The sequence below is a fragment of the Cajanus cajan genome, chromosome 5, assembly GCF_000230855.2.
Source record: "Cajanus cajan strain Asha chromosome 5, NIPB_CcT2T_4, whole genome shotgun sequence".
Taxonomy (NCBI): Eukaryota; Viridiplantae; Streptophyta; class Magnoliopsida; order Fabales; family Fabaceae; genus Cajanus; species Cajanus cajan.
Genome location: NC_138521.1, coordinates 66,378,485 through 66,450,573, shown reverse-complemented (window position 1 = coordinate 66,450,573; position 72,089 = coordinate 66,378,485). Strand labels below are relative to the sequence as shown.

The 72,089-nt window shown below is 33.2% G+C and overlaps 4 protein-coding genes across 15 annotated transcripts; 1 reads left to right on the top strand and 3 right to left on the bottom strand.

Annotated features, from left to right (window-relative positions):
• Window positions 1-25,342: 25,342 nt before the first annotated feature.
• Window positions 25,343-25,866, bottom strand: LOC109791898 (uncharacterized). The gene has a single exon (XM_020351263.3). It carries the CDS (start codon window positions 25,728-25,730, stop codon window positions 25,527-25,529), a length of 204 nt encoding a protein of 67 aa, XP_020206852.1. The 5' UTR covers window positions 25,731-25,866; the 3' UTR covers window positions 25,343-25,526.
• Window positions 25,867-37,472: 11,606 nt separating this feature from the next.
• Window positions 37,473-49,115, top strand: LOC109791896 (protein TRANSPARENT TESTA 9). Of its 12 annotated transcripts, XM_020351257.3 has the most exons (22): window positions 37,476-37,804; window positions 38,025-38,076; window positions 38,171-38,247; window positions 38,634-38,767; window positions 38,850-38,946; window positions 39,118-39,175; window positions 39,904-40,012; window positions 40,142-40,250; window positions 40,355-40,541; window positions 40,690-40,825; window positions 40,949-41,009; window positions 41,405-41,493; window positions 41,568-41,638; window positions 43,047-43,157; window positions 43,281-43,346; window positions 45,742-45,879; window positions 47,145-47,250; window positions 47,329-47,400; window positions 47,495-47,553; window positions 47,723-47,882; window positions 48,052-48,218; window positions 48,539-49,115. In XM_020351257.3, the coding sequence occupies exons 1-22, from the start codon at window positions 37,752-37,754 to the stop codon at window positions 48,860-48,862; spliced, it is 2,436 nt and encodes an 811-aa protein (XP_020206846.1). In that variant the 5' UTR covers window positions 37,476-37,751; the 3' UTR covers window positions 48,863-49,115. The 12 variants fall into 12 exon arrangements, with proteins under 12 accessions (XP_020206849.1, XP_029125832.1, XP_020206844.1 ...); XM_020351260.3 differs by having other exon boundaries at window positions 37,473-37,804; window positions 40,690-41,009; window positions 48,544-48,729; XM_029269999.2 differs by having other exon boundaries at window positions 37,474-37,804; window positions 40,690-41,009; window positions 47,145-47,190; window positions 47,287-47,400.
• Window positions 49,116-49,204: 89 nt separating this feature from the next.
• On the bottom strand, window positions 49,205-50,337 carry LYSOPL2 (lysophospholipase 2). Its single transcript, XM_020351262.3, has one exon. It carries the CDS (start codon window positions 50,243-50,245, stop codon window positions 49,286-49,288), a length of 960 nt encoding a protein of 319 aa, XP_020206851.1. The 5' UTR covers window positions 50,246-50,337; the 3' UTR covers window positions 49,205-49,285.
• A 4,495-nt stretch (window positions 50,338-54,832) lies between these two features.
• Window positions 54,833-59,080, bottom strand: LOC109791899 (protein SMAX1-LIKE 4). The gene is made up of 3 exons (XM_020351264.3): window positions 57,431-59,080; window positions 56,613-56,823; window positions 54,833-56,436 (listed from the first exon to the last, which is right to left on the bottom strand). Exons 1-3 carry the CDS (start codon window positions 58,726-58,728, stop codon window positions 54,940-54,942), a joined length of 3,006 nt encoding a protein of 1,001 aa, XP_020206853.1. The 5' UTR covers window positions 58,729-59,080; the 3' UTR covers window positions 54,833-54,939.
• Window positions 59,081-72,089: the final 13,009 nt, after the last annotated feature.

The window sequence follows — 72,089 nt, the reverse complement described above, 5'->3', positions numbered from 1 at the left end:
TCTTTATTGGTATATAAAAAAACTGTAAAACCCTTATTTGCATGAAAAAGTTCTCATGATCTCGGGTACTGATCATGAGTCCCAAAAAGAAAAGAAAAATGTGGAGGGGTCCTATCGTGGCTTTCCCTTCTCTCTACTCCTGCTTTGGCATAGGGTTCTTGCTCACGTCGGGCGTTGTTGAATCGAAAGTGACCCATCCAGCATCAATAAGGCTTTGGACCTTGTGTTTGAGAGCTAGGCAGTTCTCTGTTGAATGCCCTGGTGCCCCCGAATGGTATAAACATTTGTCTTGTGGCTTGTACCAATCGGGGTAAGGTGGGTCGATCTTTCTTGGTGGAACATAAACTAGAAGTTTGGCTTCTACTAGCTTCGGCAGGAGATCGCTGTAGGTGGTCGGAAGTTTATCAAACTTCTTCACAGGGGTGAATTGCGATCTTCCTGACTTCGAAGTGGAAGAAGACGAAGAGATAGTTACGGCGTTGACTCCTCCTTCCTTCTTCTTCCCGAAGGTCTTCTTAGCTTCAAATGATTGGGGAGGCTTAGCTAACTTCCCACTTTTCAGCCCTTGTTCCACTCTTTCTCCAATGGTGATGATGTCCGAGAAGAGCGTTGTCGTGTTCCCTATCATCTTGTCATAATAGGGTCCGGTCAACGAGTTTATGAACAAGGACACCGTCTCCTTATCTGACAGCGGGGGCTCTATTTGTGCCGCCAACTCCCTCCATCGCTGGGCATACACCTTGAAGGATTCATCGTTCTTTTTACTCAAGGCTTGAAGATCTGACCTATCAGGTGTTAGGTCGATGTTGTATTTGTAGCGCTTGAGAAAGGCGTCGGCCAACTGCCTCCATGTGTGTACTAGATTTCCATCTAGCTGCATATACCAGTTGAGCGCGGTATCAGCCAAGCTTTCTTGGAAGCAGTGGATCAAGAGCTTTTCATTTGTGGCATATGCAGCCATTTTGCGACAGTACATGGTGAGATGACTCTTAGGGCAAGTCGATCCCACATATTTTGGGAAGTCTGGCACTTTAAATTTGGGAGGGAATTGGATGTCCCTCACCAAGCACATGTCGGCGGCATCTTTGATGTCAAAATCATGCCCCTCCATAGCCCTTAGCCGATCCTCAAGAGCATGTAATTGTTCCTTTGAAACCTCGGGCTCTTTAATCATGATCCCCGCCCCAAGGGGTACAGTTCGTGGAGGCTCTTCCTCATGTTCCTCCTCCTCATGATGATGGGACTCATGGTCATTGTGGTGAGACCCATGTACATTATGATGACGCATGAGCTCCATCATTTGCGCCATTTGTTCTTTGAGCTGCGAGAGCTCGGCTGTAAGCTTCTTATTTTGGTCCTCCAGCGCTTCCATCTTCTTGATTTTCTGCGCGCGTGTGAGGACAGAGAGATGACCAGCCACTTTCTAAAAATGAATGTTTAATCTAATTAATGTATGGAATGAATACGCTCTTGACATGAGCTTGATAACCTTCCATTTTTAAGGCGCTGCCTTTTTAAAACGGAGTGTTATCACCCTCCTTGACTTATGATCCCTCCTCAACGGAGAAACTCGATAATTATGGGTCTCTTTTACTCACGTCAAGAGGTATTGGTGAACCTAAAATGCATGGTTTATGAGGATGCATGATGCCTTATTGGTAATGATGCACATGCTCCTCATTTTTATTATATTTCCGCGCATGGTCTTTCCTCTCATGTCATGGTATTTTCATGCATGGGGATTATTCTTAGACCTTATCACGAGGTTATTTATTAATGCACAAACAATTGCACATAAGCATTTACACAAACAATTCACTCATCCACGAACAGTCACGAGCGAATCATGAGGTAGGGGTATCCTGCAGAAAAGTGCATATTCAAGGTGGTTCTAACTGTTCTCACCGGTCTGAGGCCCCCAAGGTGCCCCCATTATAGGGACCCAATTCCTCTCGTCGTAAGTCGATGGAAAATTCCAACGCACTGTCGGACTTAAGTTCATGGTTATCACCTTGAGTGATGTTTTCCGACAACGGTCTGCGGGCACCTATAGACCCATTCGACAACCGGCCGTACTAACATCCACTCCCTATGGCTTTCCACTCATGCCCCCGGGTATAGAGGGAACTGTTGTGTGCAAAGGTTTGTGTGCAATTTGTATTTCAAACAATTGCGAAAATTTAAACATACAACAGTTATTTAAAGCCAAATAGATAAAACATATTATCATACAAGCGAGGGGTAATGAAGTAATTTTAACTATTATTTGTTAAAAATAATCTGTCACTAAATGGGACTGACTCTCGAGGCTTCCCCAGTGGAGTCGCCATCTGTCGCCACCGGCCCAAAACGGGCTTTCGGCATTCGCGAAGGATGGTTGGACTCTTTTATTTGTTTAAAAATATGGATTGCTAGAATGACTTATTCTCAAACTGAGACCTTGCCAAACGAGCAATTTTATTAAAAGGCTCACCAATCCATATTAATCCCAAGCGGGACCCTCCATGGATTAGTGGTTTTCGTAAAAAGAAGGGTTCATGGAGTCGCCACCAATGTTTTACTCAAAACATTGGAAAAAGAAGTTTAAGGCAATCGATTCAAAAAAAAAAATCGACTTCGGCCATGACAACCAGAGTCGGGTAAGGGAGTCGGTTACGCGTGGGGAAGGTGTTAGCACCCCACAGCACCCCTTTCGGGTTCCCTATGACAGATTATTTCTAAAAATAATAGTGCGAAATTACTAAATTACCCCTATTTATTCTAAACAATTATAACTTAACTATCTACATGATGACAGTTAAATATACACACAGAAAGCAGTAAAAGGAAGGACTTAAGAAGAAACCTTTGAAGCGTGCTTTTATATTCAAGTAAAACTGGGAAGCTTTTTGGCGTTCCCTCGCTCTACAAGCCTGCTCGCTCCCTCCTAGAAAATTTTAACTATGGAAATCCGGAGGATTTCCCTTCTACTAAGTTCGAATCTCCAAGCTAAATGCTCGGAATTCCAGAACTTCGTCGGATCGACTCCCAGAGAGATTTCTAGGGCAGAACACTGCTCAAAAACCCCAGAATACTCAAGGAGGGAGTCAAAACCGTGTGTAGGAGTGTGGAAGGACGTCCAAATGACCTCCTATTTATAGGAATGGGGCTCAATACGGCCCCTGGGTTCAATACGGCCTGTATTGCATTTTTGCACTTCAATACGGCCGTATTGAATTCAGTACGGCCGTATTGAAGCACCGACACTTCAATACGGCCGTATTGAATTCAGTACGGCCGTATTGAAGCACCGACACTTCAATACGGCCGTATTGATTCAATACGGCCCGTATTGTAGTGCAAAACATGCAATACGGCCGTATTGAACTCAAGGGAGGCCGTATTGAGCTTCAATACGGCCGTATTGGTTTCAGTACGGCCGTATTGTAGTACAAAATGTGCAGTACGGCCGTACTGAACTCCAAGGAGGCCGTATTGAGCTCTAAACCTCCCACTTTCTTATTTTTTGCTACTCTAAGACCTCTAAACCTACAGATAGTCATCCTATGGTCTTCTGGGAGTCCTTCTGGCTGACTTTCCTTTGATCTTTGAGAGTCTTCGAGTCTTATTTCTGACCCGGACAATTTTAGGGGTCTACAGCTGCCCCCCCTTTACTTAGTCGGACGGCCTTTTAGTGTACCGGTTGACAAGTAAAGGAGTTGACCCAATTGTCCGGGTGATGTGCCAACCTTCTGACTTGTAGCGTCTTCCGGTGGAAAATTGTTGAGTAGCCTCTCCAGGTTGTTGCATACCTCGGCGCTTCTGACAACCTCGGTAGCTAAGTTTACCCTTTCCAGGGTCAACTTCACTCGACGCCCGAGCCGGGAGTTGAACACCAACGTGCCTCTGACGATGTTGATGGTTGAGTACTGTCTCTCCAGACCTTGAGTACTGTCTCTCCAGACTTTGAGTACCGTCTCTCCAGACTCTGAGTACCGTCTCTCCAGACTTTGAGTACCGTCTCTCCAGGCTTTGAGTACCGTCTCTCCAGACTTTGAGTACCGTCTCTCCAGACTTTGAGTACCGTCTCTCCAGACTCTGAGTACCGTCTCTCCAGACTTTGAGTACCGTCTCTCCAGACTCTGAGTACCGTCTCTCCAGACTTTGAGTACCGTCTCTCCAGACTTTGAGTACCGTCTCTCCAGACTCTGAGTACCGTCTCTCCAGACTTTGAGTACCGTCTCTCCAGACTCTGAGTACCGTCTCTCCAGACTTTGAGTACCGTCTCTCCAGACTTTGAGTACCGTCTCTCTAGACTTTGAGTACCGTCTCTCCAGACTCTGAGTACCGTCTCTCCAGACTTTGAGTACCGTCTCTCCAGACTTTGCTTCGATTGTCTCTGACGACTTAGGCAACTGAGTTTGCCCTCTCCAGGGTCTGCGTCCGTGACTTCTGATCACTTCGGCAATGCGAGTTTTACCCTCTCCAGGGATCTGTGATGGTTTTGTCTCCACAGTCCACGATGCTGCTTTGACGATTTGTTTTTGATTTTTGTGCCACTGAGGGCTGGATAACGCAGGGATCCGTCTAGGGGATGTGCAGTCATTCATAGGTTCTTGTGTCCCAACTTGCATTTGCATAGTTGGTACCCATGGGGAATTTCTGACTCCCTGGGGTGTAGACACAGATGCTCTTCTTGAATTGAGCGACGCCTTATGTTTGGCTAACGTCCTTTGACGTTGGTGGAGTATCCCGGTTATTCTTATTCGGGTATCTCTTTTTTGATTTTCTGGTTTTGTTGCCTCTGTGTAGGCTGTTATCCGCTGGGGGATTCTGCTGTGATGATTTTGATTGGCCTCTTCTGTTAGGCGGATCATCTTGACGTTCAATGATCGGCTGAATGCCGAATTCCGCTTGGGGAATGATTATTTGATTTTTTTTGGATTTTCTCTTTTTGAAGGGGTGCCTCTGAGTAGGCGAATTATCTTGATGTTCGGTGTTTGGCTGGATGTCGAATTCCGCCTGGGGAATATTTATTGTTTGATTATTATTTCTGCGAGCCTCTCCAGGCTCAATTATTCTGAGAGAGTATTATTTCGGCGAGCCTCTCCAGGCTCAATTATTCTGTACGAGGCGATTGATTTTTCTAAATCTTTTGCCTTTTTGTCATTTTTTGGCTTTTTCTGTATTTTTTTTTTTTTTTTTTTTTTGCCTTTTTTGTCATTTTTTGGCTTTTCTGTTGATTTGCGACTTTTTCTGTTGACCGCTGCCATATACAAGCAATTTTTCCTATTTTTGTATTTTATGCAATTGCCTCATGAAGAGGTCTTTGAAAATTTCTTTATGGCCAATACGGCCGTATCCATTTCAGTATGCCCGTATTGAATTGAAAATTTGTTCATAACCCTAATTTTGGTACAGGCGTACTGAACATGATACGGACGTATTGTTTTTCTGAAGTTTATATATTTTTTTGTTTTGTTTTTTTTTTGTTTTGTTTTTTTTTTTTTTTTAATAAACAGAAAATAAGTGATCTTCCAGTACACCTATCATCTGTATGCATGTATGCGGTATGATGCACCTAATTCTATTTGATTCATTTTTCAAAAGAATTAACCGATGCGTTTCTCTGTTTGGATTTTGCCATTCCTCCAGACAGGCTTGTGCGATGCCGATTTCTGTAGCCGAGGAATGATGCGTGTTATATTGAGATTTGGTGTTATCAACCAAGTGATTCTTCCCTTCCTTTAAAAGATATGTCAACCCTCCTATTGACCACTATATCTCCATGTTTCCACTAGATTATTCAAAAATCGTTTGGGACAAGAGAGAAAAGAAGGAAAGGATATTTTTTTTTCGAAAGTTTGTGTTTTAGAGGAGATTATTTATTTTTGAAAAATGGTTTTTATAAGAATGGCTTGGCCAATGGTAGGCTTAAGTGTTTAGGCTTGTTTGATTAAACACTTATGAAGTTAAGCACGTCTTGTTTATTAACATTTGTGATTTGACAACTTGGATAGCTTCCCTTGAACCTTTCTTGAATTCGGCTCGTGGTACCATCGTGGATTTCTTTTTTTTATTGTCCTTATTTTTGCCTAAAACACCCTTTTGTGGCGTTTTAGCGGACTTTTGTTTTTGTTCATTTTTGCAACCCTAACTTTTGCCTAGGTCACCCTTTCGTGGGATTCCTAGCGGGTCTTTTGCTCTTATTTTTGCGCAGTCCCCTTTTTGGGTTTCCTGCCGAGCTTTTTATCTTTAGGATTTCGTTATCCATGATGGCACTTATTGAGGCCAAGAAAAGGTGCTCCAAGCTGTCATGCACATTTCCACATAAAAATGATGCGGGTTTATTATTATTAAGACAATTTTAACCTCATTCATGCTTATTCAAACAGGGTTAAATAATATGGCCTAGAAATTTATTGTAAGCAAGAAAAGAAGCAATAAGAAATAATGAAGAATGATTTTATTATAATCATAGAGGAAACATGTGCCCTATCGAGGCTCGGGGGTCGGGCTGTCCCCGAGGAGTAATCTCTAATAGTCATCAGGTCTATACATCCTTATCGGAAGGAGAAGAGCACTTGATGACGACGACCGGCCTTGATGCTTGTGAACCGGCCTCCCTAAAGATCTGGCTTAAAGAACGTCGAGAAGGATCTTGATTCCTCTTCGTTCTTTGATCTTTAACAGGGTTGTATCCTAACCCTTGTTTCCCCGGATTATCCTTGATGATGGGTAGCTCGGGAATTCCTTGGGAATCCTTGCCAAGTCCTTGTCTAGGCAAGTATCCATGCTTCGTGAGCATGTAGGCTACCTTCTTCGTTTCTCGGGGAAATGTTTCAACATTGGCAATTTCCAATGCTTGGAAGGCGGTTTCTAAAGCTTCCTCTGCTGCATCCACGTAAGGTATAGCAGCTGGCTTGCTGATGAGTATGTCATCTTCAGCTTGTACAGTCACCAGTTTGTCACCCACTATGAACTTGACTTTCTGGTGGAGCGTAGAGGGTACAGCTTTTGCATCATGAATCCAAGGTCGGCCAAGGAGACAGCTGTATGCCGGAGTAATGTCCATCACTTGGAATTCGACATTAAAGATAGTGGGTCCAATTTGGATTGGAAGATTGATCTCTCCCACCACTCCTCTCTTAGAACCGTCGAAGGCTCGAACGATCATGTTGCTCGGGCGCATTTGGACTCCCTTGATTGCCACTTGATCGAGAGTTCTTTTAGGCATCACATTCAAGGAAGATCCATTATCCACCAAGACTTTTGCGATGTGATATTCCTTGCACTTTACAGAGATGTGCAAGGGCTTGTTGTGATTTGGTCCCTCGGCGGGGATCTCTTCATCAGTGAAAGTGAGGTGATCATTAGCCGTGATGTGACTAACAATCCCCTCAAACTTGTCTTGGGAGATAGTGTGCGACACGTATGCCTCGTTCAAGACTTTCAACAGAGCTTGCCGATGTGGTTCGGAGCTTAGGATCAACGACAACAGCGTAATCTTTGCTGGCGTCCTATGGAGTTGATCCACGATGGAGTACTCGCTCTGTCGGATAAACTTTAACAGCTCGTCTGTCTCCTCCTCGGATTCTCTTTCCTCGGTTTTCTCCTTTTCTTTTCCTTTATTCTTGGGAGCTTTATCATGAAGATCTTCGGGAGTGTAGATCCTGCCGCTCCTAGTCATGCCCCCAAGTCCAGCGATGTTGGAAATATCGCTGTCGGCAGAAGTATGGATGTCGTATATCCATGGCACAGCCTTATTTGATTCGTAGGGAAAAGGCCTTGGAGTGATGATCCTTAACGGCGTTGGACCTTCCCCTTTGTTTGTCTTGATTACCAACAACGGAGTTGACGTGTGCTCGCTTGGCGCGGTTGTTGGTTTGCATTTAATTACCAATGGCGTGCAATCCATTCTGAACATACGCATCGATTAATTCTTTCTTTTTATTAATGTTTATTAATAAATTACTTGGAGAGATGTATGCGAATGAATGACTATGAAATGCAAGGGCAATTGAGAGATTTCATAAATCAAAGCTCGATTTTATTGATCATAGAAAGTGGACAACTTATCATACAATGCTTTGAAGCAATTTTTTACAATATGAGAAAAGCCGATAAAAACCCACAGGCGGGTTCATATGTCTTTGCCATTCATTTTCGGCTTCCTCTACATGGCGGCCCATTGCTTCAATCTGAGTATGGACCGCTTGGCTCATATTATTACTTATTTTCTGAGCATCTTTTGCTTTTTGTATATGATAGTTGATCATGGCCTGCAGCTCATTAAGCTCATCTTCGGCCCGATTCTTCTCCTCTTGGAGTTTGGCCATTTGTGCCAACCCTTCCCTTTCCTTTTTGCAGAAGTCGGAAAGGTTTGCGGCTTGTCGTTGAACAACTTCCCGCCATTGTTGCGCATCAGATCGAGTCAAAAGCAGATCGTCTTGCATATCCTTGATCAACTGTGCCTGCCTTGAATACTCGGCCTCAAGGTGTGCTATCTTCATGTTGACTTCTAGGAGTTGACTACTCGGTTCAATCTTTGGCATTTTGGATGCCCGAGTAGCCTCCTCATTGAGGTTAGCACACTCATCCTTGAGCCGCTCTATCTCGTGGTCTTTCTTCTTGCATTGCCTTTGTAGACCATCGATGACGAAACTGGATTCTTCATTTTTCTCTTCAAGAACTCTCATTTGAGCTCCCATAATTTCCAGCTTCTTGGTCAAGACGTCGACTTGTTCTTGCATTAACCTCCTTGTGGTTGCGGTTGCGCAAGAGGTGGATGGTTGAGACACCCCCCTCTCATTCCTCCATATCTCGTAGTCGGTGGAGGCGGATACCCGAGGCTTTCCAAGCTCTCGATCTCCCTCATAGATTGGTTTCTCCCACGCTCTAATGACAGCGTGCATATCCCTCTGATGCTCGGAATCAAAGGAGAAACACAACCCCCCAAGCTCCTCTTTAGTAGGAATAATTTGAGTCCTCATTAGTTGTCTCATAACCAATCTAGGTGAGTAGGCTATGCAACCTCTGAGGCCCATCAATGGTATGCTTGGATAACTGCCGCATCTTGTCAATACATTACTTGGACGGAACCAAGGACAAACCCACGTGAAGTGCTCAACACTCCACTGTTCCATCTCTTCCTTCCACTCGGAAGCATATCGGCGGCGTACGGGGATCTTCGAAAAACTCCTCAACGGGTCGGGCAAGGTCCCCATGTGACTAGAGGCATAGAAGTGTGTGATGCTCCACACATACAACAAGGAGGTGCAACATCGGATAGTCTTCCCTTGCTTCTGTTGAGATAGGTTGACAGAAAGCAAGGTGTCGGCAAGAATGGTAGGCACGGGACTCTTCATATGTACGTCCCAAGCGAAGAAGGCGTCCATAGCAGCATGGTCCACTGTGTTAGCGTGAAAGGGGAATAGGATCGTCCCAAACACGGCTAACGCTAGAGTCTTGTTGAAAGCTAACCAATCTCCCTCACCAGCCAAGGAAGAAAGGTGGTCTTCAATCATCGCGAGCTTCCAACCCTTGATACTGCCGTTCCCCACCAAGGAAGATAATCGTGATGGCAGTTTGACTTGAGTTGCGACCCTTTCTATGGCCACATGATTTCCATGGAAGATATAGACCCCTGCTGATTTGGGCCATCGTAGCATGAGCTCATACTCCTCGAGAGTAGGAACTAAGTCAAACTGGGGGAACTCGAAACAATGCAGATCGAGACTCCAAAAATGGACCAAGGCTCTCAGAAAAGCTGGATCCACACAAATCTTCATCAAATCGAGAACCCGTCCATAAGATTTTTCAAACTCCAAACGAGCCTCTCGTGGCATCAAGGAACAGAGGTGATCTAACCTCTCGGCATGGTACAATAAGAAGTCCACTTTCTTCAATTGCCCTTGTATTCCCCTAGATCCCTCCATAATCTACAATAAAATGCATGGTATGAGATGGTGATGTTGAATATGCATGCATAGTGTTTAACTAAGCATTATCATGTTTTCGGGACATTCCTAAAATGATGCATGATACTGCTTGGTTTGGATAAATAACCCTTTTTTTTTTTTTTTACAGAAAGATTTACAAAGGGATTTTCTGAAGAATGGCTGGCCAGGGTAAGCTTTATACATTGGGCTTAAACAATTATATCTGTAATTGTCGCTCTTCCCGTTCCCCTAATCGCTTCGGGTGAGATGCCTGAGCCAGGAGTGTAGATGCTGCAAGACGCTTGCTTCTAGAAGATAATCACTTGAACCGCCTTTCGGTTTTCGATTCAAGTGACCGTTGCTTGCTTTGCTTCTACATCTTATTCTTTTGCCCCTAACTTTTGCCTAGGACGTATCCTAGCGGGGATAATTTTGCCTTTGTTTTGCCTAGTACCCTTGTACTGGCGGGCTTTTTGTTTTGCCCTAACTTTTGCCTAGGATGCCCTTTTTCGGGTTTTCATCCTAGCGGGCTTATGCAAGCAACGTCTTCAAGCATAATACTTCTTTACCACGTCGGCGTTGACTGGGTATCGAAGTTCTTTTCCATCTATGTCTGTGAGGATCAATGCTCCTCCGGAGAAGGCTCGCTTCACCACGTATGGTCCTTCGTAATTCGGGGCCCACTTTCCGATTTTGTCCTTTTGGGCTGGTAGTAATTTCTTCATTACCAATTCTCCCTCATGGTAGACTCGAGGGTGGACTTTCTTGTCAAAAGCCTTTTTGATCTTCCTTTGATAGGCTTGACCATGGCATATGGCGTTCAGCCGTTTCTCTTCAATGAGGTTCAATTGGTCGTATCGGCTTTGAACCCATTCTGCCTCGGAAAGTTTTGCTTCCATGATTACCCTTAGAGAAGGTATCTCAACTTCAACAGGCAAGACCGCCTCCATCCCATAAACGAGGGAGAATGGAGTAGCTCCTGTGGATGTGCGCACTGAAGTCCTGTATCCATGGAGAGCGAAGGGTAGCATCTCATGCCAGTCTTTGAATGAGACAACCATCTTTTGCACTATCTTCTTGATATTTTTATTGGCTGCCTCGACTGCCCCGTTCATCTTTGGTCGATAGGGGGAAGAGTTGTGGTGTTGGATTTTGAACTCTTGGCACAGTTCTTCCACCATCTTGTTATTTAGATTGGATCCATTATCAGTGATGATTTTATCGGGAATACCATATCTGCATATGATGTTCTTCCTGATGAAGGATGTTACCACCTTTCGGGTCACCTGAGCATATGATGCCGCTTCTACCCATTTGGTGAAATAGTCAATGGCCACAAGGATGAACCTATGTCCATTGGATGCTTTTGGCTCGATAGGTCCGATAACATCCATGCCCCACATTGCGAATGGCCAAGGTGAAGCCAACACGTTGAGCGGAGTGGGTGGGACATGAATGTTATCGGCATATGCTTGACATTTATGGCATTTCCGCGCATACTGGTAACAGTCTCCTTCCATGGTCGACCAATAATATCCCGCCCTGAGGATCTTTTTAGCCATTGCAGGCCCGGGAATATGGGTGCCGAAAACCCCCTCATGTATTTCTTTAATTACGTTTTGGGCTTCGACTTGGTCTACACATCTCAACAAGACCGAGTCATGATTCTTCTTGTAGAGGGTTTCACCAATTAGTAAAAATCCCATGGCCCTTCTTCGGACATGCTTTTTGTCATTATCGCTGGCCATATCAGGATATTCCCCTTTTGATAAGTATTGTTTGATGTCGTGGAACCATGGACAATCATCAATAGCTTCATCTATTAGAAGGCAGAACGCTTGCTTATCGTGTCGCCGGATATTGATGATAGGCATTTCATGCTCTTTATCCAAGGCGAACATCGACGAGAGCGTAGCAAGGGCGTCAGCAAACTGATTTTCCTCCCTTGGAATGTATTCAAAGACGACACTTTGAAAGAGATGTGTCAAATCTTTGATATGCTCAACATATGGTATCAGTTTAGGATTTCGAACTTCCCAGTCACCTCGTAGCTGATGGATGACTAAAGCCGAATCTCCAAACACTTTGAGCTTGAGGATACCATTGTTGATAGCTGCCTGGATTCCTAACGCGCAAGCCTCGTATTCGGCCATGTTATTTGTACAGTCGAAGTTGAGTCTTGCCGTTAGGGGGATATGCTTTCCTTGCGGGGAGATTAACACTGTTCCAATCCCCTGTCCAAGCATGTTGGAGGCTCCATCAAAATACATGGTCCACGCATCATCTTTAGGCTCTTCATGTTGTAAATGCATTATATCCTCATCGGGAAAATCGTCCTGAAGGGATTGATAATCATTGGTCGGCCCGTGTGCTAGGTAATCAGCTAGGGTACTACCCTTGATGGCTTTTTGAGTGACATGTATGATGTCAAATTCTGATAATTGTACTTGCCATCGGGCAATCTTCCCAGTGATTATAGGTTTATCGAACACGTACTTAATAGGATCCATTTTGGAAACCAACCAAGTAGTATGCCTAATCATGTACTGCCTGAGCCTTTGTGTTGCCCATGCTAACGCGCAGCACGTTTTTTCTAGCGGCGTATAGCGGGTTTCATAATCAAGAAATTTCTTGCTCAGGTAGTAGATGGCTTGTTCTTTCTTTCCTGTTTCATCTTGTTGTCCCAGTACAGCCCCCATAGACTCATCAAGCACCGTTAAGTAGAGGATTAATGGTCTTCCCTCGACAGGTGGCACCAATACCGGTGGATTGGCCAAGCACTGTTTGATCTTATCAAAAGCTTGTTGACAACTTTCATCCCAAACTTCGGAATGATTCTTGCGCAACAGCTTGAATATTGGTTTGCACGTGTCAGTCAACTGTGCGATGAACCTTGCGACGTAATTCACCCTGCCGAGGAATCCTCTAATTTCTTTCTCAATTTTAGGAGTAGGCATTTCCGTTATTGCCTTTACTTTATCGGGGTCCACCTCTATGCCTTTTTCACTGACGATGAACCCGAGGAGTTTACCCGACCGGACTCCGAAAGTACACTTAGCCGGATTCAGCTTAAGCTGATACTTGCGAAGCCGATTGAATAATTTTCTCAAATATTGAATGTGGTTCATCTCATCTTTCGACTTTGCGATCATGTCGTCCACGTACACTTCAATTTCTTTATGGATCATGTCGTGGAATAGTGTCACCATCGCTCGTTGGTAGGTGGCGCCCGCATTTTTAAGTCCAAAAGGCATCACCCTGTAGCAGAAGGTGCCCCAGGGTGTGATGAAAGAAGTTTTCTCGCGGTCTTCCATATTCATCTTGATTTGGTTATACCCCGAGTATCCATCCATAAAGGAATAGAGTGTGTTTGTGGCTGTGTGATCCACAAGTGTATCGATGTGTGGCAAGGGAAAATCGTCCTTTGGACTGGCACGATTTAGATCCCTATAGTCAACACAAACTCTAACCTTTCCATTCTTTTTGATGACTGGCACAATGTTAGCCAGCCATTCGGGATACTGGGACACGACCAAGAATCCCGCGTCTAATTGTTTTTCCACTTCCTCCTTGATCTTTAAAGACCATTCGGGCTTGATTCGTCGAAGCTTTTGCTTAACGGGTCGAAACCCTTCTTTCAATGGCAACTTGTGCTCGACGATTTTAGAGTCCAAACCAGGCATATCACGGTACGACCATGCGAATACGTCCTTGTATTCCCTTAATAATTGGATCAATTGTGCTCTTATTTCATCACTGATATGGGTCCCAATGTTGACCTCTTGCAACCCTTGACCCTGCCCCAAATTTACAGTCTCCAATTCTTCTTGATACGGTTGGAGTAGACGAGCTTCTTGATCTAGCAGTCTTCGCAGATCCGGAGAGATGGTCTCCTCATCACTGTCCAACTCAACCCATTCATCCTCGGCTTTTGGATCCCGATCAGAGCGAATAATCACAGACATAATTATTTATTGGTTCTGTTTAGGTTTAGAATTTATTAATGTTAATGAGAGAGAGAGAAAAGAACTAAATGAGAGAATAATGTGTGAAAAATGCCTCTTTATTGGTATATAAAAAAACTGTAAAACCCTTATTTGCATGAAAAAGTTCTCATGATCTCGGGTACTGATCATGAGTCCCAAAAAGAAAAGAAAAATGTGGAGGGGTCCTATCGTGGCTTTCCCTTCTCTCTACTCCTGCTTTGGCATAGGGTTCTTGCTCACGTCGGGCGTTGTTGAATCGAAAGTGACCCATCCAGCATCAATAAGGCTTTGGACCTTGTGTTTGAGAGCTAGGCAGTTCTCTGTTGAATGCCTTGGTGCCCCCGAATGGTATAAACATTTGTCTTGTGGCTTGTACCAATCGGGGTAAGGTGGGTCGATCTTTCTTGGTGGAACATAAACTAGAAGTTTGGCTTCTACTAGCTTCGGCAGGAGATCGCTGTAGGTGGTCGGAAGTTTATCAAACTTCTTCACAGGGGTGAATTGCGATCTTCCTGACTTCGAAGTGGAAGAAGACGAAGAGATAGTTACGGCGTTGACTCCTCCTTCCTTCTTCTTCCCGAAGGTCTTCTTAGCTTCAAATGATTGGGGAGGCTTAGCTAACTTCCCACTTTTCAGCCCTTGTTCCACTCTTTCTCCAATGGTGATGATGTCCGAGAAGAGCGTTGTCGTGTTCCCTATCATCTTGTCATAATAGGGTCCGGTCAACGAGTTTATGAACAAGGACACCGTCTCCTTATCTGACAGCGGGGGCTCTATTTGTGCCGCCAACTCCCTCCATCGCTGGGCATACACCTTGAAGGATTCATCGTTCTTTTTACTCAAGGCTTGAAGATCTGACCTATCAGGTGTTAGGTCGATGTTGTATTTGTAGCGCTTGAGAAAGGCGTCGGCCAACTGCCTCCATGTGTGTACTAGATTTCCATCTAGCTGCATATACCAGTTGAGCGCGGTATCAGCCAAGCTTTCTTGGAAGCAGTGGATCAAGAGCTTTTCATTTGTGGCATATGCAGCCATTTTGCGACAGTACATGGTGAGATGACTCTTAGGGCAAGTCGATCCCACATATTTTGGGAAGTCTGGCACTTTAAATTTGGGAGGGAATTGGATGTCCCTCACCAAGCACATGTCGGCGGCATCTTTGATGTCAAAATCATGCCCCTCCATAGCCCTTAGCCGATCCTCAAGAGCATGTAATTGTTCCTTTGAAACCTCGGGCTCTTTAATCATGATCCCCGCCCCAAGGGGTACAGTTCGTGGAGGCTCTTCCTCATGTTCCTCCTCCTCATGATGATGGGACTCATGGTCATTGTGGTGAGACCCATGTACATTATGATGACGCATGAGCTCCATCATTTGCGCCATTTGTTCTTTGAGCTGCGAGAGCTCGGCTGTAAGCTTCTTATTTTGGTCCTCCAGCGCTTCCATCTTCTTGATTTTCTGCGCGCGTGTGAGGACAGAGAGATGACCAGCCACTTTCTAAAAATGAATGTTTAATCTAATTAATGTATGGAATGAATACGCTCTTGACATGAGCTTGATAACCTTCCATTTTTAAGGCGCTGCCTTTTTAAAACGGAGTGTTATCACCCTCCTTGACTTATGATCCCTCCTCAACGGAGAAACTCGATAATTATGGGTCTCTTTTACTCACGTCAAGAGGTATTGGTGAACCTAAAATGCATGGTTTATGAGGATGCATGATGCCTTATTGGTAATGATGCACATGCTCCTCATTTTTATTATATTTCCGCGCATGGTCTTTCCTCTCATGTCATGGTATTTTCATGCATGGGGATTATTCTTAGACCTTATCACGAGGTTATTTATTAATGCACAAACAATTGCACATAAGCATTTACACAAACAATTCACTCATCCACGAACAGTCACGAGCGAATCATGAGGTAGGGGTATCCTGCAGAAAAGTGCATATTCAAGGTGGTTCTAACTGTTCTCACCGGTCTGAGGCCCCCAAGGTGCCCCCATTATAGGGACCCAATTCCTCTCGTCGTAAGTCGATGGAAAATTCCAACGCACTGTCGGACTTAAGTTCATGGTTATCACCTTGAGTGATGTTTTCCGACAACGGTCTGCGGGCACCTATAGACCCATTCGACAACCGGCCGTACTAACATCCACTCCCTATGGCTTTCCACTCATGCCCCCGGGTATAGAGGGAACTGTTGTGTGCAAAGGTTTGTGTGCAATTTGTATTTCAAACAATTGCGAAAATTTAAACATACAACAGTTATTTAAAGCCAAATAGATAAAACATATTATCATACAAGCGAGGGGTAATGAAGTAATTTTAACTATTATTTGTTAAAAATAATCTGTCACTAAATGGGACTGACTCTCGAGGCTTCCCCAGTGGAGTCGCCATCTGTCGCCACCGGCCCAAAACGGGCTTTCGGCATTCGCGAAGGATGGTTGGACTCTTTTATTTGTTTAAAAATATGGATTGCTAGAATGACTTATTCTCAAACTGAGACCTTGCCAAACGAGCAATTTTATTAAAAGGCTCACCAATCCATATTAATCCCAAGCGGGACCCTCCATGGATTAGTGGTTTTCGTAAAAAGAAGGGTTCATGGAGTCGCCACCAATGTTTTACTCAAAACATTGGAAAAAGAAGTTTAAGGCAATCGATTCAAAAAAAAAAATCGACTTCGGCCATGACAACCAGAGTCGGGTAAGGGAGTCGGTTACGCGTGGGGAAGGTGTTAGCACCCCACAGCACCCCTTTCGGGTTCCCTATGACAGATTATTTCTAAAAATAATAGTGCGAAATTACTAAATTACCCCTATTTATTCTAAACAATTATAACTTAACTATCTACATGATGACAGTTAAATATACACACAGAAAGCAGTAAAAGGAAGGACTTAAGAAGAAACCTTTGAAGCGTGCTTTTATATTCAAGTAAAACTGGGAAGCTTTTTGGCGTTCCCTCGCTCTACAAGCCTGCTCGCTCCCTCCTAGAAAATTTTAACTATGGAAATCCGGAGGATTTCCCTTCTACTAAGTTCGAATCTCCAAGCTAAATGCTCGGAATTCCAGAACTTCGTCGGATCGACTCCCAGAGAGATTTCTAGGGCAGAACACTGCTCAAAAACCCCAGAATACTCAAGGAGGGAGTCAAAACCGTGTGTAGGAGTGTGGAAGGACGTCCAAATGACCTCCTATTTATAGGAATGGGGCTCAATACGGCCCCTGGGTTCAATACGGCCTGTATTGCATTTTTGCACTTCAATACGGCCGTATTGAATTCAGTACGGCCGTATTGAAGCACCAACACTTCAATACGGCCGTATTGAATTCAGTACGGCCGTATTGAAGCACCGACACTTCAATACGGCCGTATTGATTCAATACGGCCCGTATTGTAGTGCAAAACATGCAATACGGCCGTATTGAACTCAAGGGAGGCCGTATTGAGCTTCAATACGGCCGTATTGGTTTCAGTACGGCCGTATTGTAGTACAAAATGTGCAGTACGGCCGTACTGAACTCCAAGGAGGCCGTATTGAGCTCTAAACCTCCCACTTTCTTATTTTTTGCTACTCTAAGACCTCTAAACCTACAGATAGTCATCCTATGGTCTTCTGGGAGTCCTTCTGGCTGACTTTCCTTTGATCTTTGAGAGTCTTCGAGTCTTATTTCTGACCCGGACAATTTTAGGGGTCTACAATATGTTAAAGTTATTATGAATTGTTTTACATTGTAAGTTGTATGCTTGGCACTTGTTAACAATTTTGAAGTTGTTTGTTAAGTTGAATATTGTTATTTAGTTGATTCAAGTTGTTACCCAATGTTATATTATATGTTGATTATTTTCACAAACTTATCATTGTTTTTCTTGTGATTAAAACTGCAATAATCACACATATATAAAAACATGATAAGATTAGTTGGATGACTTGGTTGTCTAAATAAAAGTCATGCTAGTGGTGTCTTATTTTGTTAAGGTTAATATATTGTAACTAAGTTGTATATAATTGTTTAATCAAATTATTTATATATTTTAGTATATTGTGTATACAGATTGTATGTATACAAGTTATTTTTTTATTCCCTACCTAATAAATTTATTAATGTGCATATTTACTATAGGATAGTTGAATATCTATTTTTTTTTCGTTACATTTAGATTGAACTATAATAAGTATAACATATGTCAAATCATTACAAATGCACGTCACTTTTTTTATAAAATAAATAAATTATTTAAAACATCAATTTAATAAACTTTCCTTTACAAAAGCACATAACTTTTTTTATTATAAAATAAATAAATTATTATTTAAAACATCAATTTAATAAACTTTCCTAAGTTTTATAAATTAATTATAACACTTTATACTATTTAAATTGTAATTATTTAATTATCAGGTTAAAAAATCATTATCAATAAATATTTCCATTGAACACAAAGATAAATTTTTTCTCGAGTTCGAAGAACGTCAAATAGATAATCATATTTTCTGAGTTAATTTTTTTTTTTGTACATATGTAAGAGTTACTATTTGAGTTAAGTAACTAGAGTCCCCTATTCGTGATGTCAACTCAAATTGATATAGGTCGAAGAATATTATCTTCATCCGTACAATAATTGAATTTAAAAGAAAACCAAAAACAACGGAGATTGCTCACGCTTTAATGTGGGCTCAATTCGTACTTTGGCCCAAATTTGTCATTCGCTAATTTGATTTGATGCCATTTATATATTTGAAAAAAAAGTATGAAACAATTTTATATAGTTATTCGATCATAAATAATTATTTATATCAAATTTATTGACTTTTATTAATTTATCTTAAAAGTTATATTAAGAGTAAATTTTTGTTAGATAACCATCAAATCCTTACAATTTTTGGGGAACTAATTTGACGTATCTATGAATACACGAATAATATAATTTTGAATACATGCTTATAGTTTGACGAGCAATTAATGCTTGATTAAATTAACTTATTTTTATATATAAATTATTTATAATTAGATTTTTAATATGAATAATTTAAAGTAAATATGCACTTATTCTTATTTTTTTTCCCTTCGTAATACTAGTATTAAATTTTATTGAGTTCAAAGAGCGGTTAAGGGTTTCCTTCCAGATTATTTTTATTCTTTAAAATTATATTCAATTTCAATATAAGATGTACCAGTAGTGATATTTCGTTTCTTTCTCTTGGGAACTATATGCACATGTTTGGGAGAAAGAATCACAAACGCATATCACCCTATAATGATTTAATGAGATCACATAAAATGCATGAGTCTGAATTGGACTAAAAAGTTTATAATCTAAATTAAAAATATTGATTTATTTTGAATGAGGTCAAATGAGTTTGATTTGAAACTAACTAGGATGATATCACATGAATATGTTATTGGGTCATTTTCCATCAGCGCCACATTTTCACGGCATTTTCATAAATGGGAAAACCAATGATAAAAGGCATAACAAAATTAAAAGTGTGTTGTTTGAGTAGCAGTGAATAGTAACCAAACTATCTTAATCTTACGATGGACAGACCAAATCTCAATGTGATGCCAACTGTAACGCCTTGTCATATTGGTGAAAGCAACTTTCACACACAGACACATTCGGATATTCCTTCAAATCTTATGCACTTTTTTTTAATATTTCTTTTTTATCTTACTAGGAGATTTGATTTGATTTGAACCAACTGAACTGAACTGATGAAAGAGAAATAGCAATGTTCAACTTTTTTAACTTTTTGATAGGTCATCCCACTATAAATGTTCACCGTAACAATTAGAAAAATATAATTATAATTATATGTGTAAAACAAATAAATAAATAAAATAATAATATACAAATATATAAATGTTAGCAATAATATAATACTGAAAATAAAAATCATAAGTTATTGGTTAAACAGTAATTACACCAATTATTTATATTAGAATAATTCAACAAAATAATAGCAAGTCATCTATCAATATGGTTACACAAAATAAAATATTGTCTCAAGTCTTATCCTGTCATATTTTCATATAAACATAATTATCGTAGTGCAACAATAATAAAACATGCATTGGTAAGTTAATTTTTAAAAGAATAGTCATACAACAAATACAAATTAGTTTTAATTAACATTTTAACATGTATAATACATAAATTAAATATTAATTATATAACTAAAATTTAAAAGAAATTAAAATAATTAAAAAATATTGTGCTTAAATATGTAAATTAAATTTAAATTTTATACAAATAAATTTTTTTAAATATATAAATTAAATTTTTTGATAGTAACATATAAATTATATTTTATTTTATAATAAATAATTTATATTGTAGCATAATATTATTTTTATTTATTAATAATTTTTTATAAATAATTATAATAAATAAAAATATAATTAAATACGAAGTTAAAAAAAATCTAAAAACCATCTTATTAAAGAAAAGTCCCTAAAAACATTTTTACATAAGATAGATATTGGTGTTTAATATATAGGGGTTGATATATTGTCAAATATTTCTCATCATATTTATATAGTTATGCATTTTTTAAAATTTTAAATATATAATAATATAATACATTTTCCAATTGTTTTTAACATATTACAATAAATGTAACAACTCGCATAGCCCATACACTTAACGACAAACAACTAGCAGAGAAAACATAACTAACAACTTAGAATTGTATATCTACAAATACGTGAATGTGTATTATATATCATGTATACAAAGGTAAAACAACTAGACATATATAGGCAATATAGATCTAGTAATTTAGTATAAGTAAACTATACAACATATATTGCCCGCCAGACAACTTCTACTACCAACTAACTACTCCAAGGTAGCACAAAACATCAACATCACTAATATCAAACTAGCCTCCAAAACAACTCTCCCAAAAAACTATTCTTACTCTGCTATCATATTAAGTATAATCATCAAAGTCTATCCACGTGAAAACAAACAAGGGTAAGCTAAACTTGATACTCAATTAGGAACTAAGCTTTCGACTTTGCACTTTACTTGATTAGTCACTTGTAATCAGTATAACTCGATCTTGTCCTTTTATTGTGATCACTTTATACATGTGTGCCTCGACCTTGTGCACACATGATACCAACTAAGATCCTAAAGGAGACTCAATTGTCCTCTGCATGGGTCAACTTTTCAATAAGGGATTTTTCCAATAAACTAACCTCTTGGAGCAACACAACACAATATCCATACAATAAGATATGAAACTTTAAAAATAATTTCTCCTATAATCCTAAGTTAGCCATCACGATTCAATAACACCATGTCTAAATGTATAAAACATTCTCAACATTCATCATCTCAACATCACAACAATGTCATGCATTAGCATGTTTTCATCATCTCAATGATAAAGCAATATCATGCATATAACATATTCAACACAACTAAATAACCACACGACCTACAATTCAACTCAACTTTCAACTAAAAACTCACAACACAATCATCAACATACAACATATCAACGTTCAACATATAAATTTCACTATCATACAACATCATCCATATAACTTATTCATTAAGTAAGCAGCCAACTTAATTAAAGAAGAAAATTATTTGACTAGGTTCCCACACCGAGTTTGAAATTTCACATCAAGCGTTAGGCTTCTAGAGTCGTATAAGAATTTTGAAATTTCCTATGTTGAGTGTGAAACTCACGCTTAGCCTCAACCTCTTAGAGGCACACCTAAGTCCTCACGCGTAACCTCAACCTTATAAAAAGGCACATCCAATCCTCATGTTAAGCGTGAAAACTCATGCTTAATCTTAGCTTCCCATAGGTACATACTAGTTCTCACGCTATGCGTGAAAACTCATATTTAACCTGAAACCCAAAAACTTTTACACAGTTGAAGAATATCCCAATAGGTATGAACACCGCCCAATCTCTAAAATCCTCTCAACTTATGCAATAATACATGCATGCAACCTCAAAATCTTGCAATTATAACACCATGCAACTTAGAAATCAAAGGAAAAGAAACATGCACCAACAACACATCAAATAAATTATCAAATTCTCAATCTTTCACCAAGAACACAAAAAAAACCCCAAATTGTCAAATCTTCCATCTCAAAACTTCTTAGCCACGAAAATGAAAATTTTCAAGCAACATACACAACATAGAATAATCAGGAGTTGAGTTATAACTCTAAGGCAAGAGAAAAGAAGAAGAAATGAACTCTGAACTCCAACAACACAAGCTTCACACCTACACCATGGGATTCCCAACTCCAAGTAGCTTTGAATCACCACCCGCTACAAGAATCATAACTCTAAGACTCTAAAAAAAATCTAAGAGAAGAAAAAGACAAACTCTAAGATGAAAAAAAGAAAATGAGCTCCCAAGATTGAAGAAATGTTAAGTCTCTTGACATCATGACTCTATGATTAGCTAGAACCTAAAAGGAAGAAACAACAAATTTTAGTACTTTCCTATCTTATCTTGGATCTTTTAACATAAAGTATGGTTCAACAAGTAGTGTTATAGTAAAAATTATTAAAAATAAATTTCTACATTTTTAACATATAATATTTTATATGAAATAATAAAAATTTACAATAAATAAATATAAAATTTAGATTGTTTAAAAGTATATCATTGGAAATAATATACATATAATATTTAAATGAGCAAAAAACAAAATAGTTAAAATGGGTTAGTTAAATTGCAGCATGAGGAAGGAGAGGCGCGTGCGTGGCGAGTAAGAGGAGAGGGACTAATCAGCTGCGACGTAAGTACAGATGCATGTGTTACTGCCGCACTTTCTGCAACCCTTTCTCTTCATACATCACTGTATCTATAAAAGTGAATCAGTAAAATAACACACAAGCCAGAAGCCAAAACAAACCGCTACTTGGCTATTATAATTGTCACCCACAGTAACACTAACACCACATGCTGCCACATAATATTCACCATTTTAACGAGTTTTGAGGTCATACAGGGATTTTTGCAAAATCAAAATCAAAATTACATGAGACGACAAAACTGCATATCTGGCAACCAACCTATTCTCCTTTGTCTTTTTCCCTTATCCTCCTTTCTCACTTCTCACTTTCCCTTCTTCTCTCCTTCCTCCCCTGCACCACACATTACTATGCATATTTTCGCTACCCTTTTACTCTCTCTCTATAAACCTTCTTAAGAATATATTTACATAAAACTGTTCTCAACTATTTTCGGAGAAATTTTTCTCCTGCTAATTTAATTTATAGTCAGGTCCTTGATCTTAATTCTATTTAATTTTTAAGTTATTAATTCACTCAAAATAAAAACCGTTTATTTTATTATTATGGGGTTATAAAAATAATAGTTTTTTTTATTCATAGGTATCATCAACTAGACAATTAATGTAATATTCTTAAAATACTGTATTTACTTACTACGATGTCATGCTACTGTAAGCTAATTCTGTTAAATATTAGATAAAATCTTAGTAAAATGACCTAATTATAAATCGAACTTAAAGATCTTATTATGACACTGTTAATAAATCACATGTATGGTTGATTTTAATGTTTGTTGAACTATTATGATTTTATTTGTAAAGATACATTTAATAAATAATGTATATTAACTATTCTTAGTCTCCTTTATAAGTGATATGAGATTTTAAAATATATTGAAATAGATCTTATTGCATAATAAAAATTTTAAAAATTAAAACTTTGCAATTAGTATTTTTTGATTCATGGAAATTGAATTCAATATTCAAAGGATTTATAACAATTATTGTATTTTTTAATTATATTATTGATACAAAATATTTATTAATTTTATTGATGATTAATTTTTATTAAAAAATCTTAATAGTCACTTTTAATGAATTCTACCCTCCTAATCTTTTTTTTTTTTTTTTATGCATAATTCGCATATTTGACTCAATAAACTGAACTAAACATCAATGATATTTTTCAATTATAATACATTAAAGAGTAAAAATACAATTAAACTTTCATAATTCTAAATTTGTATGCCCATTTTACCCGATACTATAACATTTATTATTTGCTTGACGCATATATGAACATGCCATAATCATTTTTTTTATAGTTTTATTCCGTTGTAAATATGCGATACTAAAGTAACAAAAATGTAATCAAGCCATATTGTCATCTAATTAAATGTTTGTAAAATTTGTAAAATATTTTGAAGACTTAATTCACATTATTAAAACTTTTGGAAAAAAATTGTAGACCTACAATATTTAATAGATTAAAATTATAAATAAAAAAAAAACTTTGAAACTATTAAAATAAAAATACTACACAAACACTTAGAATCGCACATAAAATATTTCTTTAAAAAATTAGGGACTCAATGACAATAACGTGTATTATTCTTAATTACTTATCAAACTTGTATTCATTTTAATATATGAATCGTGCTTAGGTGGAAAAAGGCAGCGTGCGATGGGAACAAAGTGAGAACAGGTAACCGGAATAGAACTTGGACATATCATTCTCCAAACCAAAATCTCGAAAATCAATCAATGGTCGTGCCATTTGTGTCCAAAGCCCTATAGCTTATTCAAAAGACTTCACAAGAGACAGTTCTGATTTCCGAAAATGGCTTGTAGTGGTACAATCCCCCCACCCACCCCTAAAGTCCTTTTTTTAATTTATAACGCATTTTATTTTTAACATTATATTATAAAATTAAGTTTTTGAAGGCTGAATTCGGACCTACCGATGAACAATTTATGTAGGAGTCGCTTTCAGAAGGATTGATTCATCAGAAAATAAACTAAAAACGACAGAAAGAAAAAAAGTAAGACAGAGAAAAACGTTAAATAAAGAAGGGAAAACCAGGGGAGGCACTATGCCTTGAACATGGTGGATACTTATCCACTCAGTCTTTCTGAATCAGCAACTCAGAGATTTGGTTTCAAGCTGAACCATAATTCAAGCTTCAGACAAAACGCCATCTCCAAAGTGCCAACTGGGGCCAATGGTTTTCATTGACGGATCCACAGACTGCCCTGAACCCACCCATAAGAACCAAAAACAAACAAATCATATTTTTTATTTTTTTAAAAAGAAAACACAACCCATCATCAACACTCCAATCCTTCAAACTCTGCATGATTCAAGCCTTCAAGGGATATTCATTTTTTTTTATTTATAAATAAAACTCATAAAAATTGAATCTTTTTAACAAAGTTCTGTGTCTCCTAATGTGTCATAAGCAAAGTTTCAATCTTTCACGAAACACGCCCATACATTTCATGAAACGCGAAAAAGTTGAAACATTAGAAATGGGTGACATATTAGTAACAAAGAATCCGTGTTTGATTCTGATGCGAAAACTAGTTAAACCGGCAACGGCAACGGCAACAGTAATTCCTTTAGCCCAATAGAGAAAGAAAAGAATAAGGAAAATCCAGTGCATTTCATCTCCAATTAATTGAATGACATAGGAACTCAAGTAGGAGCCAAATCCTGAAAAAGAAAAATAAAAAAAAGTGGACTAACTAGACTTATATATAAATATTGGTTATTTACAGGGAGTTATTGTTGTAATTGAGAAAGGAGATGAAGAGGAATTGGCATGGAGTCAGTAATACAACTCCAAACGCCTAGCACAGTGGGTACAGAAGTACTTTCTCTTGATCTTGAAGCAGAGGGGCAAGAAGCAGAGCTTGGACTGGATCTCAACGTCCATGGCTTCGACTTTGGCTCCGCAGTGGGGACACGACCCTGGGGCTTGTTGCCTTCCCAGTTCCTTCTCTTCCTCGTCGCACACGTACATGAACCACATTTTTCTCCTGCTAATGCAACACACAACACAACACAACACAACGTCCAAATCTCCAATTTCTATAATTCAAGGCCTAAGGGCGTGGCATCCTGCAGCTGGGTCGGTCGTATTTATAGAGAACCGGCTAAGGTTGTTGGCTTGAGGCTACTATTGTAAAATCAACAAGGTCCATGCCTTCTTTAACACCCGATGCAATCATGCATTACTTTTAACGGCTGATCGTATAATACTATAATCCCAAATCATCCTTCAACATTCGTCCAATTATAATCCACTAAAAATTATAAAATAAAAAATTGTAAGTTTATTCACTTATACAATATTTATTTAAAAAAAATCATACAAATCATAATTTTTATTAATTAATTATGTAAAAAGTTTTTAAATATATATATTATATCACCGTTTAAAATTTGATTGGATAAATAATTTATTTGAAATCTTATATATATATATATCAATTTATTTTCTTGCTTAAATTATCATATTAAAAACACACAAGTACACTTATATAGAAGGTTTAGTAAATATCAATTTTTCTTGGAAAGTATCACACAACACCATACTAAATATCAGTTTTTTCACAATAGTAACGTTAATATTTATATGTTTTCTAGTCCATGACCGCATATACACACACATTTCATATTTATTATATAAAAAGACAAACTTGACCCAATAATATTTTTTATTGCTCATGGTAAATTTTAATTTCTAAGGTATGATTGCATACTTTTTTCATATTTTTTAAGATGACATTAGGTCTATCTTAAGCCCTTAAAATGAACTGCCTATTTTATATCATTTAAAAGGGTCACCCACCATTTATTCACGTATCAAGCCCAACGTGAGAAAGTGTATTAGAAAAAACTCAAGGCTCACATTGATTAAAGACAAGACAATTAAAGAATATATAAGTGGAGAATAATCTTCACCTTATAAATTGATTTTGTAGGGTTGAGTTAGACTCAAATCCACTATTCTGAAACTCATTTCACAATCTCTCACTCTTTTATATAATAGTTTACTTAAACTTACTCTGTTCAATAATTTATATTTTATATCAAATTTTAATGATCCAATTATTTAATATAAATTTTTTAGCGCATAAATCAAATTTATAAATTTAAAAAATAATAAATCAATGAGGGTGCTTGTTGCGTATCTTAAAAATAAGCAATAATGCTTATAAGAAATTCTCATTGGAGTTATCCTACGTGACAAGCCAAGTTCTAAATTTTTTAGTTCCGTTGCTTCTCCAAGGAACAATGTTTAGCAATCTGAAAATTGAAATGGAAAAGTGTGATTGGTTGAGTTATCATAAAGTGTAGTGTGAGTTGTAAAAAAAGTAGAGATGCTTATAAGCAATTTTCATTGGAGCAAAAATTATAAAAATATAATATGAATTGCTTATAAGTAACGTGGCACAGTGAGATTCATTTAAAATGGTTGGGAGTTGCTTATAAACAACTCTCAATTGTAGATACTCTAATATTTTATTTTATTAATTTAAATTAAACATATAAATTTTTTATAATTATTCATTAATTTAAATATAAAATCCAATAACTATTGGATTAAATGTTTCATGTCTCATCTTAACGAGGTAAATGTGCAATTGAATGATTACTGGAAAAAGTTATACATACCAGGTAAACGAAAAAATTGATACGAATTAATTTATAAGAAAATACAAGTCACCCATTAATGCTATTTATGTATAATAATTAAAATTTTTGAAAATTCACCTTATTATAATTTCTATTCACGGGCTACTTGGTTTTTTTTATATACTAAATTCACAGGTTGTTTAAAATTATATAAAAAAAAAGTAATAAAATTATATATTAAAATTTTAACGAATTGAAAAATAAAATAATTCGTACATTGAATGGGTCACCCACATAATTTAATAAACTCAAGAAGAACTTAAGTTATAAATGTTTAAATTCAAGTTTAAGGTGTTTTAATGTGTCATTAAATAAACATTTATAAAATGTTATCTCATTTTAAAATTATCATAATTACAAATTAAATTTTGATTTAAAATAAAATTAAAATATGAAAAATAATTAAATAATTTTAAAAAATGAATTATACATCACAATAATATTAAAAATAATAATAATATAGTCACCGTTCACATAAATTTATTTTATGAAAATTAAAATTAATTATTTATACTTATAAATAAAATTATTCTTTTCGTGTTCACTTTATTTAGGATGATTTTAATCTTTTAAATAAAAATAAGAAATTGTTATATAAAGATTATAAAAGGTTATAAAAGTCTTTTAATACATAATAACTGTTCACTATTCTATTAACATGAATTGTTAATCATGAGTAAGAAGCATCTTTTCTCTCCCTAATATATATAGCCATGATTAAAAATAAGAACCATAAATTTTAAGATTTACAAATCATCTCTATGTATTTTGTAAAATCATGATTACTTCTTCTTTTATATAAATAAATATCAACAGTAAAATTATTTCAAATATGTTATTTCAGAGAGAAAAAATTTCAATTTTTTCTTTCTTTCTTTTCTTATAATAAGAGAATGTAAATTTTGGGAGGAAGAGATAGGAAAAAAATTTGGAAAAGAAAAAAAAAAGAATAATAATTTAAAAGAGAAAAATGAAGATATTTGAAATGAGTAATTGAAAAAATTAAATATGATCTATCTTTTGAAGGAAAAACTTTTGGTGTTTGAATATTCAAGGACTTAGTTAATTAAATAGTTGTACTTAAATAACAACTATCTATATAAATTAATTATATGTGAAATTTATAATTATATTAGTCAATTGATATTTGTATTCATTATTTTAATTAAGATTTTTAAATTCATAATTTTCCCATGGACATTTTTGGTTGGAAGGTAAATAAATTTAAAAATAGAAAAAAAAATGATCACATGTAAGTTGATTACAAAAATGGATTGAATGAACTAAATTACAAAAGTAATAGTTATTGTCGTTTATTGAATCAGTTTTTGAAACTGAATATATTCCATCCACCAATTAATTAAAAGTTAGATATCATTAACATAGGCAACTAAATATTCAATATATCAATGATTCTGCAACCAGGTTTAATTAGAATGAAAAATAGTAAAGGCTACAATTATTTTTGTACTAATTTTTTATTTTCACTCCATTGCTTATATCGATGTTTAAAATCTTTGAATGATATATAACAATATTAATTGTGTTGATTGTCTGAAGTTGAAGACTGTGAGAATATCTTATTGCAGCTAATCCTTTTTCTTTTTGAAAGGTATGCCTCAAGATTAAACAAGAAAATGAGAACTTACAAGAAGGAGGATCAAAGAGACAAACTTACTGAAGTATTTCCTATATAATAATTATTTTGTATTATTTTCACAATTTATTGATATGTTTATGTATTAGTTATTTTTTTAATTTGATTTTTTGATTTTTTTAGGTATAAATTAATTTAAATAGAATTTAATTTGATTTCAGCCAAATATTTTTTTACTCGTAGATTAAAATGATGATAAGAAGTAAATAAAAAAAAAATTAAACACTTGATTTTTTATAACATTCTTGCATTTTTATATTATTATATTTGTTTTAAAGTTTTTATAATATTTCATCAATATTTATTTATACATTTATGTACTCGTTGTACAACTACATAACTATGTATTTTAAAGTATCCATGAGATGATTTAAATGAAGTAATAAAACGGGAAATTATAAATAGAAGAAAAAAAAGTTAATCCGAATCTCTCATCTAAGATATCGTATACAGATTTGAACATACAATAAACTTTTTATAAGTATTTTTCTTAGATTTTTTAGAACGCACAAAAAAAAGTGAATACGGATAAATTTTCTTTCAAAATCCATATGAATGTTCTTATAATTTATTATTTTTTGGTAGTGTTGAACTCGTGTAGAAAAAGTTTTCAACGGCCAAACGTTTAGCATTAAACTACTCAATATATTTTGACGTATGTTTATAATGAGAAAAGCAATAAAATATCACTCTATCTAAAATAGAACACGCAAATAAAATCTTCCAGAAAAGGAAAAATTAGATCGTGCCACTTTTTTTTTCTTTGTTTTGACTCTAAAATTGCAGAAGTAATTGGCTAACACCATGTGAATAAAATCTCGATGACATTCGCCAATTCTTATAAGAGAATAACATATTTTTTTAAAACCACGTGGCAAGCCTTGTGCTGTATATACTTAAACTAAATAAAAAAAATATACATGTAATAGATGATACTATGAAAAAATGTATCCCAATTTAACTCATATATGATAAAAACAGTATATTGATGCTGTAAAAAAAATAATAAACTGATTAATTGAAAACTAAAAATTATTAAACTAACTAGTATTTTACCTATGTATAAGTTAAATGTTTATTATATATAGTCAAATTTTATATAAAATGAATAATATCTACAAATAAATATCATATTTGAATATATAAATTATACTTAAAATTTATAATAAATAATTTATATTATAGTATAAGATTATTTATATTTTAAAATTTTTATTTTAAAATATTAAAATTAAATATATAAATAATTATAATTAAAAATCTGAATTAGATAAGAAGTTAAAAATTATTTTCAATCTTTCTTATTTACAAAAATTCTAAAAATACTCTCTTATTAAATAATAATTTGTGTTCAATATATAAAAATTTATTTATTAGATTAAAATCATAATTAATTATTAAATTAGTTGATAAATAAAAAATGACATTTTTTAAATATGATTGTAGATAAAAATATATCTTAAGTAATGTATGTTTAAATCAAAGTCAAATAACTTTCGTAGAGAAACAATAAAATATAATTTATATTCTTTTGTGTTGGACGTGGTTTTGTTGATTTGATGGATGTGGTGTCAAGTATGTTTGTAATACTTAATTATTATTTTTATCACATATTTTATAGTGATATAATATTTATTATTAATAATTATTTTTATTTATAATATAGATATAATATATGTTAATATATTACTAAAAATTATAAATATAAATTATAGTAATACGTAATATATGTTATTAAATATTATTTAAATAATATTAAAATTGTGTATAATTATATCTAAAGTAACATTTTTTGTATATCATTGTATGTAGTATTTTTTGTAGTATAATTATAATCTTAGTTTTTTTAAGTTAAATTTGATTTTTATTTATTTTTTATTTTAAAAAAGTTATTAAAAACCAAAAATAGTGTGATAAAAAATAGCAGTGTAATATTAACGGAGAAATCTCATTAGAATATATTGTAATATTAATTATTAAAAAAAGGTGTGATATGACGAACTTCATTAAAGTATTTGTGGTAAAAGAAATTGCAAAAAAACTAATAATTTATAAAGTATAAGATCTAATATAACTTCGTGAAGTACGTTTGTATTTGATAAAACATTTTGTTCATTTATCAAATTATTGTTAAGATAAGTTCATTTGTGATTTCCGAAACTATGATAAAGAAAATGTTAGTATCATTCCTCAAAATTGTTTATATGAAAAATTGGTTTCAAATTAAACTTTTGACATTACTGTACGTCAAACAAAAATCAGAATATTTCCAACTTTATATTCTTAAGTATTTAAACATCACTCCCCTAAAAAAAAGTATTTAAACATCACATTAAAAAATAACTTTCATAAAAACTTAAAATATTATTAAAAAATTATGAATAAATTTAAGTTTAATTATTTTTTTATATAGTTTTATAAATTTTATATTTTAAATGTTATATTTTAGCTTTTATACATAGAATTTTTATTTTCTTTTAGTCTCTGTCATTTATTATTATAAAAACTAATATATTTTTAAATTATACAAACTAAATATAAAGTTCAAAAAATTTATAGAGATAAGAAAATAATTATAAATTATAAACTTATCCAACCCCAAGCGTGTGGTTCAGCGGTAGGGGTTGATCCACGCTTAAGCAAGGTCAGAGGTTCGAATCTTGTCTTGTGTATGCAGTCGCGTTAAATCTTGGGGCCAGCTATCTCACCCTTTGAGGTGCCTCCAACGTAGCGAGGAGATCAGGAACGAACCTAAAAAAAAATTATAAACTTATCCATACCTATTATAAAGAGAATAGATTTTGGTAATCACTCATTAGATTTCCATTTTTATATTTGACATTATTATCCTTAAATTTAATAAAACTTATTTTTTTAAAATAAATTTAAAAATAAATTTTTATTTTTGTATTTGGCACTATTATTTATAGGTTTAAAAAAAATTCAATTTTTTAAAATTAAATATATAAAGACACAAAATAACTATTTTTCTACGAGTAAGTATGATTGGTTTACGATCACAAGAAACCAATAGCATTAAACTATAGAGAGTATGGTATGGAATAAGCAGTTAAAGAAGAGTTTCGAATGTAACACGATTCTTGACGATTTTTCACATTTGAAGAGAGACTCCAGACACCTATTTTTATGTTTGGATACCATTTATTAACTAGTTCCACTAGCTAGCTGGGTTGATATAATGCATTCATGCCCTATTCTTCTCTATTACAGTTGAACATAGTCTTTTCTTTATTAATTACCAAGACTTTCGCTTCATTACAGTGGGACAAAGTGTTTTCTGTATTAATTACGAAGACTTCTGCTTTTAGTCTAGTCTCAACAACAGCTAGTGTTCTCACATCAATTTAATTAATAATATTAATATGGTTGTAGATTTATATATATATATATATATATATATAATATTTTATTTTATTATATATAACTAAAATTTGTAGTAATAAATTATATATATATATATTGTTTACTTTTTTTAAAGATGATTATACCTCCATTTAATTTTTTTTTTACTAATATATATTTAAAATTAAAATATAAAAAATGTAAAAAAATAAAAAATACAACTGTCCTCTTTAAAAATATGAACTACTTGTTTTTTTTTTTTTTTTTTATATAGAAAGATTTATTTATTTTATTATTTTACGGAAAGTAGGAAGTGTTTTTTTCTTTTTGTTTGGCAGTTAATATATATATAAGGCAATTGGAAAAAGAATTGCTTCTTAATGCGTCCATTAAAGAACGTGGACGATGGATGATATATAATGCCCATAATCAATTGTTGACGTACGCTAACCTTGCTTTTTATGAAAAGAAAAACAGTGAAAAAGTGTTAACTGGAAGACAGTTACTTCCACAGTAGATATATATAGCAGCCAAAGGCAGCAAATATGATGTGGAACACATGTAGCATAAAGAAAAAGCTTGTCCACTATCCAAAACAAAATTGCCTCCTTTTGTGCTTATAGTATAATAGTGTACTTGATTGTTTATATATACTTGGACGTTGGACCTATGAGGCTCCATCACCCACTTATACATCTTGGATTATTGCATTCTTTTAGTACACTTTTTAATTATCAAGTAGTTCAACATTTTGGATATCATATACACAATAGATGTCACTATTTTAAAGATAATTAACATTTCAATATCATCATCCATTGTTAACCATTTGTGACACATCTAACTTAATTTGATATGAGAGATTTATCTTAATTAATAAGTTTTTAATATTTGAATCTCAATTCTTATAAATATAGTATCATTTTAGACTCATGATCAATTTATTTCTTATACAGTGATGAATCGACTTAACTAATCATTTTAATAATGATCAACTCATAATAAATTTATATTTTTTTGAACTTATGAATTTGACTCATAAGATTACAAAATAATATACTTATCATTAAAAATATTAATTTAAATAGACTAAAAAAATATAATTTATACCATAATAAACGATTTTATGAAGAGATAAAATAAATAAGTTAAATGATAACGACATGCCCAATTTAATAGGATTAAAAGATATAACCCAACTATTTTATAAAGACTTAGACTAAGAAGAGAAAATTAATTTTCTATTGATAATCTCACTATGACATTTTGGATATGACTATCACATATTTTATATCAGAACAATTACATAAAACTTAAATTGAGAAATGTTCACTTATTTAATATCTATCTAACTTTTAAGAAAGATTAATTTTGTGTTTGATAGAAAAATACTCATTAATAATGAAAAAAAAACCTATGAAATATATTTAACAATTAGTGCTACAAATTAATATTAATATATTATCCTTATATATATATATATATATATATATATATATATAAGTCATAAACATTAGGTTAGATTCATAAACAAATTATAGTTTCATGAGGTGTGTAATTACACTACGAACTTATATACAAAAATTATGCAAGACTCGCAAGTTACAATAAGAACCTCTAACACTTGTGGGAGATCACATACTGTCATCATCAATGGTATTTCAAACATTGTCGTTGTGTGAAATCTGTGGTAAATCACTTAGTAATTGCTTATTAGATGTCGTATCTTCTGTTATTGTGACTGTAAAATAGGCATCGTATTTTTTAGTTGCTACAAGTATTCTTTAGCCTATTGTATTTGTATATGGGTTAGAGTACCCCTTGTATTCCTTTTTAATAAATCTTTTTTGCTTAAAAAAAAAAAACAATAAGAACCTCCAACTTTAACAAACAAAATAAATAAATAAGATATTAATTAAAATGGTAATATAAGGATAAAATTCTAACAAAATAGTTTAATGAATGACCAAGTAAAAACCCAGTCATATCCAAACAAGATTTGAATAAATAAAAAACTTAAATATAATTATAATTGCATTATAAATTTTCCAAAACCCGTATTTACACTAGGAGTAAGTCGACAAATTTGCATTACAAACAAATCCATAAATATTATTATTGTCTGTTTAGACATGTACCAAAAATTCACTGTGTTCTAATTCTATTTAAGCCACTTTTTACTATATTTTAAATAGATATTATATTTCCTTACCATGTTATTACCAAAGTGTTATCTCATTAATCATTGTGAGTCTTTATATAATGAATCAACCAAAGCAACATGTCATGAATCCATGTCAGTAATAATTTTATATTATCGATAAATGATCAACTAAAAATCAATTAATGAAATAACTAAAATTGTGTAATTTTAAAATATAAATGATTAAAATAAAAAATTATAATAAACCAAAAGTGTTATTAACTTTATTACTATCATGTTTATAAAATTCAAACTCAAATTATTTAAATACTTAAATATAACTTCGGATTTGAACTTATCTCTAACTAGAAATAAGCACAATTATTACAAATTTAAATATCTCACACGAGTACCTTAATTCATTATTAATCTATTAAATATTATAACAACTCAGTTTCCACTTTCCACCTGTTTTATATTTTAATAAAATTAATTTTAAATCATTAAATATAATTATATATTTTTTAAATCAATATTAATAATAAATTTTATATTAAAACGTCTGTAGAATATAAAAAAACTAATTCTCAATATAAACCAGATGTGTCCTTATTTATCCATATTGTCCCTTCATTCTAGTGGCTATACGTGGCAGCGAAAGGGCACCTAAAGTATATGCGTTTAGACTGCTTAAACAACAAAGAAAAAGTAATCTCCTTAGTACTTTAGAAAAACATTTATCTTATTAACTTAATAATGTGGCAAATCTCCTTCTCAGTATATTTAACACAATTATGTAAATTTTGATTTCAAGACTATGAGTGAAGTTGAATAACCTCACACCATTTTCCCCCATGTATGGTTGCTATAATTATAATATTATCTTAGAAATTGAATTAAATGTATATATATAGTACGTAAATTTGAAAGGATTAAAATTCATTACAGAAGTTATAATCCCTTTAATCTACTTGGTGCTTGACTTAATTTTGTTTTTGTTTTTATTTAATTTTCTCTAAAATAAAATTTACATATTTTTCTTTTACAGCGAGTATATTTTGTGTTCAATTCATCGAGGGTACCAAGGCCGAAGAACAGAAAATAAAAAGGTGAAACCGGCCTAAGTCCAATAAAAACTCAAAAACGGACAGGCCCAATAATAGAAAATTGTTTTTTTGACAGTCCCAATAATATAAACTATGCAACAGAAAAAAAAAGAGTAAATTATCTTTTTTTCCTATGTAAATAAATATTTTATTATCTCCTCCTCTTATATTAAAATTCTTTGAAAAATTAAAAAGCTTGATACTTTAATCCTTTTTTTTTCTATTAAAGTTCTATAATTTTTTTTTTTGTTAAAAATACTGTCAAAATATTATTTACACCATAGAGTGTTTCATATCCTTTACTTTTGTGTTAAATTACACACTTTCCTCTTGAAACAAATGTAAATATATAATACCTTACTTAAATATATATATATATATATATATATATATATATATATTATACTGTTGTAATATACATTTTAAATTTTTTATTAATATTTATAAATAGTAAATAAAATTAATTTTAAAATAAATGAAAGTAATATATTTAATTTTAAAAGTTCATGCTCAAACTCAATCGTGCAGGGGTATCGACTTGATCCATGACTGATGTCACTCCATTGGCATTCGATATGATTTCAACGTGAGACGATTCTCTCTTCTCATGCCCTATACCACCAATCTTGCATTCGACACGGTTGAAACCACATTCGACATTTGCATCTAGTGCAATATTTGTTTTGCACTTATGTAGAACCCGATTTTCAGGCCACTTCACCTGAAACTTGATCAATAACTAACATGCAATGCACAAAACAACATACATGCATCTCAAATACCTTGAAAATAACTTAATTTACAACATGCAACTGCATAATTCATATTCACTCAAATCACCCAAGAACACCATTTTGAAGAACACTTCTAAAACATTTTCCATTTTATGATTTTCTCTAAATAAATCATGCAACCACAAATCCCAACATCAAATAGCAAACATTCAATAACAAAAATCTAAAATACAAGTTTCCTTTACCTCTTGAAGAAACGAAATAGCAAAAGGGAAAAAGAAGAACTTACTTTGAACAACTTTCAACTTGGGGTATTTTAAGCTCCACAAATTTTGAATCACTCACTCAACAATAATGATTAACTATGAAGAAGGAGAAGGAAAAAATTTATAAAAAAAATAGAAGATTTTGAATTATAGAGAGTCTCTCACTAATTTATCTTTAGAATTCTTAAAACTTTAACTTATGAGACTTACTCATTTCAGAGTTAAACTAGCTTATCTCTAGTCTAACTACCTTATAAATCAACTTAATTACCAGAGTCGCCTCGCTCCATAGTTCTTAAATAATAATACTACAATAACTAATAGTTATACAATAATAATCATATAATTGAATTAAAATATCATAAAATTAATCGTAAACACCATATCACTGTGCTTAGCAACAAGCTATATATAAATTACATATATCTTTACTCTCCGTATTGAACTATGAACACTAATATAAATTCGACTTACCATATTTAAAGCAATAAAAGAAACATAATTGACCACTTTAAAAATTAAAAAGAAAAACCAATTTTTTAACAATAAAATTTCAAAATATTTATTAAAAATTAAACTATCTAATATAAAATATAGAAACTAATTTTTTTAATACAGTAGTAACAATGAAAAATATCCTAATATAATCCGATAGGAAGTCAACGACATTTTAAAACTACAATAAAGACAAAAGATTACTATAGACTATTTAACTAATCTCTAAACATGAATGTGAAAAAATTTCTTCGAAGATAGCCTTCAACCAATGTCATCAATTAGTGACTATAAAATAAAATCCTTATTAAATAATATACTTGAACCTTCACTTAAAATTCGAAACGTGGGTTTTCAGTCTTGTTCATTAGCTAGCGTTGCTTGAACCGAACTGAAGGTATTTCCAAAATCCAAAACCAAAGTGTTTTCAGCAACTCAAGATGATTGAAGAACCCTAATCTCTATCTGATCACACTAGAAACGCATTTACTATCCTCATCTGAAGCAGCTCGGAAGGATCGAGCAGTTTCAATTTCGATGCATGGTGAATTCAATTGAGCTCAATTTCAAGGTTTGATTCTTCAACCATGTGGTATTCCTTCTGGAAACCAAGAGATCGTTTCTCCTTGGATCAACTCAGGTCACTCACCCTATCCTCGCTCTTCACTTCATTCAAACTCTCTCAAGTTATTATCAAATTGCTCATTCTGAATTTCTGAAGAATCTTAGCTAACTAATTAGTCGAGCTGGGTTCTGTTCTGTATATATCTTTTGGAACCTTAGGTCACTCGTAGTTCAAAAAAGTGCATTTCACGAATCATTGATTATTGTCTTGCTGCATTATGGTTTTCACTTTTCAGGTACTTAACCGATCAGTTGACAAAAGTACAAATTATTAATGAGGTTAATAAGGTAATTATGTAGTTAGCTCGTCTTAGCTTTCAACTTTCTTTGCTATGTTCTTCACGGTTTTCACTGTTTCCTCAATTGTTTTTATATGTGGAAGGGTTTTGTTGTTGAGGCGCTGAGATCAATTGCGGAGTTGATAACATATGGCGACCAACATGACCCAAGCTTTTTTGAGTGAGATTTCTTGGTGCTCATGTTCATTATTGGTATAGTTTTTGTTTGGTTTAATACATCATTAAGTCCCTAAACTTTTTGAGGATTTTAAATTATTAGGCCCCTAAACTAAAAAAATGTATTTAAGTCATTGATTTTCAACAATTTTTATAACTGGGTCCATACAATTAGTAAAACTGCTACATGTTGTTATTCTTGTGGTGGTTTCAAGTTGCCATAAATTAACTACAGGGACTCAATTATAAAATTTATAGAAGATCAAGGACCTAATTACATTTTTTTAAGTATAGGGACCTAATTAAAAATTCTGAGAGAGTTAAGGACATACTAATGTATTAAACTTTTTTTGTTTTGCTGGAAGTTTATTGTGTCGTAGCTTGTGACAGATTCTTCATGGAAAAACAAGTCATGGGTGAGTTTTTACGTGTTCTAAAACTCAGCAGGACTTTAAGCGTTCCACTTCAGTTGCTGCAAACAGTGAGCATTATGGTCCAGAACCTAAAAAGTGAACACGCTATATGTAGGTTGATTATCAAATGGATTTAGTTTCTCAATGAGATGAAATGTTGATGGGTTCATAATCTTTGCTGAAATTTTTGCAGACTATATGTTTAGTAATGAACATATAAACTACCTGATAACTTATCCGTTTGATTTTCAAAATGAAGAGCTGCTGTCTTACTACATATCCTTTTTAAGGTTTGTATTGACCTTTTAGTTATTTTATTATTGAACTGGTGAATGGTGGTTGATGATTGCCTGCATAGAATCTGTTTTCTCGGGCCAGTATATTTTTGTTCACTTCCCCTCTCCTTTGTATAATGTTGCTAATCAGTTTTTGTTATATCATATGTCTTTTGGTTTTTGAAGAGCAATAAGTGGAAAATTGAACAGAAATACGGTTTCACTGCTTGTGAAGACTCATGGTGTAAGTTTGATGTTCTCATAGTCTTATTCTTATTCTAATGATTTGAATTATAGCTCTTAAGGTAGGCTTAAAAGGATGTCTTATGTAAAACTATGTTTCTGAAAATATTATTGAATGTGTATAGAGAACAAGCACTAACCTGATTATATAGACTAAGCTATATTGGGCCTGATTAATGGACATAATACAATGCTTGATAATAATTACATAATATACACATAATAAATATTGATACAATACTAATTATTACATATTTCCATCACTTCATAACTATGATGTTCATGACATTAGAATTGTACAGGAGACTGAGTTTTAGTGGCGTTTTCTAGCTGTAAGCTCTTTAGTCCCGAGTCTTTACTTTATAAGGTGGATAAATGATACTGGTTTTTCTACTTTGGACAGACTTTTATTAAAATTTAGTGGTCAAGAGAAAGATAAGAATGGAAGGAGGAGAAACTGTAAGTTAGAAATACAATAAAAACTTGTTATATTTTTGAAGTGGATGATTTTGGCAGAGAAGCCTGTTGGAGTGTTGTTAGTCTTTATTGATCAAATCTTGTGAGATCATTAAATTTTTTCACATATTTGTTGTTAGTCATTTGTGTCTATTAATTCTTTGAAGTATAGTTGATTTATTGTCTTTTGGCTGTGAAGTAGGTTATTCTGCCTTAGTTTTTTTTGGCTATCCAAAATTCAAATGTGTTCACTGTATCTTTCTATGTGTATAGGATGAAGTAGTTTCATTTCCACTGTATGTTGAGGCCATACGCTTTGCTTTTCATGAGGAGAGCATGGTTCGCACAGCAGTACGAGCTGTGACACTTAATGTTTATCATGGTGAGATTTTATTTTTTTCACATAAGCCCTCTTCTGTAATTTTTTTCCTTGGTCCCATTTCCTCCATTAACTAAATTTTATGCTGACAAAAATCATATTTTTCTAATACATTTGTTGTACAATTTTCAGTTGGAGATGACTCTGTTAATAGATATATAACCAGCACACCTCACAAAGATTACTTCTCTAACCTGGTTTCATTTTTTAGGAAGCAGAGCATGGATTTAAATAAACTGCTGTAAGCAATTTCTTTTCTCTTTTGTGTATGGGTATTCATATATATATTTTAAGATTCCCTCGTGTGCTGAAAAAGCAATTGTGGTTGCTGAATACTTGAGACAGAAATCCCAGACCAGATTCAATCTCTACAATTATTGCTGCTGTAGATGAAATTGAGGATAATCTGTACTACTTTAATGATGTCGTCTCTGCTGGAATTCCTGATGTTGGGAGGATAATTACAGACAGCATTTTGATCATTTTGATATTTCCATTACTTTTTCCTTCCCTGAGGATCGGGCCTGATAAGGTATGAAACTTCACTTTATGGCCTTGTCAGTTTACTTCGATCCACTTTCGTCTTTGTTCAAGGATTTTTGAAAAAAAATTTCCTTGAAAGATTTTGATTCTTATCATGCATCTTGTTTTTATTAATGTTTGATATTACATTATTATAGGAAATGCAAGATGGTGTTGTCACTTCTCTGTACTTACTTTGTTGCATCTTGAGGATTGTCAAAATCAAAGATTTGGCAAATATCATAGCTGCTGCTCTTTTTTATCCCTTAGAGGCCTTTACAAAGAGTTCTGGGGGTAAACTCAGTGGCTTTATATCTGATCGTGGTTTCACATTTGAATGCCAAGTGCCAGATAATCTTACCAAATATGATACAAGACACTCAATGGTTAATGTTCCATATTCTTCTAGTTCTCCAGGTCTTCATTCAGATGGTGGTGTTTTGCAAAATGATTGTAGCAGTTCAAATTTGTCTTTAAGGTAAAAGCCACATTTTTGGGTACACAATTTATATTGCGTTTTTTTGTTACTATTTGTAAGTCAGGTAAAACTGTTCTGTTTTGTATTTCAGCTTGTCACTGGAACCAGAAACATTGATGAATATATCATGTCAGCTTAAACTACCCTGATTGCAATCAGTTATTTAAATGACATGTAATACTGTGTTCTACCAAAAATAAAAATAAAAATAAAAATAAAGCATACTATTTTCTTGGCCTATTGTATACATCCTTTTGATGTTGCTTTAGAATTGTAACATGTTTCAATAGAATAAATTTTTGTAGTAACTTGGGAGTTTATGTAGGCTTTATGTCTTATAATGATGCAGTAAGCCTTTTGTTGTGTTTTCCTAATAACTCTTATGATTTATGTAGGGAGGCTTTGCTTGAGTATGTAATAAAAGGAAATGATAACCTAGTTTTGGGTTCTTTGAGTGTGCTTGCAACTCTGCTGCAAACTAAAGGTTGTATCATTAATTTTTTTGTTTGCTTTACTTTTCCATTGTTTTCTGTTTACTTGGTGCATCTTTTTCTGTAGAACTTGACGAATCAATGTTAGATGGGCTTGGAATTCTTCCACAACGCAAACAACACAAGAAAATGTTATTGGTATACCATATTCTTCCATTTTGATCCTTTTTAATTATATGAACATCTGATGGTTGGCTTTTTCACACTGTCCTTTTTCTACATTGTAAAATGTTTTGGGGGAGGGTTTTGTTAAGATAGCAGAAAGGGAAACATTCGTTGAAAACCATGTGTTTCAACAACATTGACTTAATATTTATATAATGAATATGATAAATTCCTAGTCAATTTTCCTAATTAGTAATTGCAATATTTTCTTTATACATTGAACTAGACATTTATACTAATTGTAATTGTACATATAACAATATACATTTTTATCACTTTCCTTCAAGTTGGGGCATACAACTACAAGTTACATGTGCTAAGCTTGTTAAGATATCTTATCCAAGAAGACCTCCTGAAGTTTTGATGAAAACATTCGCTAATTGATTGTTTGAATTGAAAAAGAAAACATCACTGGTAATGTCTCTAGATTGGGTCTATTCTAAAGTGGACAATGTACTTCAATGTATTTGGTCCCCTCCTAGAAACAAGATCAGAGGTGATTTACACTGCAGATCGGTTATTACTTATTATAAACAAATTGTCAATTGCATTATCTCCTCTAGCTGAGGCTTTTTGAGAAGTTGCTCAATCAAATGAGTTCGTAAGTGTTAGATACCACAGTTTGGTATTATACTTTATCAAATGACAATATTGAATCTACCAAAACTTGCTCAATGAGACTATTTGAGCCTATACTAAGACTTATGAAGATGACAAACTAGGCCAAAAGCTTATGCTGAAGACCGTGTCTCTTAACTACACCCCAAACCTGATATTTATATAATGAATTTAACAAAAGCTAAGGTACTATTTTCAACAGATTTGGTGGGTCCTTATTGCTTGCGTAGAACCTAGTCAATGTAATCATGTTACATCCTTTGTGGAGAACCAGGAGGCACTTAGTGGGGGAATATGAGATGCTTTGTGTATTTGCAAAAAGTGGGATGCTTGAATGACTATTGTGTGTGTGAGTGTTCAAGGTGTGAAATTTTGGATAAGGTTCTTGACAAAGGGATATATAGAGTTGGGAAGAGTGGATCCTGTGGGTTGGATGTGAGTTTAAGGAGTGAAATCAACTCTTAGAAAAGTAGCCAAGTAAGGTGATGAGATGAAAGGATTAGTGACTTAGGCTTCCTTGTGTTACTTAAGAGCTGACTTGTGACTGAGCTGGCATAAAGGCTGATTTAAGGGTATAAATTCATTTGAGTTTAGTTCAAAATGACCCTTTTTGTTATGTTTTGAGCAAAAAAGGATAATTGTCTTTTAAGGCCCCCCTCCCAAAAAAAAAATAAAAAATAAAAAATGAAGCACATCAATTCAGTATTGATGAATTGGTCTATTGTTGACATACTATTTGATTGGCATTGCATTTTTTTGGCAGCAAGCTTTAGTTGGTGAGGCTTCAGGTGAAGAGCAGCTTTTTTCATCGAAAAGTAGCTTTAGTAGGGATGGCATTGGTAATGATATCAATGTCTATCATAAAAAGATCAAGGTTTGCACTTATCTGTTCTACAGCAATTGTTGATTTATTTAATTTTCACTACCAATATTTGTTTAGATTTTAGAATCTCTTTTGATTGATGTTTGGCTTCCTTCCATTTTCCATGTTTCACAGGAGCAGTATGGAGTATCTTTTCTGCCTTCTGATGTGGGAATAAGCTCTCTTGTACATAGATTTCAGGTAAATGTTTTGTATCTAGTGTAGTGGAGTCTTTGTAATAGTTTCTCCATACCATGTGAAAGTACCTGATTGCTTTTGGTAGGTTTGTCTTTTTCATTTAAAATCACAGAACTATAACCTTAGCATACTCGTTTGTGTTTTTTAGTTAGTGGATATAGGAGTTCCATGCATAGTTAATTAGTTACCAAATTTGCTCGAGCCTGTTTAAACTGCATTCTAGGATGCATGTTCCAGTTTGCAGTGCATTTCTATTCCAATTCATTGTGGAATACACACTGGAATGCCCAATGTTCTTGCAGCACATGACTCCATTTGGGTTTTTCAACACAATCATGGCTTCACTTTTCCTAAAAGACGTTTTGAAGGGAAGGTATGTGTAGAAATTATGGGGTTTTAGGCATAGAGGGAGAGAGAGAGAAAGATGAAAGAGAATGAAATACTATTTTGATATTTGTTAGAAAGCCACCTTAATTATGGTCACTTCTAGCCCACCTTAATTGCAGCCTCTTTGGGCAGCCTTAATTGTTGCGTTGATGAGGTGTGTTTAGTCCCATATCTCCTAGAGCATGGCCTGAGTAGTGCTTATAAGGACAGTTCTCACCTTAAAAGTCACTTTAAGTCCATATTCTAAGAACATTAACTAAGATATATTATAATGTGTTGATGCATTATTATTTTGTTAGATATATTTATAAAATTTAGAACACTAACTACTCTTATTAAGAAAAAAATCATGATAAGGAAACCAATATAACTAGCCATAAAACATCTTGAGGAAATTTGGAGAGTAATCTTAGAGGATACTCTAAAATATGATAAGATATTTTTGGATATTTTCATATTCTAACTTTATCACTTAAGATTGAAGGAGATAACATTTAAGACGCTGTTTGTGAGTGAAAAGGTTGTGTATAAAAACATTCAGCCCTACGAGATATATATACATGATTACAAACCTAAATAAATACAAAATACATTTACAACTGGAAAATAATTAATTCTAACCCTACTTCCTAAATTATAATATATAGGCTACTTTGGTAAGTGGAACAATTATTGTGTGATTACCAACAGTATCTGATGGGATGGTCTTTGAAGACTGAAGTTAGTATGAAGATTCTGTACTCTGTAGCAGTGCTTGCAAACTCAAAAACCAGAGATTCCTCAGAAATTAGAGACTTAGTTCGACTTCTAAAAATGCAAATAAAATTTGATTGGGCTCTTTGCAGTTGCAGAAGGTGAAATCAAACTTAGTGCTTTCTGCCAACAAAAAGGACAGGTTATTTGGATGAAACTTTGAGATCTGGTTTTAGTTAGCAATATTCCACATGACTTGCAGATTAAAAACAATGTGCTGGTGGTGCTTTTTTTTTGGGTAGAATTCAATTTATACTATTTCTTGGAGATAAGACTAAAGAAATAGGAATAACTGATGTTATTATAAAAAGATAAAAGAGTAAAAAAAAAAGGCATGAAAGGAAGTTTACTACCAATGCACCTTTCAAGTCTGCAAGGAAAGTCTTCTAGAATCTAGATTTTTTTGGGGTTTCATTAACTGGAAATGCATTAATTGGGAGCACGCAGGGATGGAGAATGAGACAAAGTGACAGACTTAACATTAAGTTTATAACAAAGTAGTTGATTGCAGAACGTGGTGCAGAGCTACCACATTAAAAAATGTCTATAGTGGCATACCTTGTCATGGGGCTGCCTCTAGATGAAATATAAATATAGTGGTTGTGGTTACAGTTAAAACTTTAAAAATTTGTAAAATATATTCTTTAAGGATAAAATACTTTTTTTAGTCCTATAGTTTCACTTACTTTATCTTTTATTCCTTATAGTTTAAAATAGACTTTTTAAGTTCCTATACTTGTGGAGTTACAGTTTTAAAAGGATTATAAAAATGAAAGTATAGGGACTAAAAATATATTTTAAAGTATAAGGAGTAAAAAGGATTGAAAAAGATAAGTATAAGGATTAAAAAAGTCTATTTTAAACTATAGGGACTAAAAGGTAAAGTAAGTGAAACTATAAGAACAAAAAAAATATTTTAACCATTCTTTAAATGAACCGGTGTTACTGTGACCGATTGGTCTGATGCTACAGGGTTCTAGACAGGATCCATGTATAAAACAGAGGATGTATATATGTCCAAAATTGAAACTAATACAAAACAGAAATGAGAGCTGTGCACAGTAGAGGTAGAAGCTGCTATCAATGTGGGTTTGATAGTTCATCATCACTCTTGGGTTTATGTAGGCTGTGCAGTGTTGAATACTTGAAGATCCATTTCATAATTGCATGCAAATGAAGACAAAACCATAAATTGAAGTCAATTTGAACTTAGTTTGTTACGTTTGAGTTTGTTAATTATATCTGCTCTGTTTTTCAGGTGATTGATGCATTGGTGATCCTCTGTTGCCGCTCTAACATATCTGCAGAGGTACTATGGGATGGCGGTTGGCTTCTGCGCCAGTTGCTTCCTTACAGTGAGTCAGAATTCAACAGCCATCACCTTGAATTACTGAAAGTAAGAACATGTGAGGCTTTTCTAGCAACAACTTTGCTTTGAGAACTTCATACATTTTCTTATGATCATGCAGTGTTTACAAAAATGTCAAAGTGCATGGGTTTAAATTACTTTATGAGAAAATCTGATAAATACAAGGGAGATGAAACACAGAAAATGATATATAAACTGAGAAAGAACTGAAAAATGAGTACCGGAAATGGTTTTATAAATGGCGAGTGGCAACCAAAGAATACAATTCTCCTACCTGAGATGCTACTCCCAGACCTCAAAATTAGAGTACCACCCTCCTTTCCCCTCAAAACTCCTCCCTCTTCCTGTACCCCCTTCTCCCATAATGTCCTCTTCTCTAGCTAACTCAACCATGTCACCAAATCCCCATGACAGAAATTCCCTCATTGTCCCCACCTCCTTATAGAGTGTACTTTCGTTATGAGTGGCTTGGTAGGATCCAGGCCCAATAGTCAATCCTCATCTGAACCTTTATCTATTATTTCAGTAGACCTCTTGAGGAAGCCGAGTGATTTGAGAGAAGATACCAATACAAAATTACATAAAAATCTAACATCCTTTGCATGTTTTTCACGGAATCAAAATTTCATTAATTCTTAATTATACAGATATACTAATGGTTAGCAGTCAACTAATAAATAAAATTTATGGTTATAGATATCAATTTACTATTTTCCTTTGAGTCGCTCCCATTATATATACCTGAAGGATATCTAAATTCAGGAATGGTTAAATTTAGGTCAAAACAAAGGATTGGAGAGTTGATGAAATATATGGTTATAGATATTAATTTACCATTTCCCTTTGAGTCACCCCCATTAAATTATACCTGAAGGATATCTAAATTCAGAAATGGTTAAACTTAGGTCAAAATAAAGGATTGGAGAGTTGATGCTAAAGAGAATAAAAAATGAAACATGCAAAATAAGTAAATATTAAAACCCCTTAACTCCTTTGCTTGTTGTCTTCGTAGAAAATAATAAATGGTGGTTTAAAAGATTGTACTTTTTGATAAAACATGCCTTGTTCACGAATAGTCACATTTCTAATCATGGTTGCAGAAATTCATGAATAGGATATGTAGCAAGAATGTAAAAGAGATGATTTAATAGAAGAAAAAAAAAAGACATTATAGCAAATTAAAGTGTCTTGCAGTCCTACTAGTATCATCTCGGCTATTTGCATCTCCTAATGCAGTTATATCAATATTCTTTTCTAATACAGGTTTATATCAATATTCTTTTCTAATACAGGCTTCTCACGAGAAACATGCTTCTGCTCTTGTAGAGGAGGTTAGAGGTATCTGGCCTGACTTCCTTATTTCCATTCTCTGTGATGAATGGAGAAAATGCAAAAGAGGTGATTTTTATATTACATATTGTTCTGTGTGAGAAGGTTTACTTATGTTCTTGAACAAGAAACTTTTTCTACCTGTAGCAATGGAGTCATCATCTCCTCGGAAAGAACCAAAGTGCATACTTTTGCCACCACGAAAGAATTCTTCAGAAGGCAAGTTTATAGTTTGTACCTGTTTCAACATTCATTTTTCCCATGGAGGAAAGAGTTAGAAGCCCCTTAAGTGATCTCCCTGTTGTTACTACAGGTGGTATTCCAGAGGGGTCATCTTTTGCTGCTGGAGAAAGAATGCATGAGTTGATGAAGGTCAGTGCCTCCTATTCTCCCCTCCTCCCTCCCAAACATATATTTAAAAAAAGTGTAGTACGGCATAAAAAATGTGAACTGGGATTCTCAATTCAGGTTCTTCATGAATTGTGCAGTAATGTGTACCTTTAGTTGCTGAAGAGCTTTATGTTGTCCTTTTCCTATTTAGGTATTTGTACTACTGCACCAACTTCAAATATTCACTCTTGGTAGAGCTTTATCTGAGCAACCTAAAATTTACCCTCCTGGTGATCTCCTTGAAAATTGCCGTGCCCAGGGTTCTGGGCTTGACGTGTCAGGTCCAAAGGCAGGCTCTGAAATCAGACTTGGTTAGTGATCTGAACTGCAGCTTCTTGTATTCTCTTCACTGGTTCCGTGAGGTTTTTGCTTTGCTGTAGGACAGACAGGAGTAAAAAGAAGGAAGAAGATAATTACATGTTATTGCCTTTACTCTGGAATCGACTAATTTGTTAAAATTTACTTATTTGTCATTTGCAGGCAACGCCGTGCCTTGTAGAATAGCTTTTGAGAGGGGCAAGGAGTGCCATTTTTGCTTTCTAGCAATTTCTTTAGGAATATCTGGGTGGCTTGTTCTCGCAGAGGAATTGCCACTGAAGAAGTCCTATGGAGTGGTTCGGGCTGTTGCACCTTTGGCCGGGTGCAATGTATGTATACTTCTCTACTTTTGCATCTTAAGTATATTTGGTATGGTGCAACATCATTTGGAAAAATTAGAATAAAATATTTATTGGAAAATTGATTTTGACGAATAACTATTTATTGACTTAATTACCTACATTAGTGGCTGTTGTTTTAAACTCGAAATATTTTGCCAATAATTCAATTTTTTTTTAATAATTTGCTCAATTTATTGTTGGTAAGATTTAAAGATAAATAATGTGGTGTATTTTGAGAAGATCTGTTATGATTATTTTAACCATGATTATATAATAATCTTACTATCAATGTTGCCCTCATTGTTTAGCCCAGGATTGATGATAAACATGCAACTTGGTTACACTTGCGGATTCGCTCATCCTCTTTACCCTTTCTCGATCCTGTCCATTTCAAAGACTACGGGAAGAAGAAAATAAAAGCTTCGGTAGATGGCAGATGGACATTGGCGTTCAGAGATGAGGAGACTTGCAAGTCAGCTTTTATCATGATTGTCGAAGAGATGAATCTTATGAGTGATGAGGTTCATAGAAGAATAAAACCTTTGCTCAGCCTTGAAACTGCAATAGATTTATCAAGCTCGTCTGTATGTATTCCAGAGGATTCCTCATCGTATAGAACACATCCAAATTAATTTCGTCACCCTTTTGTACATGACTCCAAATTGCCTTCTACATAGTGTCATTCTTTTTTGTATACTAGCTCCGTATAATTTTTCACTATTACGGGTAAGTTTCGCAACCAATGTAAATATGAGGGGACCTCAAAGGATCTCGTATAGATGTGTGTTTTTCTTGTTTGGAACGTCTTCGTAATTTTTGTATAGTAGTGTGTTAACGCTAATTATATGGACTGGTGAAAGCTTTTTCTTTTTTTGGCAGTGTTAATACTGACCCACTCGAATCTCGTATTGCAGTCTTTTGACAGTGTTTATATTTTTTATCCTACTAGTCCTTAATGGATAGTAACTCGTTCGTTAAAGCAAAAGGATGAAGCATTAAGTTGAATATAAAGTTTTGATGAACACTTGGTATGAGGAAAAGAGAAGAGGAGTTATTCAGTGTCCATATGTTGCGACCCTCTGATCAATCCAGTCCCTCATGTCCCCCAACACAAGGTTGGCGGAGTCATCAGGCTCCCCCTGAATCAAAGAATGGTACATCCCATCATAGAGCTTCAAAGTCTTATCCTCGCTGGAAGCCTTCTCATAAAGCAACTTAGAGGAGGAAGGGCAAGTAACGCCGTCAGAAGTTCCGTGAGCGGTGAAGAACGGGGCCGTTACTCTGGAGAAATTGTCCTGCACGTACTGCGTGACCCTGAGAAGCTCCCGCATGGTCCCCACCCGGGGTGGGCCGGTGTAGCGCCTGGGGTTGGAGGCAATGATCTTCAACTTGGCGGGATCCCGAATGGCCTTGCCGACCATCTTGTTGTCGGGCATAGCGGCCCAGGTGTCAGCCAGCCCAAACAAGAGGCCGTACATGAACAAATGGACCTTGCTGGGCTTCATGTCCTCGGGGATAACAAAGAGCGGCGCCGAGAACATGAGCCCGCTCCACGTGTCCGCCCGGGATTGGAAGTACATGAGGAGCGTGGCCAGGCCGCCCATCGACTCGCCGAAGAGGAAGGCCGGGAGGTTGGCGTAGGGGTCGCTGCGGCGGACGTCCAGGAAGAATGAGAGGGAGGCGGCCGCGATTTTTTCCATGTCGCCGAGGTAGCATCGGAGGCCGTCGGAGCGGCCGTGGCCGAGGAGGTCGGCGGCGAAGACGGCGTAGCCCCAGGTGGCGAAGTTGATGCAGATTTTCTGGAAGAGCCATCCGGTGTCGGAGCCGTAGCCGTGGGTCATGAAGACGGTGGCTTTGATGTTGTCTGTGTGGAGAGGGAGAAAGGACTGAGTGAATATCTTTCCGTGCGGGGTTTGAAAGTAGGACTTGGTGTTGCGCACGCCTTGGGAAGCGTAGTACTCTTCTTCTGGCATGTGGCCCCAGAAGTTTGGCGGAACCTCTGCTTCCGATGCCATTTTGTGTGTCTGCAAATTGCAATGGCGTTTGTGGGTTGCAACAAATAGCAAAGACAGAGTGTTAGGTGGGAGGGTGGCAGTGGGACCCAGGGAGTGGGTGAACCAACCCACCACTAGGCACTATGGATCAAAAGTTGGTTGGTGCTAAGTGCTAACCGATCACACTCTCCTTCGGTTGGTACCTTTTTTATTGGGCTATCACTTTATCTATTTTGGGTTGGACCAAAAAAAAGGGTTTTTGTTTTGTAGTTTGGGTAACGGCTAGTTAAACAATCAGAGATATTATTGGACTTGCTTCCTATCTTTGAAAGGTGATGAAGCCACTATGATGGGTTGGGCTTGGGCCATGTTATTCTGTTACCCAAAACTAATCCTTTCCCCTGCGAAAAGAAAAGTTAAGACCATCATTAGTAATGTGAAATTTTCATCATCCACCAGCTACTCCCCTACTTTTTCTCTCTATTTTATTCCTTATCGTGTTTACAATTGATAAGAAAAATCATACTGTATTTATTAAGAGAGTTCAAAAAGTGCAGAACAAGTTAACAACCGAGACTATACCTTGTAAACCGGCTGTTCCAATATGGAAAACTTATACCTATCAGTCATCCAATCTCGAAACATTCAAAGTGAATAATCTATCTCTCCCAAATGCATTTATGGATTTCAAAATTTTAAGGAGTTACCAAAAAAATCTTGAGTTTATTATTGTAACTTCTTGAATATGTTCCGGGATATTATTCATATCATCAATTTAGAGAATACTTTACTTTGGAGTTAATGGATAAATGTATCATTTCACATATTTTATGACATAAATTTGTCGTGTTAAAAGAGATGAAGATAAATAACAAATTGTCTTATTCTTAAATTGTGTCAGATTCAAACCAACTTTATCACTTAATGGATAACCGATTAGGCTAACAATTTGGGTTGATAAGATTAATCCAATCCCTCATATTTACTATATGACAAATTAATTATGACATAAATCCATGACAATCAAGTATAAAAACTCTAGTCCTAGAATAAGATAGACAAATTACACATATTTTAACTTTGGAAGAGTAACTAGGTTAACCTTCCTACATTTTTTAGACAGGAACAATTATCATTACATTCTAATATTCGATCCATAATTAATTGGACAATTATTATTACATTTTAGTATTAAATGCTTTGTTTCAATAAACTACCAATAATTTCTTATTAATAAAACCTGTGCCTTAACTTATTTTTGCTAATTTTTGACAACCATTAAACCAAAGTTAGAAATATATCAATCAACTTGAATATTTTTTTAGTCCTCCAATTTCAAATATTTGAAATTATAAGAAGTTGATCTCTTATTTTATTTGAAAGTATTTTTTCAATATATTTTTTTTCATAGTATATTGACATATTACTTTGTTTTTTTTGTTAAATTTTGAAACATTAAAGAGCAATACTAATGTAAATAAACATTTAATGAACAAAATAACACTTTTTTTTTTAATAGTAGACTGTCTCATCATTAAATACTATAACCAAAAAGAAAGCATACCAACACTACAACGTTACGTAATGATTTCAGGCTTGTGGCGCTAATAACTTTTGGTGCCATTTTAACTTGTATTCTTTTAAAAAGCTTTGTAATTAATAGCATCATTGTGAACTTTTATTTCAACTGACGACATTTGGTAGCTCTTTTAGAGCACTAATTAAAGCGAGGGACCCAAAATAAAAACATGAAAAGAATCAAATTAGAGTTCCTAAAAAAGAAACCTTAATCGGGAGACATACCTTTATGGAGGATCTCAAAAACCCAACCCAATCACTCATTCTTTGTTTAATTCCACATGGTGGAAGATAGATCGCCAAGAAAGTGGCACCCAGATCAGAAGCATGTAAACAAAAGTGAAAGCGAAGACACCAAATTCATTAGAAGGATTCAGAAGAATGTTAGCACATTCTTTTAACAAAACATTATTACACATTTTTTTAACAGTTTAATAATATGTGTAAAAGTTTTCACAACATCAACTAATTAAAATTTATCATTGATATGATATTTAATGTAAATATTATAAAAGTTTACAATTTAAGATTTATAAAAATTAAAAAATTTTATCATTAAATAACAAAATAAAACTATTTTATACTCGTGGTACCTTTTTTTACCCTCTTTTTATGGGAATACATTTTTATTGAGTTTAATTTTTATTCATTATCAATTTAAAAGTCACACCAACAATAGAGTCTAACTTAGTTGAGTAGGTGTATGAGTAATGTAAAGTTCTAAGTATTAAGTCCGTTTCCTATAAATAGAAAATGTCTAAAAATCACTTTTTCAAAATGCTAAACCCTAAGAAAGTATCTTATTGACATTTTTCTTTATCGATTTTATATTGACTTTCTAAGAAATTGGTAGTGATGTTCAATTATTCTTATACTAATTAAGTTATATCTTAATAATTAAGCAAAGTCATTTTATTAGGATGATAATTCTACCAAAATTTTATGAATATTTGTAAAAAGAAATTTATAGTAGATATAATAAATAGTCATTTAATGTAGATAGTTCTCAAGGTGAGAATTTACCTACAAAACTAAAGAAAGATTAGTGCGAGTATGAGTACCATAATAATCAACTTGTTCCATAATGACACTTATAAATACAAGCATTTAATTAAAATATCTTATATCGGAAGGGGTTTTAGTCGAAGGGTAAAGTTGAAAACTTTTAAGATTCTCGTCAAAGACTATTGGAGTAAACAATCAAGGTATAATAAGAATGTGAATTAGAGGTAATTTAAAGATTATTGAAATTATTATTAAGGCCTAAATCTAATAAGATTAGTATAATAGTGATGCATGAAAAGGAAAATGATACGTTTTGACTACATTTATTATAACATTAATTATGTTGATCTATTTATGCTCAAAAATTGACTTGAACGTTAAAGTGTTTTTTACAAGTATTTTTTCTTTCTCTTTTCAAACAAGTATAATTGAAAACTACTCCTTTCATTATCAAAGATAAGTAAATATATTTTGAAGCCCTCGAATAAATATCAACAAATATTATAGAAATGCCAAACCTGAAGATTGGGAGAATGAAGACTCAGAAGATTAAGACTTGGAGTCATGAAATTATTTGTGTATCCTTATGTAGGTACATATCTCTTATATATAATTATTAAAATAAACATAATTATTTAATCAAAAGTTCTTTATATCTCATAATTATATCTTTTGACTTTATAATATGTAACTACAAACTATTAATGTCAATCTATTATTATTTTTTTATGGAGAGTACTAACACATAACTCCATATTAAGAATTAATTATTCTTGAAGTTTACTTTATATTTTATCAACTTTAGAAATTATAAAAAAATATTTATAAATAATTATGTTCCTATAATGTAGTATAATTATATTTGTATGTGATTTAAGAATGTTTTTTATTTATAATTCCAGTAGAAAAAAGGATATTTTTTCAGTTCAGTTGTAGTAATCTCTTGAATTAATAATTGATCTTAGATCTAAGTAAGGTGAGGGTCACATATGCAAGATACCCAAACAAGTACGAGAAAAAATATTTAAGTTGCAATCCAATATACATATTCAGATCCTATCTTTTGTTATCCCTACATTTTATGAAATTTATTTTCATACACTCTTTTTGCCACTAATAATAAATTTAGTATATAGTCGTTAAATATTTGAGTATCATATTCTTTTATAATTTTGATTAATCATGAGTTTAATCATGAATATCACATTTAGAGATCGAATATGATTTTTATATCATTGTTGTAATTAATCATACTCTCCGTATGTGTAATAATAAAAGATGATGACATGGTTGTTAAAAAATTAGTCCATCATTTCATTTATTTACTGTTCAGTGTCATATTAATATTATAGACTACATTACCAAGTTTCATAATCATATTCATGCAAAATTTTGCCACACGCCGTTGTCGATTATCATGAAAATGGGTCATATACTGGAAATCAATTGCAATGACAGGATATCGTATATATAGATATATATGATGATTCACCAATCATAGAGTAACTTTACATAATTAAAATAGCAGTACACTCAAGGACGCACTTCCGCTGTTGAATCATTTACAACCTTTGAGGTCAAAGTAATGATATATAGTTTTGATTTTGAATATATAAAATGGAAGCAGAAAGCGTCAATAGCGGAGGCAGGTACATTTCTCAATTGTTGTTATCAATTATCATTTTTATTTTCTTCGGTTGGGAACAATGCATGACTTCATATTTGTGCATGGAAGCCTTGCATAATAATCATGATTGTTCTCCGATTGCAGCACAAGGAGGAAAATAAATTAACAAAGGGATAGTGGAAATGCAAAACAACTTACGAAAAGATAACATGGTCTGACTTCTGTTGATGCTTGCTCTTGCTCTGCTCTCCCCCATTATTTCTAATTAATTGATCCTTTTATTTGTTTAGAACAGACTGAAACTTAAAACTAATTTAGAGTACAAAAATACCCATTTTACCTTAAAATAAAAAAGAACAAAGTAGTAGGAGTGAGTAATGATGAACATAATTGTGAAGTGAAATAAAACAAACCCATGCTATTATGAAAATTAGCAGTTACACAAACTATCCCATTTTACACCTTGTGGACAATTTTACAAGAAGCCCTCGGTACCCAAAATCGCTCACTCTATGAAGTAGTTAACATTGATACTCTTGGGCAGAGAAGAACTCATGAACCCACTATTTGATTTTTTATCTCCTTTACCACACCAAGAAAGTCTAAAAAGTATACCCTCCTTCCCTCCAAAGTTAACTGTTTGTAAACTACATTCAAAAACGTCTTTCAGCCATTTCATAAACAACCTGTTTGTGAAAAAACCACACCCAACACGCACATGCTCAATCACTCTCTCATCTACACTTAAATTCTCCAAACATTGCTTCCCATAAACCTCCTCAAAAGACCCTTTGATCTTACTCAAAAACAACACTTCCATCTCCTTGTCCTTAATTGGACTTGTGTTAAACTCAAATCGGTTCTCTATTGAGTCAAGAAATCCATTTTGGTTCAGCGGATCACCTATAGTTTCCCTAGTCAAATCACTTGATATGGGACTACTTTCTCCTGCTTTAGCCTCCCCATCATCACCCTCTTCATCAGCTCTCATGTTCAGATCAAGAGTGTTAAAGCTTGTTTGTCTTGAAAACTCTTTCTTTTTGTTCCCTTGAAAACTCTTGATGTTAGAAAACAAATCCAGTTCAGCTCTTCTCTTGTGGCCTAAACAAGGCGCCGCCATCCCAGTTGCGACAGATGGTGTCTCTAAGTTAGGCTTGGTTTCACTGACCTGCCACAACAACCTCATAACCATGTCCTCATTCTGCTCCTCAATGATCGTGGGTCCACCACTACTCAATATGAAAATTACTTGACTTGAGTTCTCTTCTGTGGAATTTTCAAACTTCCCTGTTTCAAATCCATCAGAAAGGAACTTATTGAATTGGGCATCAGCAAAGTCAACATTTTCTATTGACACCACAAGCTGTTGGTGGGTTTTCAATGCTCCTGCTAGCATTTCAGAAAACAGGGCTATTGAAGCCTCTCTCTTTAGCATGTCAAAGTGAAGGAGCACATCGGTTGAGCCAAAAACAGATTCTGCAACTGCAAGTGCCAACCTTCTTTTCCCAATGGTGTCATTGCCTTGCAGAAGTAACCAAGTAATGTTTTTACTTTGCTTTGCTGATTTGGAATCAATCAAGGCTTCTGCTATTAAAGGAACAGTCTCAGACTGCCATGGCACATTCTCCTGCAATAGTTTACAAATATGAGCTTGTTGCAGTGTTGTATCAGTTATATGATCCCCCACCGTCTCACCTGAACCACCATTTCCAAGAGCAAGGGTAGTCTTGACTTCTTTACCTTCCATACCCTCAAGGGAATCCAAGACAGGCTCTGTTGCTTCCCTTTTGTAGCCGAAATTGAACTCAGTGATGCATGATTGTTGGCGCCGGAATCGAGGGACGAGTTTGGAGGTGGAACCATGTGTGGCATTGTTGGCAAATGATATAGAGCTTGATGAATTACAACTGTTGTTCCAGTTCCATTGGGTTTGAGGCTGTTTGCTTTGGTGGAGACAGTGGCACAGTCTATTCCATTTTCTTTTCAACTGGATAAATTCATCCTGAAAATGTTGAAGTATTATAAGTCAAAAACCTCTACAATTTTTCAAATCTCAACTAATAGGAACAAGAACATGCATGTTCAGAGAAGAGATAAAGCCATTACACAATCATCAAGTATTGGATTATAAACAGAAAAGTTAACTTGTCTTTTAATTTTCCACTTAGTAATTGCTACCTTCTTATGGTCTTCTTCTGTACTATGGGACTGAAGCCAGAAAGGCAACGTTTTCTTCTGGTTTGGTCTGAGAAATTGAGCTTCTTTTTCATAATTGGAGGCACATTCTTCACAACAATTGAGCTTATCCTCCTGCTCCTTGTTACTAAAGGGCTTTGTTTCAGGGACATGAGACGGGTTCTGCGAGATGCTCATCTTTGAATCAAGGACACTGTAAATTGAGTGCAGAAAATCCCAAGTTAAAATCCAAAACTAAACAAATAGGCACTGTTGAGTTTAGAATATATGGCATTCCATTCTTATCACTTAATGATTAATACCATAGTAGGTCTTAATTATTCCCAGTGGTTGCAATAAGTCATATTTTCAAGAATATATCTCTTTTCCTTTTTGTAAAGTCTAGTTTCTGTTTCTGCTACACAATAATATCATGTGCATGCGTATGTGTAAGAAGTTGGTTATACACTGACAAACTAAAGTGAGGCAGAACCAGAAACAGAAAGGCTCTGCTTCACATCTGCCTTACCAACCAACCATGCTTTTCGCAATGGTTCTGGCATAGCTCAGTGACCGTACGCACTCCTCAACAAAATGTGAAACAAATTAAGCTTTCAACAGACCATCATGCCTGAATAACTTTTATGTACTTATGTTTTCCTTTCTTCTTTTCTTTCTTTCTTTCTTTCTTCCCCTTAATTTTAGGTTGCATTTTACTAGTCATTTTGTAATATTTTTTTTTTGCATGAAATCAAACAAATTAAGCATGACATCTTTTAGTCATTAAATCAAATCAAACTAATTATTAAGCAGAAGATTACCTGGGAGCATGAAGACTCAAGCCAAGTCCACCTGATGGAACAGGAACAGCCTGAAGAGCCCACTGCTTTTCAAGAGGGGGTTGCCTCATTTGACACCTCATGTATGTTTGATAACTAGCAGTTGCCATGAGCCACACCTTAGCGTTATTTGAGGTTCCACAGTCACAGAATAACTTTCCTATTTCTGAAATTAGATGATCAACTGGGTTATAACCAGAAATTTCCCCATCTGGTGACCCTTCCTCTTTTTCACTGCAGCTTCCATCCTCCACTGTCCACTTCAGGTCTCCAATATAAAAAATGCCACCCCCTCCTCCTGATGCAATGGAATCCACCTTCCTTTTCAGTTCTAACAGTTTCATTTCAACTTCATCTCTCTTCATGCAACTCAAAGAAACAGGTGAGAATTGGAATTTGATAAAATGGGTTGATTTTAACTCATCCGGCACTTCTGACCTTTCTAGCCTTCCCATTAGCTCTCCCACAAGCCCTTCAGTTAATGACACTGAGTCACCAACAATCACAGTGTTCTTTTTCTTCTTCCTCAAGAGGATGTCCAGAACAAGCCTGACATCCTTACTAGAAGAAGCTGCCCCAGAGATATGATTCTTTGGTGGAGAAAAGAGAAGTGAAGGGTTGAACTCAGAAGCATAAGAAGTTAAAAAGTGATGAGTCTGCCTGAAATTGCTAGGGTTGTTGGACGTTTCCCTATGGCTCTCACTAGCAGAAGGTGAACAAGGAGAAGAAAACACACCACCAGTGCTATTGTAGCACTGGAAAACTGAATGGGGTGAGGAGTACTCCTCTATGTTGCTCTTAACAGCGGTGCTGGAGAAACCAGCCTCTCTCATAACCCTGCTAACACTAGGGTCATCAAGAATGGATATGATGAGCTGTTCCAGCTCAACCTTGATAGTGAGAAGAGGCTGTTGTTGCTGTTGCTCTATGCAGCCCCTCCTCTGGTGAGCCTGAGCTCTCTTGAGTGCAGCAATGAGAGCATTGGAGAGAGAAGGCTGAGTGTGGATCAAAGGAGCAGGTGTTGTTGGGAGCCTGTTGAGAGCCACATTGAAGCACAACTCAAGAGCCCTGCATTGAAGAGGATGAGAAGTTTGGTGAGGCTGAGACTTAAGACAAGCCCTTCTCAAGGAACTGCCTCTTAGGCTGAGCAAAGTGGCAGCCACGTGCAGAGGAGTGACCTGTGCATGGCCCCTCCTCCGAGCCAACCCCAGAGAGTGCTTCAACACTGAAGCAGCCTCAGCTGTGAGGGTCTGCTGTAATGCACAAACTCCTGAGCGCATCACTTGATCAACACCACCCCCCTCACCACCCCCTTTGTTGATGAACCTTGGTTTTCTTCACAACCACGCTTTTCTTCTTCTTATCTTTCTCTCCCTCTCCAAACACTACCCCCACCCTCTCTCTTGCTATGCTTAGATGGATTTGGAACTTGGAAGTGTTTTTTTTTTTTGTTTTTAACCCTCTCTTTGGTTCAAAAGAACGTGGAACTAACTGAAGGGGTTTCAAGGATGGAAGAAGTGTAAGCTAAAACCCAAAACACACACAAAGAGAGAAAGCTCTAGTGAGAGTCGTGTGGCTTTAGAAATACCTGAACTAAGCCTCACCGCCTTCTTTATACTTCTTGTCACTCATCATTTTTATTCTTTTCTTTTTCTTTAATTCTCTCTTTTGGTTTTAGTTTAAAGAGGCAGCTTTTTTTCTTGTCTTTATTTATTGTTTCTACTGATTCCCTCTAGTTATTGCTGCAATATGCTGCACGTATTTGTTTTCTGGTTTCTGATACGTCACATTAATTTGTTTGTATTAATAAGAAACAAGTTTGTAATAGTCGTTTGACTGCTTTTTCATATGAGTAAATGACAAGTGTAAATTTTTTTTGTACCGTGATTCAGTTACAAATAATAAGTTTCTTTATTTTTATACTTCAACAACGACTTTAAAAGTGTCTATTAAACTCTTTTAAGATATGATTAATTGTATAATCTGAGGCTCTTAACCGCTTCATGAACTGTATATAATTAAATAATAATAATAATAATAATAATAAATTAATAATATAAAACTTATTTGTGTAAATTTGAAGGAATGAAGGATATCAATGTTTACGTACATATAAGGTAGTTTGGTCTAATTAATTAAATTATTATAGAACATCTTTAAGCAATAATTTATTATACTTAACTAGTAATCTAAACACTTAGTGAAAACGATGTAATATATTATGTATTATGAGGACTGAGGACCATTTCGATCATGCATTTATAAAAGTATGAAAAGCTGAGACTGCAGTCATCTTACTTAGGGTACTCATCTATCAGATAGCTGCAATAACAATGAGCATGCATGTTTTTGGATCATGGTTAATCATTATTATTATCATGATACAAAGGGCAGACGAACTATGATTAATTCAAGGATTAAATGATATTGTTGCGTTATTTACTGCTCTATTATTTTTGCATAGGAAATTAGAGTCGATGATATAGTAATGTGGACCTGCAATTCAAAATTTTCACTCGGACTCATAGAGCTTCCCACCCTTTTCCACATCATCTTTTGATGAATAGACAGACACGGTCAGCAGAAATTCGAAAAAAGTTACTAAAGGGAAAAGAAGCTAGTGCGATGAAAGATTTTCTTTTAAAAAGCAAAGCGGTAAATTGCATTTTTTTTTTCATTTGTATATAGAATTGACGTGTCTTTGCATACCAAAATTTGTTGACATAGACAGTAACTGTTTGCATATCTTAATTAAATAGTTTAGGGTCGGAGTGATTTTAAATATGAAATAGATCATGAAAGAAAAATACTCATCTTACTTACTCTCATGCTAACTAGAAAATAAAAAAAATAAAAAAACACTTTTTTACATTTTTTTTAAAATTTTAGGTAGTTATCTCTTTCATCTCTTCACGCCAATCCTCGTAGAGAGACAGTATTTTATTCCCAAAGTACCCAAAAAGCAACCCTCTGTCTGCTATCCTCTGTTAGCATTATTGGTTCTTTTTCAGCCTCTCTGCTTCCTGCAAACTGCAATCACCTTTTGTCTTAATCTCATCATATCTCTCATTCCATCCACTAACCAAACCTTGTGTTGCCAAATAAAGGAAGCCAAACTCATTTATATTCCACACCGTTATGACTTATAATCCACACCCATTTGTACATACATGTTCACGTTTCGTTTACTCCATTTTGTGGTTTCTTGGATGCCTGAAACCATGTACCACAACAGTTCAATCATCAACTTTTAGTTTGTGAACAATTTTACAACTTTGGTCTAATATTTTCACCCGTCACCATTGGCTGAATATAACCATCTCTCTTGCTTTCTTAATTGAACTCTTTCTTTTCCAGGTTTTATTTTATCTAATATCTATATACTAGGCTAGATTCTTATCGAGATGTATGAAAGGTTTATATGATCAGGCAGTATCTCGAGATTATATATATCACATGCACCCTAAGGGCATAGGAGAAGAGAGAGAGAGAGAATAAGAAACAAAGAGAATATATATGCTAAACTAAATATCATTGGTGATGTGTGGAAGAAATTAAGAACATTGAATTAATTTGTAAATATATAGTTTCACGAGTTACACTTTCACCTTTTGAAAATACATTATTCATACTAGCTCTTGTGACGTTTTCCCATGCAAAATAGTAATTGATGAGAAGGTAAGATTAGACATAACTTTGACCAACTGTACATGAAAGAAGCATATGGGTCCTCACGTAGTCACCTTAATTTGACCCTTGCAAGATTCGAAGCATGATTCGTATGATAAGAAAAAATAATCATTATAAACTTTACTTTTAAGTTAATAATTTCGAAAAGAAAATGAAAGAAGATAACAAATCTTAAAAAGGACTAGGGCCTAGAGGGAGAGCTTGATCTTGGAAGTATTACATCGCGGGAATTCCCAGACTACGATCGATCTGCTCAAGAGTTTAAGGAAAAGGAAACAAAAGGAGAAAAAAAGTAAAATGGAATAGAAGTATAATATTTTTAATCTCTCATATTTAGAATAAATTTATTTTTTATCTCTTTAATTTAAAATTATTATTTTTAATTTTTTTAATTTTTAAAAATTTTGTTTTAATTTATTAAGTCATCAATAATATATATTTGAATAATTATATAATATCAGTTAAATTTAATATAATATTTTTACTAACAAATACATTAGTAAGTATATTTTATGTGATAGTATTTGATAAATTTTTTAATAAAATTTAAATATAAATATTAAAATAAGATTTTTCTTTTAAAATTTTAAATATTTTAAAAAAATTAATTTTAAATTTAAAAGATTAAAAATATATTTAAATCAATTCTAAGTGGATAACTTCCTTATTCTAAAAGAAGGGAGGGGGAAATCTGTTAATGAGGCCTATGAAACTAAGAAGTGTTTCGATTGGAAGTGCGTGGAATTGAAAGTACAAAAAAAAAATTGTAAAGCTTCAAAGTACGAATGAAATGATGAATAAAGTAGTATATAAAATTGGCAATGGGAATGTATAAGGTACTCAAATTTAAAAATTGAGTACCAAACACAGGTGGAATGTTAACCGGTATACGTAAATAAATGTATTTTATTGAACGGTCCAGATATTAGGGTAATAATAGGTTGTCTTATAATTTATGTAAAATTGTTAATTAATCATCCCCTTGTAAATAAAATAATGAGTACATTTTTGCAAAAAATACACCAGTTAATTTCCCTCTTTTATGATTGGTTTTCGCTAGCTATAGTTGATTTCAAAATAGGATCTGTGTTACTGCTGGAGTCAACATCCGAAAAAGAGTGCATCATATATATTCAAAAGCAAAACCAGCTGTGATGTTACTTAAACCAACTTTGGCATCTTAAGTATGGAAAACAAACACATCCACTAGCAAATTTTGATGTTGACGATAGATTTCAGAACATGTGGAACTTTTTGTAGTACTTAGTAAATTAGATGTTACAAAATATTCTATGTTACAAATATAAATGAGAATCTAGGATCTCATAATAATGAAGTCAAAGAAGATAAAGCATCCAATCAAGAGTGTTAGAAAATTTTGACAAGATTATGTCTCTCCACTTGGATTTTATAACCAAGCAAAACGTAACCTCTCTAAACAAATGCAACTCAATATTTCCTTAAAATGCCTCTAGTTTACCTTAATTAATTTCCACTTTAAAATGTCTCTCCCTATTTTATTTCTCAATGATTTGGAGCAGTTTATAATTGATTGAGGAACTATTCTAGAAAAATGTCTAGATATTGATCAGGCTTCGCTCACAGTATGGCGCTATCTCTCACAGCAAGTGTAATAATAGAGTTGATGTACTTATTTGAATGAAACATTTTTATTGCAACTTTTTTATACATGTAATTAATGGAAGAACTGAAAATCAATATTTGAAATTAAGTTAGTTAACTACAGTATATGTAGCAGGTCAGTTTTTAGTTGTGTACGTACACGGTATACAATTTTCAACTTGTGCACCCTTAAGCATTCTCCCCCTTTTTTATCCTCTCCAAATTCAATGTTACATATATTCGTTTTTCTTTATAATCTACTAGAGGAGACAATAATTATCAAAAGGATATATAAAGAAACAGTACCTCTGGAACGTTTAAACTTTTGAGGTTAACAATAGGGTTTCTTTTGCGGTCAAAGTCACAGATATATGTATCACATAGGTTATTACTACGTAAAAGGCTAATTTATCGAATATATATATATCTAGCTAACTGATACCTGTGACGACTCTTGTTTACTATCATATCATCACAAGATTGGAGTATATATATATATAAGACATATCGTGATAGTAAAAAATACTTTATTTACATTTTAATTATCATTTTTATTATGAACGGTTAATAAAATTATAATACAAAAATTCTGTAATTATCACTTTCATGTGACTTGTAATATTTGATTTTGACTGTATGATGATGATATTTGTCTAGCTATCTCCCTTTCATATAAAAGTATATATTTTAAAATACAAGTAAATATATTGATGATAAAGTTATATATTTAATTATGTATGACATGAATGAACCACGAGATATGATTTGTTAAATCAATGTTATATAAAATATATATCATAGTAAGTGTGATTAAGTTTTTCCACTTTTATCGGGGGGGTGGGGGATGGGGGGCACCTGTGTTCTCTGAGCTCTTTTCTTTGTTCCGATTAAAGACAAAGCAGCACTAAGTAGGTAATAATGAACTAGCAAGTCTCACTGATCATTTTGGGGTCATCAATGGCCATCCCTTTAACAAAACAAAAAGGATGGTTTTGATTGAAAGGGAGTGCTCAAATCATTGGAACATTATATTTTAAAGCTTCAAAAGTGAGAGAGACAATACGATATCTCCGCTTGCAAGAAAAGGATCCCTTTATGGATTAATTGCGAATGTGAAGTTTACTCATCCATCGTCATAGAAAATGAATGCTCCTACTCATTCGAATGATTTGGTTTGCATGTTCACTAACATATTTTCAACAAAGCCTGAAAATAATTAAACCAAGGGTTCATTAACTTAGACAGATTAGGCCCACGTGTATCACAAAGGCCTTATCGACTATCGAGTAATTGAAGTGTTTTACCACAAGTACGAAGCAAACTCCACATTTCATTTGGAATTTACAATTGCACATCTTTTATGGTGAAAAGGGTCATTATTCTCTTTTTTTTTTTTTCTAAAAAGAAATGAAAAATGTGGTACAAATGTTTGAATTGATGACCTGTGTTTGACAGCTCCTAGGGTTACGTAGCCTAGTTTGATAGAAAAGACAAGCTCATATGTACTTTCATTAAACCACGAGTACGTGGTAATTTTCATTAATCACGATCAATTTATCTATTCATTCATTAAAAGCTTAACTGATCCGGGACAATCTTTTGGATACATTGTCAGAATCAAAGGAATAAATGTGATGAAAAAAGGTAAAGTATTTGAGTAGCTCACATATCAAGAGTTAGAATAAGTTATAAGTTACTACTTTGATATTTTACTTTTCGACCTTGATTCACAAAAAAAAAAAAAAAAAAAAAAACAAAAAAACTACGTTTGATTTCTTATGTGAATGTATTGACTACGGTTCAAATCCATGTTATACCGCTGAAGTACAAAGCTTCATGAGAGATGCATGCATGAGTGCTTTATAGTTTATATGGTTTAATTTTAACCAAAAGCACTGCAAACATTCACTAACTCGATAAAGGAATTAGTATTTTTAGATCTTAGATATCTATAAGTTATATTATTTTCTTATTAAGTTGGGTCAAAGTTTTTTCCCCTTATTTTTTGAATTGAAATTTCATTAAGGAAGAATAAGTCTCTTATTACTTAAATCAATAAACAGTCACAATAAACATTTATTGGATCACATATATCCTTTAAAAATAAAATGGTATATATAAATAGGAAATGATACCTTATCAATATATCAAAATTTATTATTAATCAAAATTATTTAATATCAATAAATTAATTATTTTTATTTTATTATCGAAAAAAAAGTATTAATAACTAATAAATAATAATTAATAAAAATGTATTATATCAAATAAATAGTCAATAACATATAAGAGATTTTCAGATTAACTATCATTATTTACTTAGTGATTAATTTAAATAAATATTCATGAATGATTAACTTTTCTATTAAGGTAATTATTTTTATTTTATATGAAATAAAAGTATATTATTTTAATTACATAATTTTTACTAATATATTTTTATGTATAGTGTTTTTTTTTGTAAAAAATATATATTTTTTATTTTGAGTCTTTACATGAAAAATATAAATTTTTTATCAATTTAAAAAAAATATAATTATATGTTGAAGTAATAATGTATATGAATTCTAAAATTCTAAAATCTTAAATCTTAAATCCTAAATTCTAAACTCGTATTCAGTCTCCATAATACCTAAAGTAAATAAATAAACGTTGATATAAAAAAGTAAATTTTGGATCTCATCTCATCTCAATAAACCTTCCGTAGCTCACAAGTCCGACGTATAGCATGTCATACGTAAATATATAATTTGGGAATGGGAACATGAGTGAGTAAAAGGAAGAAAGAGATGGTGATGAGATAAAGGAAAGATTTAAATATGTTTTTAGTCTCTCAAATTTAAGAAATTTATTTTTGGTATTTCAAATTTAAAATTATTGTTTTTAGTTCTTGTAATTTCAAAAATCTTATTTTAGTCCTTTAGGTCACCAATACCATATTTGAAAGTGACTAATTAAAGACAGTTATGCAATATCAATCGGATAAAATATGATATTTTTACTAATAGAAATATTAATAAGTAGATTTTACGTAATAATATTTAATAAATTTCTTAACAAAATTTGAATATAAGAATTAAAATAAGATTTTTTGAAATTATAGAGACTAAAAACAATAATTTTAAATTTAAAAGACTAAAAATAAATTTATCTTAAATTTAAGAGACTAAAAACATATTTAAGAAATGTAGAGTAGAAAGCACAAAGAGAAGGACAGTGGAACCCACAGCCACATCTCATGTCTGTATGTATGCTTCTCTTCTCTGATCTCCATAAGTAACCAAATTCCCACTCCTTATTCCTCACTCCAAAAGTTAGGATATAGAGATTTTTCGGGGAGGTCAAAAGATGGCCTAGCGTGCAACTTTATACAAATTTTCCCACCATCATATATATATATAATATAATATAATATAATATAATATACTTAAAAAATAAATCTACATAAACTTACTTAATTTAATAATTTATATTTTACATTAAATTTTAATGACTTAATTAATAAATTAAAAAGTTTTAATACAAAATTAAACATATAAATTTTTTAAAATTTTAAAAATTATTTAATGTTTTATTTTATTAATTAAATTTAATATATAATTATAAAAATATTTTATTTATTAATTTAAATTTATATAATGAACATCAAATTATTTTTAATTTTTTATAAAAATTTATAGACTTGATTTGTATATTAAATTTTTTTAATTATATATTATATTATTAAAATATAATATAAAATACAAATTATTGAATAATATAAATATAAGTAAACTTATTCTTAAAATAAGTAAATGCATCCACATATAATATACTATGTTCCTTTTCTATCTATTACTACCCTCATACATATTATATTAGCACTTCAGCCGAGGATTATATTTTAAAAGTGTTATATTTTTCATTTTTTATAAAGTAAATAATCATCATGAATAATAATATTTTTAGTTGTTTGACAATAGTGGTTTTTATCCTAATTGTTTATTATCTAAGTTTTAAAATTCATGTTCAATTAATACGTAAAATTCTATTAAAGAATTGTTTTAGATTTTTTTTTTTGAAACAGCAAAATATATTACGGTGGCACTAAAGAATTGTTTTAGATATCGGGCAATTTAATTCATACCTGTTTTCCACATCCGTATGTGCTCCAAAAGCAAAAGAGAAATTATGTGTAACCCTCTTTTCCCTTTCCGATCGACCCTTTATTCCCTAAAACACACACAGTATTATAATTTGATACAAATTCAGTCACTTCCGTGATCGTGACTAATAAACTTCGGTTGTACGTCCTTTATACGTGTATCCTGGTTACAATTTGTATATCACAAGGTTATATGCTTTTTTCATTAATATTATATTTTTCAGTGGAATATACATAAAATTACATGCATGTTGTCTGTTGTTTTTTATGATATCATAGGTTTGTGATGTCACGCGACACAATGATTAACCTGACATTCGGAAAAGGCTTACGATAAGTTATACATGCATGATTCTCATAATAATTAACTTCATAAGTAAGTTCATCGTAAGCTCATGTATCAACTCAAAGATGAACGAGTATGAAGTTAGGCATAGCAAGCAAATAAATATATTTATGAAGTATTTATAAATATACAAGGACAAAGAGATCGTTTCTTAGTTATTCCATCATGGGATTGAGCCTTAGAGGAACTTTGCATGCCTACGTTGGTATAATATATACTTTTTATTAATAATAAAATTACAGGACAACAAAATTTCGAACTATATATATATCTCGATCCTCACCATTGGACCGTTTTAAACTTAATTTGGACGAGTTATATATTAATTTGTGTTCTCTTATTTTATTATAACACAAAAGTGGGAGTGAGACATTTAACTATCTATATATAAAAAAGAATTATTAAAACTTTGGTCTTAGTAAAGCAAATGTTCAAAGTTGAAACGTTTATAAATCAAATGATCCAAGTAATTAAGATTAAAGCTTGCATCTCACAGTTAGTGGTATATATATAACCGGCCATATATACAGGTGAATCGAAAGTAAAAGTGAAGTAAAGGAGAAAGGAGGAGGAAGCTTTTGTTACTGAAATCTAAGAGAGTGATTAAAGCAAATGAGCGTAGTAAAGCAAAGAAAGTGAAAGGGAAGAACAAAAAAGGGAAAGTCATGAAAGTATGTTCCTTTCTTTCTCTGCTCATCTTTCTATATTGCATGCAAAACGATGACAACCTAAACCATCATTGCTGCCACTCTCTCTTTGTTCACTAATCCCCATAAAAATGTCATGGATCCCTTTCTTTCTTTCTCTTTTGTTTTATCACACATAATATATAGTATTGAGGACACTACTTTCGCTAAAGAATACATAAATAAATCAACAAATTAAAGCGGTTATATTTATATAATTAATTACAAAAGCTGTCTAGAATTAATTAAGAATAGAATGATTTCTTGGTGAGAATGAAACACGCCTGGATGGTTGAAGATGTATTTCCATATTGTCTCAACGCCTTTGATTATAATATAAAAAGGCATTATGTGGCATCTAATGTGTAAATTGTGACTTAAGTTGCCCTGCTGAAGCTTTCTTTTCTGATTGGTCAATTTTAGCTGCTCAAGTTATTTACAAGGCATTATATAGTTAAATTTAATAATAATGCACGGTAAAGTATAAATTTTTACGCTCTCAATCAATTCAAAAGCACTATTACTATTAGTATGTAACAACCTTATTATATTTGATAATTGTGATTGAATGTGAGTATGAAATTGGTATATATATAGCCCTTTTTTCTTATATAATTATGAAGTTATCTTCATAATGGATATATGAATTGAGTAATCATTGACTTTAGTGTGTTTAACATAATTAATAATTAAAGTAACAAGTTGTCAAGTTGTCTCACATGTACAGTATGTTAGTAAATTCATATTCTAAGTAAAATTAAAAAAATATAAATATAATATACACAATATTATTTAAGGAACTAAAATATTAACTAAAAATTTATTTCAATTTGTTGAATGAGGTGTGTGAATTATATTTTTTTAATATTGAGTTTGATTTCTACAAATAAAAGAAGGTTTCAAATTTAATTAGTCTTATATAAAATACGAGTTAGATCAATAAAATTTAAGTTTAAATAATTTTGGCTGAATTTGATCCAAAAATTAATAGTTTTGTAGGGTTAGGGATAACTTGTGGTGGATTGACTCAAATTATATATACATATATGTTTGTTTGATCCAAAAATTATTAGTTTCGTAGGGTTAAGATTAACTTTTAGTGGACTAATTTGAATTATATATACATCTTTTTCTTTGTGTGTATGTGTAGCACGTGTGTAAAGAGAGAGTATATGATGAAAATGTCATTTCTATGTGAGGGCAAGAATGTTCAATAGTAATTCTTAAATTAAAATAAAAAGATATAATTACATAAAACTAACATGTATCATTATTATTGTGGTCATCACAACCATAGTACTCACCATTATCATTGTCATTATTATTATTTTTCATCATCATTATCATTATTATTGTTGACAGCGGTAACAATAACGATAGTAGTTACAATGGTGCAATAGTGATAATGATGATAATAACAATAATAATGATAATTGTAATAGTTGTATGATGATTACAATGACGATGATGACAACGATAGTGATAAAAACAACTATAATGATTGCAATACAATGATAATTTAAGTCATTTATTTTAATTTTATGGGTTAAGAATGAATGTTCTCATTTTTACATAAAAGTAACATATGTTTCCTCTCTTTCTTTCTCTCTCTCTCTATAGTTCTTAATGTATAGATTAAGAGTTTGTAAATTTAAAAAAAAAATTAAAAACTATTTGATACTTCAATTCATTAATTTAAATTGATGGATAATCATAAAAGTATTTTATACGTTGATTTGAATTAATGAAACAAAATATCAAATAATTTTAATTTTTTTTAAAAATTGCAAACATGCTTGATTTATGCATTAAAAACTTTTAATTCAATGGTTGCATCATTAAAATTTAATGTAAAATACAAGTTATTGAGTGAAAATGAATATATATATATATATATAATTGTTTAAAAAAAATGGTAAGAATTGTTTTGAAGCTCTAATTCATTTATCTTAATTACTAGCTATTTTAATATGTCGTTATTGTGCTTGATTAGTTGTATGTTTTAATATGTAGAAAGATTTAATTCAACTGATGATTGATATGAAAGGGTCCCAAATTAAAGTTAATGATGATGATGATGTTATTTTCGAAGAGGAATAAAATGAGAATGAAGATATATCGTAAGTTTCAAGGTTAATGTGTGGCATGACGATTTTTTTTTATATATATAAAATAGATCTTATGCATTTTTATAATATGATAATTCCCGATATTGGTTATATATTATGAAAAATAAAAATTATAAATTATAGTCATATATACAACCAAATATGCTTAAATGATAAATGACTAATTATATTTTTAAGTTCTCCAAATTTAAAGTTTTGTCTCTAAAATTTAAAATATGTCTTTTTAATTTTTAAAATATAAAAATTTATTATTTTAATTTCTCAAATTTAAAATTTATCTTTTTAATCCTTCAAGTTTAAAATATGTGTTTTTAGTTTCCAAAATATAAGGATTATTATTTTAATCTCTTTCTCAAATATTATTAATTAATCTATCATACAATTTTTTTATTAGTGTCATTATCAATGAAAATATTACATTAAACTAATTAATATTAACAAACTGTCTTAATCTATCACTGTTAATTATACTGTTATTAATATTATAAAAATTTTAATTTATCATTGTCAATTATGATATTACTAATGTCATTGTTAGCATAAACATGTTATTAGATCAACTAATACTATAATATTATCTTAATTTGTTATTATCGATTATGTTATCGGTGACCATGAAGACTAAAATAATATTTTTAAAATTACAAAGACTAAAATGATAAATTTTAAATTTGATAGACTAAAATAATAATTTATATATTTTGAGGATTAAAAACAAATATTTTAAGTTTAAGGGACCACAAGAATATATATAAAGACTAAAACAATTTTTCTTTTTAATTTATAGAGTTTAAGAATATAAGTTTTAAATTTGGGAAAAAAATAATTATTTTAAATTTAAAGGACTAAAAATATAATTAAGTCATGATCAAAATTGACATATTATTAATGGTCATTAAATTTTTTTTTAATAAGGTAAAATTTCTTTACAAAGATAAATTAGAGATCAAACTTTGGCCCTTAATTAAAAAATCTTGGATCCTTAGTTAAAAATCATAAATATTAAATCATTTGTGATACTAATGATTTTCGATAGTGTTGAGATTTCCGTTGAAACACTTTTGTTAATATTTATAAATTCGTTTAATTCTATCAACGGTCTCAAACACGGCAAGTATACCGGCCGTTCAAGTAGTAAAAATATCGTATCCACAGGGATTAGAAGGTAATATAAGCATTTATTGACTATTCGTGACTAAAGAATAATTCCAATTTCATAGTTTGTGCAGTGAATGCAAAGTTGTGACTATTGGAATGAAAGCTGTAAATAAATATTGTTTTGTGAGTGGAAAAGGTCAGGAATGGTATTGTGGTATTGTGAGGTTGTGGGAGTCAGATTTCACCAAACGTAACACTAATGTATCCTTAATCTCTTGTTGAATTCATTGCTTAGTCAACCCATAAGTTTACTCAAACCTAATCCCTTAGAGAAAGAGCCTAGGTGCGGATATTGAATATCAATCCCTTGAGTACCCAATATCTACACCCGCATTACGGGCTAGGGTTTAAGACTACTAATGGGTCAAGCTCTATCCCTAGATACAATCACCACTAGGCATATGTTTCAGAACTAGTTTCAAAGGTTATTTTCCAATACCCATGGAACCTTAAATCATGCAAAGGGTGATCAATCCAAAGCAAGCATTAAGAATAGAAACAAACACAACAAAGAATAAAACAACATATATATATATATATATCATTAAAACCGTAAAGATTACAATAGAGTACGTTGGTTACATCTAACCCCACAAAATGGGTGAAACCACTCAACAAAGAGGGCAAATACAAAATAGAGATGAAAGGAGGATGAAGAACCGAAGGAAAGATCCGCACACGGACGATCCCAAGCCCTGGGAATCCCTTCCGCAGCTCCTGGAGACGCCCAATGTGAGAATGGAGAGAAAGATCCCCGAAAATGGCTTCAAATACGAGTCTGGGAGATCATATTAGGGTTCCGCGCCCGGCGCACAATTCTTCGCGCCCGGCGCAAGTTCTTCCAGAGAAGTCAAGCACTCTCTGT

Coding starts and splice junctions, on each gene's coding strand:
- LOC109791899 (XM_020351264.3), bottom strand. CDS start 58,728: ATGCGCTCAGGAGTTTGTGCATTACAGCAGACCCTCACAGCTGAGGCT. Junction 56,824..57,430: donor TTGAGTCTTCATGCTCCCAG/GTAATCTTCTGC, acceptor CTCAATTTACAG/TGTCCTTGATTCAAAGATGA. Junction 56,437..56,612: donor CAGAAGAAGACCATAAGAAG/GTAGCAATTACT, acceptor CAACATTTTCAG/GATGAATTTATCCAGTTGAA.
- LOC109791896 (XM_020351253.3), top strand. CDS start 37,752: ATGTGGTATTCCTTCTGGAAACCAAGAGATCGTTTCTCCTTGGATCAA. Junction 38,248..38,633: donor CATGACCCAAGCTTTTTTGA/GTGAGATTTCTT, acceptor AGCTTGTGACAG/ATTCTTCATGGAAAAACAAG. Junction 39,176..39,903: donor TGCTTGTGAAGACTCATGGT/GTAAGTTTGATG, acceptor CTATGTGTATAG/GATGAAGTAGTTTCATTTCC.
- LOC109791898 (XM_020351263.3), bottom strand. CDS start 25,730: ATGTGGTTCATGTACGTGTGCGACGAGGAAGAGAAGGAACTGGGAAGG.
- LYSOPL2 (XM_020351262.3), bottom strand. CDS start 50,245: ATGGCATCGGAAGCAGAGGTTCCGCCAAACTTCTGGGGCCACATGCCA.